The following is a 71,523-nucleotide window of genomic DNA, read 5'->3' as shown; positions in this document are numbered from 1 at the left end:
TTGTTGGCATAGTCGCATGTCGGTGTTGCATCACAGGCTTTGAATGCCATTCTACTCACAAAGGAGAAAGCCAAACAGAGCCAGAAAATAGTTTTTATAGGCAATCCGATTTAATTAGGCTGCATTTGATGATTTTCCATTAGCTCTAATGCAACTTTTAAAAGTCAAACAGGCCTTTTAAATGTTTCAGACTGTTGTTTTGGTGAGATTTGAAGTCAAACATGTTCTGTGTGAGGATCAGCAATGTTTATATTGACATGATATTTGAGATAAGCATGTATGCTGATACGTTACTGTCGAATCTAAAGGAAGCTTGTCCAGGACCCATAACTATGATCATCCTGCAGAGCCGGTTTGACTCATAAATGACTGATGCGTGTTATTTCTTCTCACAGATCGCACAGAAATATGACCAACAGAAGGAGGAGGAGCTTCGTTTCTGGATCGAGGAGGTGACTGGCATGCCGATCGGAGACAGCTTTCAGAAAGGGCTCAAGGATGGCGTCATACTGTGCGAGTAAGTTGGTAAACATAAACATACATCTTGGCCATGTGGGCAAGGTTTCCCTGCTGAAAACAAAAACAGTTTTAACCATTCTAAGCTAGTTTGTTGGCCTTAGATTTTCTCCCAGGCTGGTCTGTTGGTAGGTTTGGATACATTTCAGCTGGTCAGACTGGGAGACCACTTGTCTGAACACTTAGACACCAGCTGTGCCAGGCTAAGAGACTATTCATGACACTATTAAAACATTGCTTGTTTGAACATCTTGGCTTGATATAAAGACACTGACTCAACTAATGGCAGAAAACCTGCATGGAAACAATCATTATTTTTGCAATTCCATTTGGTGATGCTAGTAAAACCGAAATTACATACTTCACTTTACTGTGTCCATAGACCATGCTTATATTTGTGATGCTTAGAAAACAGATTTGAAATCAATCCCTTTTTTTTTTTATTCTTTTCAGATTGATAAACAAGCTTCAACCTGGATCAATAAAGAAAATAAACCATTCACAGTTAAACTGGCATAAGGTAAATATTTCAGAGACCCCAAAGTTATTTGTTTTCATCCAGATCAGCTCCTTTAAGAAGCAAGAAGTGGTTTATTTCCTTCCAATGCTTACAATACAATGCAGCTGAGAAAGATCGATGAAGCAGAAGCTGCTAACAACTGCATATGCCCCTTAGCATTAAAAACTCTGAAGTATCAGAACTCCTTATATGCTGTAAGAATAAATGGACCCATTCATGCACTCTTCGACTCATCCACCAACAACTAACTCTTTTATCTGAAAATGAGGTAACCAATGATGTTACGGAGAAACACAGCCTTACTGTTGTCATTGTTCCCTCAGCTAGAGAACCTTGGGAATTTCATCAAAGCCATTCTAGCCTACGGGCTGAAGCCCAATGACATCTTTGAAGCCAATGATCTTTTCGAAAACGGGAACATGACGCAAGTCCAGACCACACTTCTCGCTTTGGCCAGTATGGTACGTCTGCGAGTTTTTCAGTTATGCTAAACTTGAGTCTTATGTTGAATATTCTTTAAAGGGCTAATTCAAAGAAATAAAAATAAGATTTCCTTGAGTAAAATTATGACATTTGGTTGATTGTTTTTTTATTTTATTTTTAATATCTAAAATATTATTGACAGCTAAAATTTAGCAAAATTTGTCTTTCATTTTCCTACAGGCAAAGACAAAAGGCATGGAAACAAACATTGACATTGGTGTGAAATATGCAGATAAGCAGCAGAGACATTTTGATGAAGAGAAGATGAAGGCTGGCCAGTGTGTCATTGGACTTCAGGTAGAAGACTCTCTTCCTGGAAGTTTATTTTTTGGGGGGGCTTTTACATGGTTTTAGCTGACAGGACATTAGAAAGTGACAGGAAAGCGTGGGGTAGCTAGTTGGGAATAGGATTGGCAAAAGACTGCGAGTCTGCACTCAAACTCGGGTCAACTGGACGTGCAGTTGTATTATATGTCAGTGTGGTTGCCACTAGGCTATCAGTGCCAACATGAATATTATTTTTAAAGGAACCATGACCATTGTTTTACCTAATTTGTTTTGTGATGCGGTAAAAAGGGAAGACCCATTACAAATGAGTCATTTAGCTAATGCTTTTATCCAAAGCGACTGGAATAACCTCAGGTTAGGCAGCTGCTCAAATTCACCATTGTGATCAAGGATCACTCACTGTTAGGCTTGAACCTACAACCATTCAGCAAGTCTAGATCTAAACCCAACATCTACTCAACCAATATCAGTGTAGACCTGCCTCTGGGAATGGTTTCTAAAGATAAAGATTGATTGGAGGACCCGATTGATTGGAGAAAAGTGGAGATGCCTCATCTTCAGGAGTGTTTTTGATCCACTTTTGAGGTGTTTCTGACTCTCATTTCAGATGGGGACCAACAAATGTGCAAGCCAGGCTGGGATGACCGCCTATGGGACCAGGAGACACCTTTACGACCCCAAGACGCAGACAGAGAAACCCTATGACCAGACCACCATTAGCCTGCAAATGGGCACCAACAAAGGAGCCAGCCAGGTACACCCAAACACAGAATATATCAACAGTATCACACAAAAATGACATATTTACCATGTATTTGTCTCTCTCCAGGCTGGCATGTCTGCCCCAGGCACCAGGAGGGACATCTATGACCAGAAGGCAGCTCTGGAACCATTGGACAACTCCACCATTTCATTGCAAATGGGAACCAATAAGGTGGCCTCGCAGAAGGGCATGAGTGTGTACGGCTTGGGACGGCAAGTGTACGACCCCAAGTATTGCGCCACCCCAATGGAGCCCATAATCCACGCCAACGGCAGCCAAGGCACGGGGACGAATGGCTCAGAAATCAGTGATAGTGACTATCAGGCAGAATATCAAGAGGAAGAGTACCAGGGCGAATACCATGATGAGTACAGAGGGCACTACAACGACCAGGGCATCGACTACTAGAGAACGCTGCTGCGCTGTTAGTCAAAGCAGTATTAACATAATGTATATCATAAGAGCAAGTCTTTTGCAATGCCTTTTACATGTCACAGTTACCCTTTCCCTCCCAGCGCATGTGTTTGGGTAAACATTCGTGAGTGGTGATATCTCAAATCTATCATCTTAATGATGAAATTGATCTTTTATCATTTCTTTTATAAAGTGTTTTTTATGAAGTATGGAGAACTGTTAAGAGAATTTTCTAATTTTGCAGTACGATCCTTTGTTTTACACCCTACACCCTCTGAGTTCGCTACTTTTAAAGCTCGTTCGCCATTGAAATCCCGCTCTGCAGTTTGAAGACATTCCATCGTAAGTCATTCTTTTGAAGTAATTCCGTTTAGAATTCCAAATGCCTGGAAATGTTACAAGCTACAAATGTTAGCATTCAAAGATTAGCTGACTGGATGACCACAAACATTCCGCTATTGCTTAGTTTTTTTGTGCCATAATATTGGAAAATCTTTCCCATTGTATTTATTGCCCTGCTTTTCGTTATAAATCCTCTGTCATATGGTTCTTTTATGAATAAATTCTATCTTATAAATAAACTTGGTTCTCCACGCATGTCTATTATTTTGACTTTCATTGCCTTTAAATTTAAATATAGCTGTTCAGTTATCTATACATTTGAACTGATTTCAGTTTTATTGGGATTAAATAACACATTTTCTCCTCTTTCTCCAAGTCAGTTAGGTTCTTTGCTGTTGTCCTGCTGAGGTGTGGTTTCTACAACGGCCCTGATTTTGCTATTTGTTTTTCTTTTTAATCTTGCAACTTTTATGAGGGTGAATTGAAGTGGCACAGGGCTTCAGATGTGCTCTGACTCTGCCCAAGTATCACTGCGAAGCCATAAATCTTGTGTTTTTGAGGTTACCCTCAGAGGCAATTGGAAGCTGCTCCTTGTGTTGACAGGCCAGAGTTTCTGGAAACAGTTATATAACCACAAAAAGCAGTGAAAAAGTATCTAAAGTAGAACAAGTCTGTGTTTGTGCACCAATTATTGGAACTATTGCATTTTGTGCATATGTATATGTTTTTTTTATTTTTATGAATTTCTAAAAAGCTCTTGTTTGTGTCCTGAAAAAAAAAGAAAAGAATTCATGCTCTGCATCTTCTCATACTAAACCTTCAATTAAGTCGATGAAATGCTACACTTGATTACTTTACAGTTCAGCCGACGTCCATGGAGGGATTTGGAACGAGCTGCACACCACTGAATTAAATTATGCTTCCCATGCCGTGACCTTTCTGCATTCTTATTGGCCACAGTATCAACCGAAACACGACGGAATGGTAAAAGTGTGGTGGGGCTCGTGATGGAACATTCCAGATGAATTGGACCCGTTTAAGTTGGTCTGAGGCTGCAGACTTGAATTAAGAGCAGTTGAGGATTTATACGTGCAGCAAATCACATTTTAGAGTTGCATGTTGCATTCTGGGTCATTCCGAGATATGTAACGTAATGCCACATGGCAAAACATTATTCTGTTTCCATAGCGATTTGGGGCAATGGAAGGCCAACAATATGTTCGAATTCTAACAATGCGAAGTCACTGCAGTGGTTGCAGTCATAAATGAAGAACCGAGAGTCTACTAGTTAAAGTAACATGTTAGTGCTTAATCTGGGTGTCAGTGTACTCAGTCGAACTGTTATTGTGTAATTAAGCGGGGAGGACTACATACAACTATATCCATGCGTACAGGACAAGAAAGCAATGGCATTCACTCAAGTGCTGCCCCTGCCCCTCCTGACCGTGTTACTCCGGGATAATCAGCGCTTTGTGCTAGTTGTGGAATCTGAGACAAAACACAAGACCCAATTATAGAGAAGGTCCGAATAAAGGCAGTTACCACAGCAACCACAGAAAGCCTTTGGACAGGAACTTAACTGGTGTTGCAGCTTTTGTATGCTGCATCATGTTGCTAACTGTGCCACCCTGGTGCCAGTTGAGGGGCCTGGGGCCAAAACCATGTGCTTCAGAGAGGGTCATGAGGTAGTTAGCAGTGTTTGCTAAGGCAAGCATCACTATTATTACTGCTCGTAGAAACCCATAACACTAGTTTTCAACTTCAGCATGCAATTTAATCTGAGCTGTTTGTGCTACGGACATAAATTATACCTGAAATCATGCAGGATGTTGCTGAAAAGTGTGCTAATAGTTTTATTCACTATGTTAAAATAAGCAAAATGAATTTACATGTTTAAAAAAAAAAATAACCACCATAGCAAAAATCCAAAAACCATAGCAACAGGCTGGAAGAACACTCTGAAAACATTAAGAACACCTTAGCAATGCACTAAAAACCATTCAGAACACTTTAGCAATCACAAAGCAACCAATGTCCCTTTAAGGACTTTTTAAAGGATTCTATAGTCTTTGAAGTAACCATTCAGAACTCTTAAGCAAGGCTCTAGCAACTAACTAAAACCCAGCCCTACTCAAAACACAAGCATTGTGGCACCAAGTTTTTGCGAAAATACACTGGCCTCTCTGATTATAGAAGCCACCGAAACTGATGGAAAGCTCATTTATGAGCTTTGCTGAACCCCGTGCTTTAAAGAAATATAATAAAGGTGGTCAGCTGCATAGAGGCGTGTTGCAGACCCCCCACCAAAAAAAAAGAAAGAATAAGATATGTGTCTGGAGTTCATTAGCATGATTAGCCTGGATCCTCAGGCTGAACCTCACTCCATCTGGCCTGGAATGAATGAGGGGTAAGAGGATGAAGAACAAAGATACTGTATACTGATCACAGACAAACACGCTTCGAGGAATTGTGACTACTGCTCACTGTGAACTCATTCCTCGTTCGTGAGGTGAAGACTGAGGAAGTGGGCTTTAATGAGAACCACAGATGGTTTCTAGCTGCTTTCCCAGTTGACATTTCCCTGGATACAAGCTGTAAGCATGTGTCCGGGACATCTGAGACTTCCTCACATGCCTGTGGATATTTTTTTTAGCAGAACGCTCTCATTCCCTGGCCGCTCGGTCTCTGAATTTCAGAACGAGGAGTCTCAGTATCGATTCTTCTCCTTTCAAATCCAAAGCAGTGGCCTCTAGCCATCTCCATGTTATCCCCCACATACTCAACTCTAAAAGGGAGGGATCTTTTCTCAGCGGAGAGGGAGGAAAACCATGCTGTATGTTTGAAATGCTATAGGTTTCTTTATTAATTAAAAGGAGTTTCTTGTTATACTACCTCCTGATAATCTAAAACAGTCAGATTTGATTTGGAATCATATGCTATCTTCATAAGCCCAAAGTAACTTATTGAGGCCCAGGAAGACAAAGATGCATTTACAGCAACGGTGAGAGCGTTTCTGGTTTCTGGGCTACCAATAACTCAATAAAACCATTCAGAACTCCTTGGCAATGCCCTAGAAACTTCTAGCAACTAGCTATCAGCTTCTGAACAATACAGCCCACATTTCACCAGCATGATGTGAACCCTCTCACATTTAGTCACCTTATAAAACAGAAGGTAAGACTTCCTCAGTTTACAACCAATTAGTTATTAGTTGTTCTATTTACTGACGGAAAACAGCAACAGGGCCTGAATTATAACCATCCCAGACTTTCATCAGGGGCCACACAGTGGAAACCACACTATGAGAAATGTTTCCTATTCAAAAAGGACTTGTAAATAAACAGTTGAATATTAAATACATATTTACAGAACCTTATTTTCACATAATAAAAGATAAGTGGTGCCTTTTTATCCTTAGATTAAATCACTTAGCAGAAGTGTGTGATATAAATTCCAGAATTGCAAGATATAAACTCACAATTCTGAGAAAAAAAAGTCAGAATTATGAGATATAAATAAGTAATTGTAAGGAAAAGTCACAATTATGGTCTTTTTTTTTTTATTCCACAGCAAAACAAATTAGAATTTTTTTGCTTGCCATTTCGAGTTTATATCTCGTAATTCTGTCTTTCTACTCGAGAATGTAAATTTCACAATTCTGGACCTTTTTTTCAGAAAGTTTATAAAAAACGAGATGTAGGCTATACCTTGAAATTCAGAATTGCAAGAGAATTTGTTTTTATAATTGTATTGATATTGTTTGTTGTTTTTATTCTGTGGCAAATAGGCTTCCATAGATATTTAATAAAATATCTTAAGTCAACATGAAATTGAAATTGCCTATATTTATTCTCTAAACACACTTCCCCGGATCACATTGCATTCAATTCTTTGGTGCATATTATAAAAAATACAAATACAAAACTTTTCCATTAAGAAATATCTTTAATTAAAGCTTTTTCAATAAAACCATTGCGACATGGAGTTGTTTGGAGAATAACTTTTTTTTTTTTTAAAGCCACCAAAAGTAAAAAAAACAAAAAAAAGGTTTCCATTAATTTTAGATTTATAACAACACAGGAATTAATGGACCCGGGGATTATGACATGCTCTCAATTTCTATAAAAGTGCTCCAAGATGATTCGCCAACCAGTAAGGAATGTCCTCGTACGTCAAGAGAGAAGAATAGCACACATGTGAACAAAATCTGAGACAAAGTGGTAGAAAGGCACTCACTTTGGCAGTGAATCTGAAAAAAAAAAAAAAAAAAAAACAGCCCTTCCTACTGTATCTTTTTTTTGAGTGGCTGGCTGGCATCTTGCCACAATGTCCAGTCTGTTGCATGAGCCATTTTGAATGGCTTTGTTAAAGAAGAATTCGGCTGAGGAGCCCAGTCCTCACTGGTATAAATAATGCAAAGATTCTGGAATGTTACATAACCTTGCTATGAATGCATAAACCACCCTCTTTCTTTCACACATGAGTATTGTTTTGTTGTTTGTTTTTTTCGGACTGCTGGTTTGGAGTGGAGTTGATCCAAACAGAGGGCTGTCTGTAACTTTCTCCTTGAAAGGAGGAATGTTTCTCTGTTCAAACAATCAAATTTTTTGCTTAGGTTGTCATGAATGAACAGAACTAGTTTTGATTAGTTTGTGATTCTTTTTTAAATACTATTAATCCGTAATTCATTTATAAATCTAAACCAATGTAACTAGTCCCATTCGTGTCAGTCAGTATGTAGACTGATAAGTATATGATGCCTGATTGATTTTGGTCCTGTGGCCTTATCGGATCTCCTCTGATTTTGCCATTTCAGCCATATTGGCATCATGATATATGTGTTTTGCCATAGCCTATGTCTAAAGTTGGTTAAATGATCTCCGTTATGTTCTGCATGAATGGTTAGAGGCAACAGAAAGACATGATGGTCAATATCTACTTCACATGAGATTTATGGGAATTGGATGTACAAACTTGGCCAACCAAGACTGGGGATCTAATTTTTTTTTTACAAAATTACAGTTTCTTTTACAATAAGTTTCATGTAATTATGCATAATAATTTCATCCACAATGATGTAAGTGCTGGCGAAACATAAAACATTTTGCCTGATTTATGTAACAACACTATCCAATGTTAATGTTTTCCTCCTGAGGCCCTGAAAATTGATTCCAGATAACTCGACACTCATAAATGTCTTCAGGCAGCTGGAGTTCAACTTCACATTGTACATAGGCAGGCAGCACAGACTATTAATAAAAAGTCTACTTAAAACAGCTTTTACCCTATTCAGGAATGTTTCATTGTTCCTGTATGTGTTCGTTAAGTCAGCCCACTCTCTGTTTCCTCAGGAAGAGGCTTGGAGGGAGGAATGATTTCCGCATGGAGCCTGACCAAATGGAGGCTGGAGTGGGACACAGATGGAGGAAAATCATCTCACTGTGGTGATGGATTTGAATTACACAGCATTTTGCATTTGGGAAGGAAGTGAAGGAACCATAGTTTTAGTTGTGTAGTTAAAGTCAATGTTAAAATTAAAGGTACTGTATTAATCTGATTTCTGTAATAATCTTAATGCAGACCTCTCATTTGTGATGTGGAAAGTGAGAATGCTGTTTCAAATCTCTGTTTTTATGCTGGTTTCTGTTAAAAAAAAATCACAACCAGATGTAAACTATGTAGACTGACTGCTCTCTGGTGGTAAGTAGGAGAAATTGCATTTTCATATTTTGTGAAAAAAAAATGCGTGGGTGTCATGTGTTGTGGACTCTTGGCACCTGTACAGTAGATGAATTATACTTTGTCGTGGCCTTATACTGACAAGAATTTAGCATGCATGTTTGGAAAATTCTGCCAAGTGTGACGAAATATCTGTTCTGGTGCTCTAGTTTATTCACCACATTTGTAAAAAAAAAAAAAAAAAAAAGTTCAAACGCTGAAACGATTCAGTTGTATTTTGTTAAGCAGCATGGAGTTGTCATGGAGAATTGTTTTTTTTTTTTTTTTTTTTTAAGCCACCAAAGTCGAAGCCAAAAAAAAAAACGTGTTATATATATGCCTCCGAAATCTCACATTATTAATCATCTAAATTTGTCCTAATGGGACTTACAAAACAAAGAAACCAAGGGGACTTTTTTTCTGATTGACTATAGCAAGAGCCAATAGCATTTGAGTACGGACTGCAAGAGAGCATCTCATTGGTTGGATCGACTAAATTAATACGCCCCCTTTATTTTGTGAAGGAGACTTCAGAAAACACCAAAGGAAACACCTCGCTAGTAAACAACACGATTGTCACATTTTATGAATTATATAGTGTTTATATTATCATGTACTTCATAATTTACTCGAATGAACTAGAATACCATTCATTGAGAGAAAGGAGATGAAGAATTATGGATCTGTACAAATGACACATCTTAAATGACATAACTTATTGAAACTTGTGTAGTTTTTTATTGTTGTTTTAGCTCGATAAAACTTTGCAGCGCACAAATGGAGGAAAGTAGCCTAGCTCTCCTTGGAAAACGCGATTATATCTCCTTAACTACTCCTTATTTATTTATTTTTTACGAATCAGTAGAGAGAATGATTCAGTCACTCACTTTTTTGCAACCTGGTGTAACGACGATCTGCAGAAACGGCCTCTGAATGAATCTTGTTAGTGAACAAATTCAAAAGACTCGATTCACTGAAGAATCAAAAGAGTGACAATATCCGTTGTGAATATCTCTTTAAGAATGAAGCTGAAATTGGATCCTATCACCTTCACTTACAGACAGCCATCATTAACACACATTGGTTCACATCATCATCCCCAACATGCTCTCACCGTCGCGCGTTATAAACCCAACACGCATCGCAGATTGAGATTATCATAAGGATCACCCGTTTTTGATATGAAATCATGCATTTCATATCGCGGAGAGAGGAGAATCTTACATGTGTCTGATTGACGGATTTTTATCAGCCCATGTTTTCAGACACCATGCACAAGTAACCAACAGACACGTTGATGAACAATAAGAGGTAAGCATATGGTTATGCGTGCACTGCTTTATATCAAGCAATATTTTAATGCACAAGCGTTGTGTTTTCAGCCAGCACTGCGGTGTGATGTGGCCTAAAGAAAGCAGCAGGCGTATTTGTAACAACACGAGTCGATTTCCGTACATCGCAATGTTTTTACAGAGCTTTAGTAGAGATGTGATTAAGTATTTGTTTGTTTGTTTGTGTTATCAGACGGTCAGTGCTGAATTACGGTCTTTGATGTATGTTTCGCACGCGCACATCTTCATAAAATGCTCATCTATGAACAAATGTAGTTACATGTATATGTGCATTTGTTGCACAAGCAATGCGGTTCAATGCAGTAGACCAGTCGGAGTTAAATGACCGACATTATTCACAAATGAACGCTAAAAAATAGTGATCAGTGTTTGCTTTAGTTGGGCTCTTGACCCCTAAAATGATAAAGTCAGATTTTAATGGTCAGTTATAACTATGTTATAAAACTGATAGACAAGCCAAAGACTATTGTTGTTCCTGAATTACTGAGTTAAAGTTACATTGTTGATTATTGCAGCCCTGTGATTCTCAACAAGATATTTCCAGCATTTTAAATACAATCTGAGGAATTTCTTAAAAGTTGTTTGCTCAAAAAATCTTTCAAAAGAGACTTTTAGTTAGACATGCAAACATCAAGAATCAGCCTGTGAATCTCAACAATGGTGAAAATCAAAAAAGCATGTTGCAGTGCATTCTGGGTGCCACCTATCAAAATTCATCCATGACTCCCATGATGCATTGCGGCATGAATACATTATTAGCAGAATTGTTTCAGTAATTTCCTTTTGTTCTTACTATTCTATTTTGTATTTTATGTTACTTTTAGTAGTTTGTTTTTTAATGTTTTTCTGAATATGCTGTTTGTAACCGTTTGTTGAGATTCCTACACTAATCTTTTGATGTATGTGTGTGCCTAAAACAAGCTTCTTTTTTAATTTATCAGAACAACTTTCATGAAAACCTTTTAATTAGCAGGTACTGTTACAGTCACAGGGTTGTTATAATCAATGAGGTCAATCAAAATCTGTTTAGGCATTAGTTGAGTTTTGTGATTCAGGTCAAATGGCCATGTTATGATTTTTTTCTTGTCTGTTTGTTACAATTCAGTTGTAACAGCCAAACCAAACCTCACTTTAAAAGTGTAAGGCTCAAGAGCCCAACTAAAGCAAACACTGATCACTATAATGGTGACATAAACATAGTGAATTTCATCTTTGTTGATTCTGCATGTTAACATCAGGTCTCGTCAATAATGGTCAATCATCACTCAATTAATCACTTAATTATCTCATTAACTTTAACTCAGTTTCAGTGTTAATTTAACACTCCTATTTTAACACTTTCACACTCTTGAGTGTGGTCTCACATGTACTCCCAGCAGAGTTAATTTCACTCTGGATTTTTTGCTGTGTATGATAACAATATCTTTGAAGAATTTAGGAACATATATAGAGAGCAGTGGGAGCAGAGCGAGGTGGAGGAGCTCTGGTGTGTGGTGCAGGTGTCAATCATTATCTTTCAATTCTACCAGCCTCGCTCCGCTCCCACGGCTCTCGGCTCTGCCCCACTCGTCACAGTGTGTATATCATTATGTGTGTAGTTATTAGTAAGTCTATTACTAAATTGTGTGCTGAAGTACAGCTTACCTGAACTTCATCAACTAAATAGCCCCAACACAGATTGCATTAGACAAGCAGTTTTGGGCAGACCAAGTCTCCTGTGCACTGTGAAAACTACAACTCAAAATTGTTCACCTTACTAAAATTTTTGCATTAACTGACAATAAAATTGCTAGTTGGAACTTGAACTATCTGTTGTAAGCAACTTGAACTCACTTTCAGATGTTTCTGAGGAAAAGTTCATCTTATTTTATAAACTGAGTTGATTTTATTTTGAAGTTGTAGTTGACCCCCAGTTAGAGTGAGGTCAACTTATCTGCGCATGCTCATTTGATATTTGTCAAGCAACCGGCTGACAGGGTTTCCAAGGATTTTCCCAGGAGCTCCCTTCAAAAGTCTGAAAGTTTGCGTCCATCATCTCGTCACGATGCCAGCGGTAACTTTCCCTGACGTCTTTGTCGAAGAGAAACATTCCTTCTAATTCTAGTTCAGAGAGTTCAGAAAGTTTAGATAATTTGGCTGCTCCAGCTGGGGATTTACACATTTCTGAATTAATACTTAGGCATTATACAACTGTTTATCGGTCATCTTTGGCAATATTGCATTATTTTTGAGGTCTCAACAGTAATCTGGAGAAGGAGTACACATTGGCTTAGGGCCCCCTTCCTCAAATCTTACCCTGGAGGTCCAATGCACTGCAGAGTTTAGCTCCAACCCTGATTAAAGTCACCTGTCTGCCATTTTCGAATGATCCCAAAGACATTGATTGACACTGATTAGCATGCTCGGGTGTGTTTGATTAGGGTTAGCGCTAAACTCTGCAGGAAAGTGGATCTCGAGGTCCAGATTTGAGGATCCCTGGCTTAGGGGATAAGAAGAAGGAGAAGAAGAAGATTTATTTATATAGTGGCTTTCTATAGCTCAAGGTTCATCTACATAGTGTTAAATAAAACATTTGCACACCCACATACACAATACAAACACAAAAGGCCACATATAGGGACATTATCCAAACTACATATTAAAAAGATAAATTTTTGGCTTGAATGTAGACAAAGATGATATATTATGAAGTGTAAGTGGTAGCGAATTCCATAATCTAGGAGCATTAAACCTAAATGATCTACCACCTACAGTGGACAGCCAAAAATGAGGAATGGACAAGGTTCAAAACAATTTAATGCCTTAAACGTTAGAAGCTATATCTTACAGTGCATATGTGATGACACAGGTGACCAGAGCAGGGCACACCCTATGCCTGATAAGCCAGGGTGATGGCATCCACAATCCAGTGGGCCATCCTCTGCTTAGATATGGCATTTCCCTTCTGCCGGCCTCTGTAACAGAAAAAGAGCTGATCTGAGGTCCTGAAGCCTTTTGTCCGATCTACATAGTAACCTAATGCAAAAATTGCAGCAATGGGACTCCACCCCCCTGAAGGTAGTGGAGCCTGGTTCACAGCTCTGAAATGGTCATCTTCCAGCAGTGGGAATATGACTCATCCACGAAGACCACCTCTGCGTGCTTGACACATGAGGCAGCAATTGTGACCATCACCTGGTGCCAGGTAATGACCGCACCTAGAAACGCACGCGTGAAATGGCATCCTTATATGGATGATCCATCGTCTTTACAAAGACGCACCCGTTTATTGTTCTTTTAGATAAATTGCTATTTTAGGGAAAGGCTCTTTAATGTGCTGATCGCATAGGAGAATGGCCGCTTGCAGCTCAACAGGGGGTAGTGCAACCTGAAGTGTGCAACCTAATTGACACAGGAATGACCACTGCAGAAGCGCTGTACCGTCAACAACAAATGTTTACAAGAGTGCAATGAACTTGTAGCTCATTGAAGACACATGGATGAAACAGAACGATGTTGGCGCTTGGCTCCAAAGCAAAAAGCTGGTATGCTTTGCACCTGCTGCCTTATTATACTCACGTTGATCACAGCAGCAGCTGGATGCAATAATTGCATGCAATAATTGTGGATTCATTGACTCATTTAATTTACATTCTAAGTAGATTGGTCTATCTAAGTGATATCCCAATTCGTCGTTCACCGACGTGAGGTGAAGAGTGACCGACTGAAAGGGAACTGAACCTTAAGAAACACCTTGTTAAACTGGAGCAGTGGCAGATTTATACCCTTGTATGGTGATAGAATATTTTTTATTGCTAATCTCAATATAAGGCCACAACTTTTTCAATAATTTTACTTAAGAATGGTAAATTTGAGTTTGGCCTATAATTGTTCATGTCTGGATAGTCAAGAACTTTTGGTATGGGGGTTACTGCAGCCATTTTTAAATATGGCGGGAAAAATGTCAGATGCTAAACTACAGTTAATCATATGTGTTATGAAAGAGTCAATCTCAGGAACACACATCTTAAGGAAAACACTTGGTATAGGATCAATCTGGCAGGATGTAGGACCACCTCAGCCAGGTAACGACCGCACCCAGAAACAGGACGATCCATCATCTTTACAAAGACGCACTCGTTTATTGCTCTTTTAGAGAAATTGCTTGTTTATGTGCTGATCACATTGGAGAATGGCCGCTTGCAGCTCAACAGGGGGTAGTGCAACCTGAAGTGTGCAACCCAATTCGACACAGGAATGACCACTGCGGAAGCACCGTACCATCAACAACAAATGTTTACAAGAGTGCAATGGTCTCGTAAATCACTGAAGACACTTGGTGTTTTTTAAAGTATGGGGTTACTGCAGCCATTTTTATTCTGCTTGAACGATGGCAGATGCTAAACTACAGTAAATAATACTTATTATAAAAGGTTCAACCTCAGGAACACACATCTTGAGGAAAACAGTAGGTATAGGATCAGTCTGGCAGGATGTAGAATTTGACTTCACAATTAGATCACTTATGGCAGCAGAAATAATACGAGTAAAAGCAGAACGAGAGTATGTTGAGTGAGCTCAGTCAGCAGGCATCAAGTGAACATTTGAGTCAGTTATTTGAGGGGTGTCTTTGGAAATGGATTCACTGATAGACTTAAATTTGTCTGAAAAGTAATGAGAAAAGTTATTCACAAGCACCTCAGAGCCAGAAATAACTTGTGTTGTGGAGGGTTAGTGAGTTTGTTGAGCATAGCAAACAGTTAAGTTCCACTGTGAATTTTTGTTCCCAGAACATTCTCTCAAAAGATACAATAATGTTCTCTAAAAACATTCAAAAAATGTTTATTAATAACATTATTAGAACATTTTCCCCTAACATTCTAATTAAGATTTAAGCAGAGGTTTAGATGTTTATGTCTGTTTCAAAGTAATAGTTTGATTTGATGTCACCATAATGGTAGTAAGTGTTGGCATTAGTTGTGCAATTTCCCACTTGACTTGTCAGTGTTGTGTTTTAGCTGCTGTAATCTTTATTTATTTCATGAACAAAGTAATTTAAAAAGAAGAGACAAAAATATATATGATATAAATTTACAGGATTCTATGCGTTGCGACACATTTGCTATAGTCATTAACAGTGAAGTGATAGCATAGACTAGTCTCCAGATAAAACCAGTTTAATAGATCATTACATGATGAAATTTTAAACACCAGCATGTAAACCATGTCACCTGATTATTTTTTTTAATGCTCGCTGTTTTCGCCGTAACAAATAGAGTTACAGCAGTTACACAAAATACTGCCTAAATACTGATCACCATAATGGTGATGTCAAAATAAACTATTGTTTTCAATAAACCGTCAACACCTCTGTTAATCTCTATAAGAACTTTTTTACATTTATGACAATCTTGTTTATAATAAGTTAAATTGGTAATACTGTTTTTGGAGTTATTTAAGCTGGAGTTTGACATCAAACAAAGGTTGGGTTTTCACTTTCAACCAATATTTGACTTCTGAGCCCCATCTAGTGTGATGGGAGGCTTTATAAGAATGTTAGGCCCCATTTACACTGCATGATTCAAGTGACCCAATTCCCAAGTTCGGATATGACCAGTTAACGTGGAAGCAGGAAAAAACTCATGGAGTCCGATGTCCTCAGATCGGATTCAGGCCGCATTCATATGTGGTAATAAATCGGATATGAATCGGATACATGCATTTGCGTGTGCCATGTAAACAGACAAATCAGATATTTCCCAGTAAATGCGAGTCGTACATCATCAAATAAGTGACATCAACTCAGGTGGACACCACCAACTGAGATCACATGACTTATTATAGGCACAAAATTTGCCCAGGCTGCAACAAGGGCTCCTCTTTTTTCTCCGCCATACGAGACCAATGTTTTGCTTTTTTTTGTTGACTTTTCAAAATATTGTGGAAAGCAAAACACTATATAGTCATATACAGTATTGTTCAAAATAATAGCAGTACAATGTGACTAACCAGAATAATCAAGGTTTTTCGTATATTTTTTTATTGCTACGTGGCAAACAAGTTACCAGTAGGTTCAGTAGATTCTCAGAAAACAAACAAGACCCAGCATTCATGATATGCACGCTCTTAAGGCTGTGCAATTGGGCAATTAGTTGGAAGGGGTGTGTTCAAAAAAATAGCAGTGTGGCATTCAATCACTGAGGTCATCAATTTTGTGAAGAAACAGGTGTGAATCAGGTGGCCCCTATTTAAGGATGAAGCCAACACTTGTTGAACATGCATTTGAAAGCTGAGGAAAATGGGTCGTTCAAGACATTGTTCAGAAGAACAGCGTACTTTGATTAAAAAGTTGATTAGAGAGGGGAAAACCTATAAAGAGGTGCAAAAAATGATAGGCTGTTCAGCTAAAATGATCTCCAATGCCTTAAAATGGAGAGCAAAACCAGAGAGACGTGGAAGAAAACGGAAGACAACCATCAAAATGGATAGAAGAATAACCAGAATGGCAAAGGCTCAGCCAATGATCACCTCCAGGATGATCAAAGACAGTCTGGAGTTACCTGTAAGTACTGTGACAGTTAGAAGACGTCTGTGTGAAGCTAATCTATTTTCAAGAATCCCCCGCAAAGTCCCTCTGTTAAAAAAAAGGCATGTGCAGAAGAGGTTACAATTTGCCAAAGAACACATCAACTGGCCTAAAGAGAAATGGAGGAACATTTTGTGGACTGATGAGAGTAAAATTGTTCTTTTTGGGTCCAAGGGCCACAGGCAGTTTGTGAGACGACCCCCAAACTCTGAATTCAAGCCACAGTACACAGTGAATACAGTGAAGCATGGAGGTGCAAGCATCATGATATGGGCATGTTTCTCCTACTATGGTGTTGGGCCTATTTATCGCATACCAGGGATCATGGATCAGTTTGCATATGTTAAAATACTTGAAGAGGTCATGTTGCCCTATGCTGAAGAGGACATGCCCTTGAAATGGTTGTTTCAACAAGACAATGACCCAAAACACACTAGTAAACGGGCAAAGTCTTGGTTCCAAACCAACAAAATTAATGTTATGGAGTGGCCAGCCCAATCTCCAGACCTTAATCCAATTGAGAACTTGTGGGGTGATATCAAAAATGCTGTTTCTGAAGCAAAACCAAGAAATGTGAATGAATTGTGGAATGTTGTTAAAGAATCATGGAGTGGAATAACAGCTGAGAGGTGCCACAAGTTGGTTGACTCCATGCCACACAGATGTCAAGCAGTTTTAAAAAACTGTGGTCATACAACTAAATATTAGTTTAGTGATTCACAGGATTGCTAAATCCCAGAAAAAAAAAATGTTTGTACAAAATAGTTTTGAGTTTGTACAGTCAAAGGTAGACACTGCTATTTTTTTGAACACACCCCTTTCAACTAATTGCCCAATTGCACAGCCTTAAGAGCGTGCATATCATGAATGCTGGGTCTCGTTTGTTTTCTGACAATCTACTGAACCTACTGGTAACTTGTTTGCCACGTAGAAATAAAAAATATACTAAAAACCTTGATTATTCTGGTTAGTCACATTGTACTGCTATTATTTTGAACAATACTGTATAGTGGATATACACAGATATAATCAGAAAATCTGATTTGGGCATCAAGACCTGCAGTGTAAATGCAGCCTTAGAGAATAATGTTCTAACAATGTTATCAGTAGACACGTTTAGAATGTTTTGAGAGAATTTTATCCTACCTTTTTTTTTAAAAAAACATTCTGGGAACTATAATAAACCTTGCCGCTGAAAACATTCTCAGAACATAAAACATTTCTTGCTGGTTTGATGTTTTGCCACTCATTTTCAATGCTAGATATTCAAAAGATGCAACTTTTTTGAGCTTAATTTTAGATCAAGTTTTCGTCAAGTTCACAGCATTTATAAGTGTATAAATCCAAGCGGAGAGATCCTTTTAAAGTTCTAAGTTGAGCAGAAGAAAATTGCAAAGCCATCTCAGGAGAAGTCACTTTAATAATGTCAGCCAAAAACAGCACAAACAAACAAAAGAACAAAACCTGCAAATAATTATGTGTCAACATGACAAAAAAAAAAGAAAAAGGGGCCCACACAACAATTTATCGGTTTAACTATGTTAAGCCAGAACCGCATCAAGTCCATCATCAAAGGCATTACATCATGGGGAAGTCGTGGCCTAATGGTTAGAGGGTTGGACTCCCAATCGAAGGGTTGTGAGTTCTAGTCTCGGGCCGGACGGAATTGTGGGTGGGGGGAGTGCATGAACAGTTCTCTCTCCACCTTCAATACCACGACTTAGGTGCCCTTGAGCAAGAGCATCGAACCCCCAACTGCTCCCCGGGCGCCGCAGCATAAATGATGAACACTGCTCAGGGTGTGTTCACAGTGTGTGTGTGTGTGTGTGTTCACTGCTCTGTGTGTGTGCATTTCGGATGGGTTAAATGCAGAGCACAAATTCTGAGTATGGGTCACCATACTTGGCTGACTGTCACTTCACTTCAACTCTGAATATTGTCGATACACAGTAATATCATCTATTGCAGTGGTGTATAAAATACCTGTAAGTCATACTCAAGTAAAAGTACAGATATCTTACCAGAAAATGACTTGTAGAAGTTGGAGTCATTGTTTAGAATATTACTTGATTATTGAATATTACTAAAAGTGTAAAATTATGTAATCTTAAGTACATTTAAGTATTGCGTGTAAAAGTACAAATAAATTCAAAATGGAAAAGAAGCATATGTATATGTTCAAACACAGTTTGAGTAGCAAGATTTTGTTCAGTTTTAACTCTTCCTTCCATTTTGTATTTTTGGGTAGGTGACAGCAAGTGAATGTTAATGAATGAGTCATTGAGATTCAAACGATTCATTCAAAAACAAAGCATTTGACTGTGTTAATGACTGAATCACTGAATCATTTATTCAACTGATTCATTCAAAAAGCTGATTCATTCAATAAGTAAACTCCATTCATATGGTTAAGTGATGACATAAAAAGCACTGTTTCTGGGTCCAAGCCTCAGTTTGCTTAAATTGAGAATACTACCTCAGCAGCCATTTATGTGCACTGTTTATTCATATTAAACATTTAAGCTAAATATTTTCAAACTTTTTATATTTATTTATATTTTCATTGTTTGGTTATCTGGGATTTCGTTATGGAGTTAAAGGATAGGATTATTATTGTATTTAGTAGTATTACATAACATCACATTGTGAGTGTATATTAACACCTTTTGCTGTTTTTTTCGTGGTATCTGATCAAGCGCTTAGACACAGAAGCATTGACACTTGATTTCAGGGGCAAATTGGGTGTGGCACAATATTTTTATATATATTTATACATGTGTTTACATTGGATTGCTGTTTATATGGAATTTCTGTTTTGTTGTTTTTTTTCCTTTCTTTTTTCAAGCAGTATTATACAAAGACGCAAATCTATTTTTCTAATTATATCAAATTAACTTATGAGTGATGGACACTGGGCGAGTGCGGAAATATGTTCCCCTTTAAAAGGACAGCTGTGACTGGGATTCTACAGGGGGTGACACCGTCTGGGCGTGTTTGTAACTGGCCTAATGAAAGGACGAGCAAGGACCTGCAAAGTGAGTGTTCTGCATGCGGTGAGATAGCTTATGGCTAGGTGAGTGTGCAGTGTCCTACAGATGAATAAAGGTGGATGAGTCTGTGATTTGAGGAATCCTGAGCAACAGCAACATGTGAGACGAGTGCTTACTGGTTGGGGACGTCTATTCGAGTGCTGTAGTGACGATCGAGAGCGAACGCCCATGGCAGTTTTCTGGTCAGCGACTACATGGGACTGATAGCAGAGTGCTATTTAATAAATTTTTCATCTATTTGAAAACTGGATTGTGTGACTTCCAGTCCCATCATTCTCTGGGGAACTGAGTTTAATGGTGGCCAGCAGTAATGCAGATGCCCAACAGGGACTGAATTTGACTCGGACTGTCTATCGAGTTTGGACTTGGATAATTTTTTTTTTATTATTATTTAATTGATTGTAATAAATAAAGTCTTATTCTGATATTTTGTTTGGGTGATGTTTCCACCGTTCCATCTCTATAAAAGAAAGGAACCTGTGTAAATGATCTATATTTTCTTCTGTTTTTTTTAAAACTCTAGGCGGCGTAGTCAGCTACAAAGAAGGTATTTTATATACATTTTTCTACAATTAATATTAAAGTACAATGTAATTGCAAACTCGAACTCACTTTTCCCTCGGCCCAAGTACCACAAAGAATGACGGCCCTGAAGTGGCCCAGAACTGGATTAAAGACTAGGGTCACACATGGGCCATATCCGGCCCGAACTGGCCGTGTACTGGGCCAAAGGAGGTTTTATTATTGGTACCAATTCTCAGCCTTAAGTAAACCAGAATCCCCAAATCTGAGCCACACCTGAGCTTTATATAGCCCAGACCCAATTGGTCACACAGACTATGCCAATAAAGTACATTAAACTGAATAGAAAATCAGACTTAAAACCCACACATCATGTAACTGTGCAATAAAAAAACGAATTGCATTGGTTTTTCTATTTATTTTTATGAAGAACAAATCAACCAATAAAGAGTGAGTGTATAAAGTATATAGTCTATATGAGAAACGTAACAGATAGACACTTTTAACTTATAATATAATATAATAATCATAATCATTTATTGCAGAACTTTAATGCACTTGACTGATTTGCTTAATTTTGAAATGATAATGTTTCATTCTGGTTTAACTTGTCATTTCAAAGACTTCATTTTAACAGTACTACACTTCATTAAAATGTCTGTGATTATTTAACCATTATCATGCAATATTGTATTTATCTTGTTTATCATGGGTCACATAATATGCTGCCACATCTTAGCCTGATTTGGGCCACATATCACCTGACTGATCTGGGCCACACTCCTCCCAACAACAACTGAGACTCATATTGTTTGCCGGATCCCCGCAGTGCCATCATTGCCACACATGGCCCAACTCTGGCTTAAAGACTACTTGACAGTGCCGACATTAGGCCAGCAGTGCCAGCTTGAGGCCACATATGGGCCAAGTCCGTTTGCTATGAGGGTCGCTACAGAAAATACCCAGCTAACATAAAAGAGTTAACTAACATTTCCCTTAATTTATGAAAATGTTTTCCCTCAACGTTACGACAATGTATTTTACCCATGAAAACATCATAAGACTGTTCCAGAAACATTATGTCAGAAACGTTTTTTTCTAACATTTACATAGCTTTTACATAATGTAAGTGAAAGTTATTGGAACGTTCCCTGTTAGCTGGGTATATGATACAGTATGACTAGGAATTAATGAAACAGAATTATACTGACACAAAAACATGCTAATTTTGGTCATGCATTTGTTATTTTCAATTAACTTACCGAAATGCAGTGGCCTGTACTGTGGCAAATGGGTGCAAACTCATTTATCCTTGCCTCTGTCATTTTATTCTTCCCTGCCTCTGTAAACGGAGTAGCATGAGAGGTGCATGAGAGATACTTGCTGCAGCCTCCGAGCCAGCAATACTCTGTCCATTATCATTATCATCTAAATTTGATGGACCGTGAAAATGGAGATAGTCCGTATAGTAAAAGTTGACACAATGAAACGGTGTTCACAAGTTGCCTGGAGACAAGTTACCTTCGGCATTAATAACAGATGGCGTTCCGTTAGCTCCACTGCTGCTTGACTCACTTGTTGTGTCACTACGTAGATGTGTATCAAACACACAAATGAATTGCATGCTGTATGGACAAATGTTTCTGCATATTGGAGGTAGTTCCCCCCTTTGATGAAATTGAACTTTTACAACTGTTGCAAACAACCGTATTGTCATCTTTTCGCCTGAAATATATCCAAACTTAAGAGTGTTTCGACCTCGATGCCATGTTTCCTGCGTTTTTAACCAAAACATGCAGCGCGTGGGTGATGTCATGACACATTTGCAATGAATGGAACCGATAAGCGGCATTGTTCAGCAGGCAAGCAAACAGTTCAAAGGAATCGATTCACTGGGCACCGGTTCTGAATAAGACTGGAAGGGCAGTCCACTTTAAATATGTGAGATGTAGAGGGGAGACCGATCTGTTGGTGGCACCAACAATTGGGACATATAGCAAGGTACTGTAAGTACAGTGTGCTATCTAATGTGGTCTTAAACTAGGCCACCCTGCTGCAGAGGTAAAGGTGGTGGGGCCATCAATTTCATCTGAAACTCCTAGGACCACTCTTTCATTTGTTGGTGACTGCCCAATGCTGAGTATTTTGATTCAAGATATTGAGTGTACATGATTATAAAACACTGGTTCCCAAGTCTCTCTGCTGTTGAATTTTAAAATAGCTGGTGTTCAAGTTCCTGAAAGGGGTGCTATAATAGTAAAAGGTAAATTCTCTTTTCCAGAATGTGGGAAAGTCTTCATCATTTCAGAACAACAGAGAAGGACGAGCATTGCAGCAGGTAATGGCAGTCTGTCATGTCGCAGCATAAAGCACGTCCTGATATTGCTGAGTTAGATGTGTTCCTAGGTCAACATATTTAGTTGACCCTGGAACAACATTTTACTCCAAAAATATATTATTGACCATATCCCTACACCTAAACCTAACCTTAAACATGAGTAATCCCTAAAATCAGAGGAAATTATAAATGAATGACACTGTACAAGCACCAAACAGTGATTGTAAGCGTAAACTTCACTAAATCTATAAACTGGTTCTTCAAATCTGATTGGTTAATCACAATGTTGTTCCAGGGACAACAAAGATGTTGTCCCAGGAACATGTCTCACTTGGTAAAATCAGGTTCTGCCAGCATAAACACAGCAAGATGGTTCTCTGGGCTACGTGTGATTGGCCAATAGAACGAGGTGTTCATATACCAACAAGGTGTGAAGTCATGGTTTGGGGACGTGATCGAATGGGACTGCGACATTACAGTGTCTGAACAGCCTGTGACTGCTGCACAAACCATTTTTATAGTGAGAGATGGTAGTATTCCTATGAGACTTTGTAATGTACATCCTTACAGTGTTTATGTGGGGAAAGTATCACAAGCTTGGGCAGCTGTATGAAATCAATAGCCCTGATATTTATGGACACTGGGACCTTGGACTGACTCTGGACACTGAGGGTATCATGGATGTGAGCATGATTTAAGCTAGTCCCCATGCAGAAAGTACAACTTCATCTAGAGCCCCCTTCCTCAAATCTTACCCTGGAGGTCCAATGCACTGCAGAGTTTAGCTCCAACCCTGATTAAAGTCACCTGTCTGCCATTTTCGAATGATCCCAAAGACACTGATTGACACTGATTAGCATGCTCAGGTGTGTTTGATTAGGGTTAGCGCTAAACTCTGCAGGAAAGTGGACCTCGAGATCCAGATTTAGGGATTCCTGATCTAGAGTAAACCAACTCTGACAATTATCTGACTTGACTATACAGCAGTGCCAAGATCTTGATGCATTTTTGAAAAAATGGTCTAATTCCTTTGGACATCATACTGGAGATGTTCCTCCCATTCGGGAGAGATTTCGACCATTACCTCCCATGATGTATCAAGAGATGAAGGTTTTATCGATAGACATACTGGATAAGGGGGTCATTTCTGAGAATACTAGCCCTTGGTTGGCCCTGTGGTGATGGTGAAAAAAAGTATGGGAGTTGCCGATTCTGCATGGACTATGTTAAATTGAATGCGGTCACACACAACGATGCTTTTCCTCTTCTGAGATTTGAGGAGACGCTTACTACTTTGAAAAGGGTGGAATGGTTCAGTACCTTAGACCTGGTTATTGGTAGGTTGGTGTACATTCAGAGGATCGCCCTAAGACCACTTTTGCCATTCCCCTTGGGCTATATGAATTCCAACGTATGGCTTTTGAGCTGTGCAATGGTCCTGCCTCCTTCCAGGGGGTAATGCAGCATTGCCTGAGCGGTTCTAACAAATTTTTCACTGGTATACTTGGATGACATTATCGTATACTCATTTGATTTTTCTGCTCATCTTAGCCATCTTGAACAGGTATTCCACAGCAGCAGTCAAAGGCTGGCCCCACCTCCATGATAGTCCAGGAAGTAAGGTCCTTGCAGGTTACTACAGGCGTTTTATTTCAAAATTTTCTACGATTGCTCAACCGTTAAATGCTCTGGGTGGGAATCCCTGATGGAGATGGAGCAGTCAGCTGCGCATGATTGAGCCTGAAGCCTGACACTTGAATTCTAAAATCCAGTAAACATCAAGATACGTTTTAATAGACCAAAGTTCCCCGCAGTTATGGTCTACTTTAACTTGACACTAGAAAGTGTGTTTCTTTCATCGATGTCAGTTCATAATCTAAGTGTTCTTTAAGTGCATTTTATCTTGTTTATGTTTCTCACAGGCTTTATAAATTTTTTTTTTTGTAAAGATCTATGCATATTTCATCTCGTGTGTGTGTGTGCGTGCGTTTGTGTTTTAATGAACCTGTTTTTAATGTACTATTGCACAACAACTGGCAGCTAGCCTATTTTCATCTAAATAAAGTTAACGAAAATCAAATACACTTTTTCAGTTTTTGCATTTTAGGTATGTTGGCTAAGGTTAGACTTATATATTTAATAGATTTTAATTAATACAATTAATGCAATTAGGTAGAATGTAAGAATTTTGTTTTGAAACATGATAATTGCTATTTATCAGCAACTCAGCATGAATAATTGTATACAATTATCCAAGAATTTCGGTACAAACAGTAAACAACTAGTCAAGTTTTATGTCGGTGAGAATTGGTTTACGGCGAGTGTGAGCGGAATATTAACGAAGCGCTTGCTTGGGCGGTTGAGCGACTGAGTAGAGTGCACGTCTATAGACCGTCACACCACTCCGCTCCGCTCACATGCTCTGATAGGTTAATGACTGTTATTGACCTAGAAATAAGACTTTTTTTTTTTTTTACCACATTTTAAGTTTAAAGTTTTTTAACAAAGTTTCTAACAGTGACAGGAATTGCTCAGTCATCTCATCTCCACGGCAGCGCTCTCTCTCTCTCTCACACATACACACACACACACACACACATCATCTTTTTCTGCCTTCAACTTCACAGGAAATCCTAGAGGTCAATGGATCTTTCCGTTTTGCATTCAGCTTGTGGGGGCATTTGAGAAGCAGCCTCAGAAACCGAGGAAGTTGATGGTCATGGGTCATCCTGAATGGAAGAGGATATTAAAACAGGTGGTTAAACAGAGAGACACTTCCCAACAGCCTCATCCATTAGAGCAAACCAAGGACATGTTGTAGCAGTAGCCTTTACGGACTTTATACCAAACCCTGTTGGTGGACATTTCAACTCCTACAAAGAGAGAGAGAGAGAGAGAGAGAGAGAGAGATTAGCCAGACATTTTGAGAAAGAATCAGCAATCCTGATTCACATGAAATTCTGAAACATGATACCACATTAATAAAAATAAATGGAGCAAAAGTCTCCATGAAAAGCTTCAAAGACAATTAAAGAAAAATAGATGTGTTAGGAAAATCTGTACAGCCCAACATAACCTTGGCAAATCCAATTATTAAACAATGGATAGTTCTCATCCACTGTGCTTATTATATGAATCTGTAAAATAACTTTATTTCAAGATGGAACAGAAAAGGTTTGTAAATAATAAATGTTCTCAAGAAGTGTTAATTTTTTTTGTAAATTCTTCTCTATGCACACTAGACACTTTTCACACACAATGCTGTGTGTACATAATACCACAAAAGACTCAAATATGTGTTTTCATGCTTGTGCACTACAAATCATCTTGCACTATTCCTCAGCCAGCTGCTTGACTTGCAATGTTTCTATTTGCACAAGTACAGTGTTATGTGAAGCATTCGTATAGTCGATGTATTTTTCCTTTTCATTTTATGTAAAAGTAAACATTTATATATAGTATATTCATACTCAAATATGTAGGATAGTTTGTGTATAGGTACAGTGTTTATGTGTAGCTAGTTTTTAGTTTAAGCATAGGTTAACATTTATATATAGTACTTAAAGTCAAATCTGACATTGTGTAAGTTTTGTATTATGTGAAGCATTCCTGTAGTATGTTTTTTTTTTAGCTTATGTACAGGTAAACATTAATATATAGTATTTTTATAGTCAACATCTGTCAGTAGGTGTAACATGGAGTAAGAGACAGTCAGATCCATATGCGGTAGTTTATTAAAGAGAATTGTCAAACAGGCAGAGATGAGAAAACAGCGTCAGGTATGTCAGAGGACATCCAAAAGTAACAAGCAGGGGTTGGGGCAGATAGCAGAGAATCACAGTCAGTATAAACAATCAAAAGTCAAACACGGAAGGAACAAACACTAGGAAACCGCTCAGTAATGCCAGACAGAACTAAACAAGACTTCGCAATCAAGGAGGGCGGTAGAGCAGAGGCGGAACAGTGGCAGGGATGGAGGGCCAGGTCCGTGTGGAAGTGGAGTGGCCGGGGAACAGGGCAGAGCCAGCCAGCAGCAGAACTGGAGTCATCCCCGGGCTTAACATGGGGGACAGGAGCCTTTCCTGGGCCTAACATGAGGAACAGGAGCCCTTCCAGGGCCTAACATGAGGAACAGGAGCCCTTCCAGGGCCTAACATGGGGAACAGAAGCCCACCGTGGGCTTAACATTGGGAACAGGGCGGAGCACACGACCACCACAGTGGAGTCAATGGCACAGGAGAACAAGTCTGGTCAGGTAGGACTGAAACAGAGAACATGAACAGGTTAATGGCGGCCTCCGTGGCAGTGATGAGGTGGATTGGGAGTTCACGGATGGCCTCTGTGGCCATGACAGGATAGGACAAGAGTTCATGGATGGATACAACTGACACCTCTGAAGGTTCTGCAGCAGTTGCCTCCACCTCTGGAGGTTCCACAGCAGTAACAGTCTCCTTGACAGCAACAAAACAGACTGAGAGGACATTGTTGGGTGCAACAGACAGGATGTGACGAGGCTCTGGAAGTTCAGCTGAGATGTGATGAGGCTCTGGATGATCTGTTGTGGTATGACTGGGCTCATAAAGATCAACTGTGACTTGACCTTGTTCACGAAGATCAACGGTGACTTGACTCATGAAGTTTAACTGTGTTTTATTTGACTCGTGGGTGTTAATGATGACTTGACCTGACTCTGGATGGTCAGCGGTGACTTGACTCCACCTTGATTCTGGAAGATCAATGGGGACCTCACAAGAATCTGAAAGATCAACGGGGACCTGATTTGGCTCTGGAAGATCAATGGGGATCTGACTAGGCTATGGACCTAATTTGACTCTGGAAGGTCAACAGGGACTTGACTCTGGTAGGTCAACTGTGGCTGCCATTTCATGCTGGAACGCCGGATTGGCAGCCTTCTTATGCAGAGGCACTGGGCTGGCTGCCATCTTGTGCACAGTTTCTGGAATGGAAGAGACTGAAGGACTGCGATGTTCCTCATCCAAAACACCCACACTAAATGCAGAGCCACTTAGTTGAAGTGCCAGATCTATGTAACTTTCCAGTGTAAAGTGAGGTTCGTGCAATGGCATGATCAAGCTGAGTGAATCAGACAGCCCTTCCCTGAAAAAGACCATAAGGCATACCTTGTCCATGTTGGTTAAATGAGCCAACTCAACAAAGTCCATCAAATAGTCTTCGATGAGCCAATCTCCTTGATGTAGACACATAAACTGGGCTCCTGGATTTATGACTAACCTCAATGTATTTCCTTAAGGCTGCTGGATCACAGCATAGAATCACAGTCAGTATAAACAATCCAAAGTCAAACACGGAAGGAACAAACACTAGTAAACTGCTCGGAAATGCCAGACAGAACTAAACAAGACTTCGCAATCATTGAGAGTCCAAACACAATATATATAGGGGAGTGGTAATGGGGAAAACCTGGTAGTGATTAGCATGGGATTCTGGGAAATGGAGTTTGAAAGCACAGTAGAGAATAAATTAGGAAAATAATGTGCCAGTAATGCATATTTACATTGGCAAATTTTTCAGTTAAAGGCAGTTAATCATTAAATTTGGTGATTTCATAATCCAACTCAGTTCAGTTTAAAGAGCCACACAGATGGGAAATCAAAAATTACCTGTATTACAGTGTATGATGTAGCTGTCCATCAGTGTAAACAATGTGCAAATAATTAAACCAAAAAGTACACGATTTATAAAGTTATTGGCTTCTAAAGTTAGGAGTCGACTCTGAATCGCTGAAACGAGTCGTTATAGATTTCAAATCTTTTGCCCATCTCTATGTACGTCACTAGGAACACTTTGCATAATAATCTCCGCCTACCGTGTTGGGAGAAACTGACCTCTGACCTGCATTTTACCACAATACCAGAGCAGTACAACAAATCCCTTTTGTTGTGTTCCCAACATTTCACTGATGACTGCTTTTCTAATCTCTGTGAGTACAAGGCGGGATTTTCAAAGCATTTGGCCATAAAAGAGGGTTCATTACCAACTTTATTTAGACCAACGAGCATCTCCGAATCACAATGCGAAGTATGATTATGAAGTTATGTGTTTGTTTTCTCCCGAGCGTCTTATCAGTATGTGTGCTGTCTGCAGCCGTTCTCTGCACTGATCTTCATTTACAAACACGTCATTAAAATGAAGTGTAACTCCGTGAATACTCAACGTGTGATAAAGTAATCCATATGAAAACAACGCGATGTCTGTTTTTCACGTCTCCCTTCACTATATCTAATGTGACCACGCCCCCGCGCTGAACGCGCTATTCAGATTCAAACTGAAGCGCGGCTTGAATACACCCACACAGAAGAAAAAGCAGCAAGACTGTTCAAGTTATTTATTTTACTGTTTGCTTCGCGATGAGAGAAATAAGACATAATTCACCCCAAAAAGATGCTAACGCATAGTTTACCGTGGAGGTGTGTGTGGAACAACCAATCAAACCTGACTATGTCAGTTGACCAATCAGAACACAGTATGCTACCGAAAGGTGGGGTTTAAGGAAACTGAATCTTTTGAACAGCTTTGCGCGAACCGTTTGGGGATCTCTGAGAATTGAGGTAATTTTAAAATGATATTTTGACAAAATGACAATGTTTTTTAACCTGGGATGGATTTAAACCTAATGTACAGGACTTATAAACAATGATAGGAAGCTTAGAATTTTCATCTTACTGGCTCTTTAAATAGTATCTGTGCAATCAAGTCTAAAATATTGCTGGATATTAAGTGTCCCAAACTAAGCAAGCCAGAGGCGACAGCAACAAGGAACCAAAATCCATCGGTGACAGAATGGAGAAAAAAGACTTAGGAGAAAGCCAGGCTCAGTCCGAGGGCCAGTTCTACTTCTATGGCCAAATAAAACCAGCAGTTCAATTCCAGGCTACAGCAAAGTCAGATGGATGCAGAGGACTCATCTGGTTCCTGTGGTCTTATCCTGGTGGCTGTCTGAGACAAGGTCTTTACAAGGGATCGGTCGCTGGGGCTCATCTTGTTTTCCTGGTTTCCATTGACATTCAGGGCTGTAGAGGTCCTTTCTAGGTGCTGATCCACCATCTGGTCTGGATACGTACTGGATCCGGGCGACTGCAGTGACCCTCGGATCTGGATACAGACTGGATCTGGTGGCTACGGTGACCTCGGAATAAGAGAGAAACAGACTAATATTAGTTTAGATGGCATTCTTCTAATGATGTAGCAAGTACATCAGATGTTATGGAAAGGGTTCCCGGTTCCAGTTGACCTAATTAATGCAGCCAAAAATCCTTTGATGGATTTGAAAATTAGAAATGTATTTATGAGTTATGTGTAACACAGGTTAAAGAGATGGATCTTTAATGTAAATTTGAACTGACAGAGTTAGTCTGCCTCTCGAAAAATACTAGGTAGATCATTCCAGAGTTTGGGCACTAAATAGGGAAAGGATTTGCCACCCGAAGTTGATTTTGATATTCTAGGTATTATTAAATTGCCAGAGTTTTGAGAACGCAGCGGACATGAAGTACTATAAGAGCTTATTCAAATACTGAGGTGCTAAAACATTCAGGGCTTCATAATTAATAAACAAGACTTTAAAATCAGTACAATGTTTAGTAGGTAACTAGTGCAGTGTTGACAGAACTAATATGGTCATTCTTCCTGGATCTAGAATGTGAAAATGTGAAGTTTTTAGATGCAGAGTTTTTAGGTTAGGTACTATAACTGATACCTTTGTTTATTTTTTTTATTTTTTTTCAGAATTTAGCAGTAAGAAATTACTCCAATAATCAGCATGACAGTGAAAGCTAACAACGTGCTTCCTGATGATATCTCCCAAGAGTAACATGTAAAGCGTGAAGAGTAACTGCCCTAATACTGAGCCTTGAGGTACTCCATACTGCACTTGTGATCGATACGATACCTCTTCATTCACTCCACGAATTGATGGCGGTCAGACAAGTACGATTTGAACCATGCACTTCCACTAATGCCAACAAGGTCTTCTAGTCTTTGCAAAAGATTGTTGTGGTCAATTGTGTTGAACACAGCACTACAAAACAAGTAGCACTAATACAGAGATACATCCACGATGTATAGTACCTTTTATAGTATCTTGTATGGAAAAGGAAGATTCTAGATCGAATCTAGAAACAAGTTCTCTGGGGTCAAGTTCAGGTTTTTTTATTTGAGGCTTAATAACAGCCAGTTTGAAGGTTTTGGGGACATATTCTAATGACAATGATGAATTAATAATATTCATAAGAGGATCCATGACTTCTAGAAGCACCTCTTTTAGGAGCTTAGCTTGATATTAAAATCACCAAGAATTAAAACTTCATTGAAGTTCTTCATCTGCAGCCAGTACTAACTTGGATAGAAAATCAGCAAATTATTTAAGTAAGTGTGAATGGTGCCTTGGTGGCCTGTATACAGTAGCCAGTACAAACATCACAGGGGATTTATCATTAACACTTGTTTCTCTGGATAATGTTATGTTATTTAAAACAAGTTTTACCTTAAGCACGCCTTCTGATAAATACTGAAACCATTGTTATAGATTGAAGCAACACCTTCCCCTTTACCTTTTTGACGTGGGTCCTGTTTATAACAGTAATCTTGGGGGGTAGACTCATTTAAAAATAATGTAATTCAGGTTTTAGCCAGGTTTCTGGACAACAGAGCACATATAGCTTATGATCAGTGATCATATTATTTACAAAAAGTGCTTTTGTAAAACACAGATTGATATTCAATAGGCCTAGCTTTATATTTTGTTTATCCATATTGCATCTGTTTTTTTGTTTGTTGAACCTCAATTAAATTGTTAACCTTAACTTGGTTTGGACGTTTTTTTGTATTTTCTAGTTCGTGGAACAGACACAGTCTCTATAGTGTGATATCTAGTTGAAAGAGTCTCTATGTGCTGAGAATTTACTGACCTCTGTGACGGGAGGCAGCTAGCAGACGGTCGGTTTAGCCAGTCTGTCTGCTTCCTGACCTGGGCCCCAGTTAGTCGAGTATAAACACTAAGACTATTTGCCATATTTCTAGAGAGAAGAGCAGCTCCACCCCGGGAGGGATGAAGATCATCTCTTTTAAACAGGTCAGGTCTGCCCCAAAAGCTCGTCCAATTGTCTATGAAATCTATGTTATTCTGTGGGCACCACTTAGACATCCAGCCATTGAGTGATGACAATCTGCTATGCATCTCATCACCACGGTAAGCAGGGAGGGGACCAGAGCATATTACAGTGTCTGACATCGTGCTTGCAAGTTCACACACCTCTTTAAAGTTATTTTTAGTGATCTTTGACTGGCGAAGTCGAACATCATTAGCATCAATTGGATGCATGTCTCTAATTCTGAAATCTTCTCTGTCAGCTTAATTATTTACTTGCATTTATCACATGTGAATCCCTCATTGCAGGAGAAGACATTATTCAACATGATTGATGAATGATCTGGCTACCACTGTTGTTTGATGAACTTAAAAAGAAAGAAAAACAGTGATAGATGTGAATGGAAATCCCAATGCCAAGCTATCCAGCTAATGAATGCTAACACGCTGCATGCGCAGTTTTTGAATAAAAGAGAATTATCAAATTAATCAGATTAGTTTGATATATAATATAAATAGTTTGATATGATCAGAAATAAGGTGGGAATTAAGTGATATTTGATCACTTTAAACCACAGAGAGTGATAATAAGATTCAACAGAAAAGTGGAGCTACAATCACAAACCACTGTGCAGCAGGACAGACAGGAAACAAGTGCACAAAGGCTGTCATCAATCACACACAGTGACACTATCTTTGAAGAACAGAAGAAAAATCTGTATCTATCATGATTTGTTCATTAGTGCATTAAAAGGCAGTATGAAGAAGTGGCCATTGAAACATACATCAGCAGTCCCTGTCAGCAAACGTATTTCAGTGTTTTACTAATGACACCACGCATCACATTTCAGTAAATGAGAGTGATTACAGTGAGAAACATGATCCCTCATGAATCTGGCTGGCCAACTTGTCTCTGTTCCAGTGTATTTTATGGCATAATGCTCCAGTAATCACATTTGACCAATTGGACATTTGCTCTATTTATGAGAAGTGAATATCGACTGCAGCCTTACAAGCAGACTTTGGTAAATGTATATTGCACATTCATTCTGCCTTTTCTAGGCCCATAATACAATTTAGTACATAAAACCAATTCTGTAAAGCACACTTTTTTGTAAAGACCTTACATGGTACCACAAATGTAAATACTTAAAATACAGATTTATCCACATAGTAGACATGGAAAGGCATTTGCCTATTTCACTGAGGTTTCATTGAGACATTTTATAGGTTGTATTAGTCATTCTACACTAAATTATAGCACCCATGTTACATATTACTATAATTATTTGCAAAAGCAACAACAACTAGGTAGGGTGGTAGTCTGTTTGTTTACCACACTTGTTTAGTCTTTGAGCGTATTGTGTGAAGGTATTTTTCACCTGATTTCTTGTCCTCAACACACATTATTTGAGAAATCATTCATGTGCCTAGCACAAATAATTATGAGCCAGAGTTTATTAATTGTTTGAAAAACAAACATACAAAAACCTAGCCAGATGTACAAGAAATAATAAAAGTAGCACACAGCACAGATACTGACCTGTAATTAGAGGAAGCTCCAGAAACAATAGCATCTGTATTACTCAGTCCTCACTAATCTTGTTACCCTGTAACATGAACTGTATCATCTAAAACATATTTTGGGTTCTTTACAGCAAACACAGCCTGCCGTGCGAGAGCATCAGGAGGAGTGTTTAGTTTGAGTTGGTTCTGGTTATAATGGGTCCATTGAAACCCACAGAGAAACAGTGCCATGCATTTTTAATCAGGTGGCTTCTGAGGTCGCCTGCTCCATTCTGAGGATGTGAATTATGAGCAACAGTGCGATGAAAACTGAACCAAACTGACTGAAAGACAATGACATTACCTCATGACAGGAAGAGAGTGATTTTATTACATTGATCTGTCATTTTCGTTTCCAATAAGTGAGTGGCAGAACTCTTATCTCCAAACATCCGATGGGGGCTCGTCCGGGATTGTGCTCCAGTGTGCTGTATGAAGAGATAAGATCAGAAACTAAATATCTCGGATTATATTTTGTGTTAGACTGTAACAGACTGCACCTTCACTGAACCGCTTGATGGTACAAGCATGAGAACAAGGACATGGCTGAGTGTTGCGTCTGGGTTTATGAGCCTCTCCTGCGAGGCTGTGCGCAGTTGTGCAGAGATCCAGTGTGATGAAGACCAGCGATGCTGCACACGAAACAGCAGCAGCATCACGTCCATCCATCATCTCCCTCTGCACTCTTTCCTGGACAATCTGGAACGGTTGGTCCGTAAGCTGTCGGGACTGCTGATCCTGCTCTTGCTCTTCGTGGTGGGTTACTTCATTCAGCGGCTCGTATGTCCCCGTCCTCGCCGTCAGACGCCCGAGGAGCCATCACTTCTGCATGGACACGCGTCCCAGGACTCTCTCACAGGGGACTTCAGCTCTCCGGTGCTGATGCTTCCCACATACGAGGAGGTGAACTATCTGCCCACATATGAGGAGATCATGATGGAGGTAAATAGAGACAATCTGAACTCAAACACAGGAGCGATAGAGGAAAGACGAGCAACATTGCACACATCTAGAAGACCCATAAACTCTATATAGTCCACTCATTGTGTTTGACTTGATTCTGTAACAGCTGATGCGTCCACAATAATGCATCCCATGTGTCTTCAGCAGCTGTGCACTTTTCAAGACATTTTTCCATTCAGGTTTGGCTCCTAAAGTAAGTGTTTTGAAATATCCAGTCCTAGACAGTGCCAATTATGTGCAGAAATGTGTTAGTAACAATTTTCATTTAATTGCTGGTCTTATTGTGCTTACTGTGTGCACATAATCAGAAATGAGAAAGAGATGGTCTGCTCAGAGACAAATGAACAGGATAAATGCACATTAACTGGTACAACTTAAAAAATGTTTTTAACGTTACTTTAAGTTTAAAAGCAGAGTTTATGAGATCACCACAGATTTTACAGTTCTTTTGACATGTTACATAAAAGTTATCCTGACAAACAATTCCAGTTTTATCCTTTCCACAAGCTCAGCGTGAGGTTCAGACACTCAATGTCTCCGTTAAGACTCTGGAAATGTCCTTCTGAAGAAAACAAATATATGATTTGATTTGTGGTGAAACATATGATTTGTAATAAAAGTAAGTATAAAGCAGCCCCCTCCCTTAAATCTAATCCTTGTTGGGGCGTGGGCAGGTCTCCGCGTGAAAATGTATGAGATTGTACAAATTCACTGCCAATATGCCAAAACTTGTCCTAAGATTGTCAGAAATTGCCACGAGACTGTGTTGGCCAGCCTAATTCACCACCAACAGACATGAATACACCTTTCAGATGCATTTCTGGATATCAGAAGTGCAAAAAACCAGTGGATGGAGTTTATTTTTACAGAGCATCAACGGAGTTGTGCAAGTGTTTGTGTTTGTTCCCTGCATTTCGAAGATGCTTGTTTTACAAACAAGGCCCAGTTTGACGACGGATTTGCACATCGTTTATTTCTTAAGGATGATGCAATCCCAACGAACAAGGGTCACGATCGTGTGTTGGAACCGCAGGCGGTGAGTAAAACTGCTTTAAATATCTCTGCCTCCTTGTTAGTGCGTCCGCCTCCCATCAAAGACCCGGGTTCGAGCCCTGCTCGGAGCGAGTCGTTGCTGCTGCTGCTCTCGTTCAGTTTCAGCCTCTGGATCTGATTCTGGATCATAAATATACGCTGAATCTGACTTTTAGCAATGGTTTGTTTTGGATGATGTTTTTTCCTCACAGTAATGTCACAGCTTCCAAACGCTATCAGCGCAAAAGCCTACTGGCGCTCGTGATTCTTTAGCTCCGCCCACACGTCACGCCTCCAGATGGTCGTGTTTTTCCGGGAAAAATCGGTACAGACTATCTTTCTCTTATGAATATAATAAAACTAAAGACTTTTTGGAGTTATGAAGGATGCAGTACTACTCTATAGGTACTCAAGATTAACAGGATATTGAGTGAAAACGAGCATTTTACCCCCCCCCCCCCCCCCTTTAAAACTCAATAGGCTTTTTCAAGCTAACATAAATTTGTTCTTGATTTACCATGTACTTTACAGTGAAATATGATAAAAGAGCATTAGCAGATATTGGTTATGAACACCAAGGGTTAAAATATTATTATTTTTTTACATTGTATGAACTCAACTACAGGGCATTACTGAACAGTGAGAGAACTGACAATACAGCTGAGGATACTGAAGAACAATGCAATGCAGGCTCTTAACCCAGTCTCTGTCTGCAGAGGCAAATGGGAACACGAGGAGATCACAAACAGCAAACGCTGAAGTTGATAGACACTTTAGCAGAGAACTGGAACATACACAGGAGAACAGATGAAGGAGATCAACAGGGTGAAGATACAGGTGAGAAACCCACAAGGAAAGGAACTTCAGACCCTGGGTGATGAACCAAACCGGCAGAAAATATGAACTTTATGTGTTGAAGAATGACAGCTCTGTGGTCTCTTCATCTGCACCAGATGACAGGCTTTGGAGAAGGTCCACCACAAACAGGACACAGATGCTGGGAGGTCTGAGATGAACCACACCCCTTGATGAGACCAACGGCAGAGGAAGGAGCTCACCGGCCGGAAGATGGCAAGGCCATATGGAGACAGTGAAGTGGATATCCTCAGATGAAGCACTGAACTTCCTGAGCCACACAGGGACATTAACACAGGTTTGCAGGTGCCAGAGGGTTTAATGTTTGTCCAGAGCCCAGGAGGATGGTACAGATACACACCCAGGGCTCAGTAGTCTGGACTAACTATCATAGCAGGAGTGAAGACGATGTAAAGCTGTTTCACACTGAACGCGATGAGACAAAGTAAGGTGAATCACAGACAAATGGTGCTTTCAGACCGGGCATGAAACGACTGATCTGTTGATTCATGCATGCACGACCACCACCAACCAGCAATGCATTTTTCCTCAGATTTGCATCTCGTTTATGGATTTAACTTCATCCACTGCTCGATATACAGCATTAATTTAAGATAAATAAATAAAGTTTGGTTCTACACCAAAAACACAAACTATCATTACTTACAAGAATACATCCTAAATTAAAAACAGAGGTACAATTAGCATCAAGCTACACTTGGAAATGTATGTTTGTAGTTATTAATGTATTTGCTTAAACCCACTTTAAACCATCATCGAGTGCTTGTAATGAATAACGAGTGTGATGTATAGTTGATTCTGATCCTATAACACATGACAGCTGTCCCATCGGCTGTAGACACGGTGTAATAAAAGCAAATCTCTGTGAGTCTGTCTGTTTGCAGTTTATTATGTCAAGTTATTATTATGCTGCGGACACAAGGGAGTGCAGCGATTCATCTTGGTGCAATATGGACACGCAACACATTCAGAATGACTCAATCTTTAATAAACTACAGAACACGTGCAGGCAGGGCTTATATACTCGAGAAAAAAGAAAAAGAAGAGCATTCGAATCTCAAAATGTAAAATTGAATGCCAACCCATCAAACACATATTAGAGTAATCGAATATTCTGGTCCAGCCCTAAACGTTACACACATGTGTGTTCTGCTCGTGTTTCGTGAATGAGATCTTTATCTAACACTTCATCAACACCCCCAGAGCTTCACAGTCCTAAATCAATCACAATCACATGTTTCTGCTTCTTTGCTGTGTTTTGATGCAGATGTTCAGTACTCTTTCGAAACATAGCGCCTCCCACCATATCATAACAAAAACACTGAATGCTGGGAAATTCTGTCAATGGCTGGTGAAGGGTTACACAAAGGGGGCACAAAAATGGATGTAAAGACATTACATTGCAGTGCTGTTAGTTCCAAATGTATCCCAGACCACAGAGAAGCTTTGCCTGCTCTCCCTCTGCTCTAACACATGCTCATCGGGGAACTGCATCAGAAAGAAATTCATATTTCTTTCTTTCTTTAAGATATATTTTTGAGCAGACAGGAAGTGAAGTGTGTGTGGGCAGGATCAGGAAAGGTCCACGAGCTGTGAATTGAACTTGGGACGCCCACCGCACAACAGTGCTCTATGGATTCATATTCACGGATTATGATCTGAATAGTTGCCAGTGGCTGAACTACAAATGAGTAGGTGTTTCATCAGTGTCGGATCACTAAAAATTCATGTTATTCACTCACAAATGGACGTTTTATTTCAAATATGCATTTATTGAATAAACATAAATCAAGCTTTTACAATAAAACTGAATTCTTGTTACAAAATCTTGATGAAATGATATATGAATATCAGCTGAACTAGACATGATGCGCAGTGTTCAGCTGGAGCTGACAGGTGTAATCCAGGCCTCAGTTCTCCTGCACTACATCACAGGTGTGTGTTCATCTGCGAACGGAAACACTGCTCCTGACGGATGAGCTGGCTGCTTTCTCCCGCTCCATGGCAAACTCCATTTCAATTTTAGCCTGTATTTTCTCCCAGTCCACTTCCACCTGAACAGAAGCAGGAGACAGAAACAATAAAGCGCTATAGAGAGGAGACTGGTTTACACACAGTCTGAACATGTCTTACTCCCTCAGAGTACTGCAGGAATCTCTTGTTGGTTTCCTGCTTCCCAAAGTCCTGCAGGAACTTCTGTCTGTGAGCGAGCACTGTGTCCACGTGAGTTTTGTGCTTGACCGCCAGCTCCAGAGCCCTGCGGAGAGACAGGCGTGAGCGGCACACACACACACACACACACACACAGCGTCGCGCCGTCGCACCTGTCCCAGTTGTAGAGGGTGATGTGTATCTGGATGGCGTGGTAGATGAGGTTGGCCTGCAGTAGAGTGGCTTCGGCCTCCTGCACGTGTCCACTGAAGAGCAGCATGTGAGCCACACACGAGTCTCTGGACGGAAGATCCCTGATGAAGTTGATGTACTGCACTTTATCAATCTAGCAGAGACAGAGACCAGCGTTATAGAGACGGAGAGGAGACAGTGATGAGAGATATCCTCTGGGCAGATTCACCTCTCCTATAGCTGCGTACGCCACTTCTGCTGTGCTCAGCTCTCTATTGGCCATCGCCAGACCGGCCAGACACGACCAGAGCGTCTGATCCTGTAAGACACAACCTCTTCAGACACATCTCTGTACAGGACAGGTCAACCAGCGCTAGTCTGCTGGTCAGAGTGCTTCTGTCATCATCATCTAGCATCAGGTCTGTGGTGAATATCTGACACCTGTTCAAGTTCAAGGAAGACTTCATCCTGGTCTATCACAAATGAATGATGACCATTACTCTACATTAGATTCAGAAATTCTGTTACTGTTCATTTGATCAAATATATACGTATATATCTGTAATATATCTGTATAAATGACCATGAATGTATTATAACACACATTATCAACAGAAGTGTATTTTTAAAGTGACACAGATTACTGCGTTCAAACCTTCTTCATAATGAATCTTAACAGCTCTTTAATGCTTCAGTTGTGGTTTAGTTGTATATAGTGATGTCTGGTTCTTCCCTGTTAGTGCACTAGTGTGACTGCAGTATTATTAGAGTATTCCTGTGTGTTATTAACCGCTGCCCTCTGCTGGAGTCACACACACACACAGAGGAAGACCTCACAAACCAGAGACAGACAGACACATACCTCCTCATCACACACACACACACACGCACGCACACACACACACGCACACACACACAGTGAATCTGTTCAATCATGCTGTGAATCACTGCTCTGATGGAGATGATGTCAGAACAGAGCTGTGCATGAAGACTAACAAGACTGAATATATTCAGCAGCTTACAGCTAACGATACAATTTACATATGTGGTTATTCAATTAAATTAAAATATAGTTTCAAACTATTACTGCATTATTTAATTGTTACACCATTAATATTTCATAGTACTAAACAGAGCTAATGCTTGATCCTCTGCTGCCATCTCCTGGTTATCATGGTCATGTCATGCCATTTTCATCTTAAAAAGTCTTTATTTTTATGCACATCTTTTCATGTAGAGTTCATGAAGGAGAAGTGAACTTTAAACTGAGTTTAACTGCACAGATGTAGAGTTGAGAAATAATGAAGTCTTTAAAACACTATAAGATTTTAAAGACGTGTTGATGGCTATAAAGGTAAGACACTGATGATCTAGTATACCATCATGATGTTGTTTAAGATATTAGCCTAAGCAGTTATGATAGCGTGTCTGGTTCTCCTGGCTCATGTTGTTAAATAACATGAAACGGTATGTTTCTGCTGCTATCATTATTAACGGTATGGCCACTGTTTTGTTTCTCAGTTTCTCATGTTAAATGAGCTTTATGTGAAGTGCTAAAGCATGTGTGTATGGTCAAGTGTTCAGATGTCTGGTGTGTGACACTAGCCAACAGTCTCTGAACACGGAAAGCTTTGACCACTCAATCAATTACAGTTTAAAATACCATATGTTCAGATAGAAAGCAGTTATTTTAAATAGTGAAATCATTTCACAATATTACTACTTTTGCTGTATTTTACATTTACTTTACATTTAGTAGTTTAGCAGATGCTTTTATCCAAAGCCACTTACAAATGAAGAGAACGAAAGATATCAGAAGAGCAATGATATATCAGTGCTTTAACAAGACTCATCTTAACACAGCACATGGAGCAAGGGCTTTTTGTTTTGTTTTATACATATGTATATAAAACACACACACTCACACACGCACACACACAAAGAAAACAAGTAGATAGAATACAAAATTCAAGTTTTCCAGGCACGTCCACATCGCATCGAGTTAAAAACATCTAAACTTGTCAGAATGCCGCAAGCGCCAGAATATCAGACCTCACCTGAAGCAGGAAGTTGGTCACCAGATCACACGGTAACCAGTTAAACCATAACACCGGAGAGCGGCAAGATGTTTTGCTCTGAGGTGCTCGCGCATCACAGTTGTGCTGCCGTGGTACACCATATCGGTTTTGCAAAGGGAACAAAGGGCCATTTTATTTGTCCTCTGTTTAAAGTATTCCCATACTTTTGATAACAGTGGTCTCTGTTTTTGTGATAGAATGCAACTTTCTCCATTCCCAGTATGCCATTACGCGAGATGTAAACAAACAGCGTGACGCGTCATTGCAGCACTAGTTCAAACCCTTCTGACTGGTGGTGCATGTGCTCTGTTTTAGCTCGGAGATGTTTAGTGAGTGTGTGTGACCTCTGACCTTGGCGAAGCGGCAGATGCGGAGAGCGTCCTCCCAGCGGCCGCTGCTGGTGTACTCGTGCAGTAAGCTGGGGTACGGGGACACAGCGCTGCGCACCAGAGAGCCGTCCACCCGTCTGACCGTCACCTGACTGCCCTCATAGCTCACCATCTGAGGAGGACGGCTGAACTCACTGCACACACACACACACACACACACACACACAGATCAGCTCTCCATACCTGCAGCTTCACCACTACACACATACTGCACTGACACCACTGGAAAGATCTAGAAACACTCTTCTTTAGCTTTCATACATTTCTATTCAGACCATTTCATTTTGTTCCATATGAACATGAATATCTGACCAGACGTTCATACTGTGCTGGTCGCTCATATAAATATATCTGTGTATAAGCAGGTGTTTCCTGCGTCTCTGTGCTGCAGTGAGTGTGTACCTGCTGTCTCTGCTGAAGATGGTTTTGGGCAGCAGGTCTTTGTCCACAAACACCACGCTAGGATAATACCAGACTGTGAAGCGGCTGTCCTGGATCCCACACAGGATGTTAGCCGAGTCGTTCCAGGCCATAGTGTCCACCATCGACCCTGAGATCACACAGATCACACACAGATCACACACAGATCAGATCAGATCAGAAGCAGACTTTAACACAGACGCCTGACTGAACTCTCACCGATCTTGTGCATGCTGTGTGCTCGGCCCAGCTTCCTCACAGAGGTCAGGTAGAGGTCACGGTTTTTATCGATGAGTGCGATCCTTCTGTCACTGGACGAGCCACACTGATCCAGCGCGACGAACACCACCTCTATCTGAACACAGACACATGATCATCCCTGATCCGACACTACAAGACCAAACACTCCTCGTTAATCTCCACGAAAATCACACTCTCTCATGTAGGATCTTTTCAGAATAAGTGATAACTTTACAACCACAATAGGAGTATGTTGTTTATAGTAGGAAAGTAATCTGGGACAGTAAAGTATGCAGAGAGCAGTATACTATGACTACTGTGAAATCTGTCATATTTCTCTGGTCACACACAGTGTTTTGTGTACTATACAGCAGGGAAGTGTGTGATTTCAGATGTCTGAATGATTCAGCTGTTAGAACAAATCAGATGAATCAATGATTCAATGACTCACTCGTTAGCTTCTACTTTCATATTCAGAGAATCCTTTTATTTTTAAAAATAATTTCATATTTGAAATGATAATAAATAGAAGTTAAACCTAAATTAAAACATACGGTCATAATTTATGCAATGTTGAATCAACAAGTAAGTGAGTGTGTGTGTGTGTGTCTGTGTGTGAGTGTGCTTGTGTGTGTGTGTACCTTGTGGGTCAAAGGTTTGCCATCACCAATGGCTTTTCCTGTCTGAGCCTCGAACAGAAAGACGACTGGAAGAGAGAAGGAAGACCCTGTGACTGATCACATTATAACACACCTGCCCCTCGTAGTGGAAATGACATTTATCTGGTTCAGTCCAGCACCTACAGTACCAGGATGATGAAGAAGGAACCAGGCTGGACATTTCAGCAAGACAATGATCCCAAACACAGCCAAGAAACTCTCAGAGAAAGAACATAAAGCTGCTGGAATGACCAGCCAATCACCTGACTGGAATCCAATAGAAATCAAGAACTAAAGGTCAGAGGTCATAGACCAAAACCACACCTGAGCAAAGCATGCCACCAGTTCCTCCTACAGCTGTACAACAAAGTATTAAACACATTTCCCTGTATCATTCCATTTTATTACACAGAACTTCATTTGTTTTCTCTGTACATGTGGATTACTTTGGTTGTTATTGACGTCAGCGGCACCTTTAGAAATATATTTACTGGAAAAATGGTGCTGTGTTCAATACTTATTTGAGCCGCTGTATATAGTACAAGCTGTCTGACTGAACACAGGCTGAGGACATGTCTCTGGGACGCTGGAGGACACTCGTGTGTTGAAGGAGAAGCACTGGTGTGTGTGTGTGTGTGTGTGTGTGTGTGCCGGTCAGCACCTCGTTCATCGCTCGTGTCTCGTATGGCGATGCTGTCGTTGCTCAGAGAGATGGACTGAGAGCTCAGGATGTCCATCCTCAACCCGGGACTCTTGGGAGACGACACCAAACGGCCCTCATACGAGTACACAAACAGCTCTGCTCCATCCACCAACAGAAAGTGCCTGCACAGAGTGTGTGTGTGTGTGTGTGTGAGGGAGAGAGAACACATCATAGTCCTCCAGAATAACTCTGAATCAAGCTCCACCTGCTGAAGAGACTCTGAGAAACGTGCACTGATCAAAATCATGTTTATTTGTTTAAACTAGACTTTCATTTGGTTTGTCTAACAGCAAATAACCATAGAAGAAGATGAAAAGAAAGCATGTTGTTTAAGCTTGAGAGCTGATGTGCAGAACACATGACTGCAGGGTCTATTCATTTTTATGGGTTTTAAGCACATCATAAAAATATGATGCCTGTTGAAGACATCAGAATTAACATTAAGGGATTTAAAAGCTGTCTTTATTCATAATAAATAAACTACATTCAATATTTTTACTATTACTATTTTCATTGCATAGCCAATTTAGTTTTAAGTAATTAAAATCCAAAACAAAAGAAAAAATATTCTAATATAATAGAAACATCTGCTAAAAGGCTGATATAGTGTTGTGTTCCTCACCTCTCGGCCTGCACGATGAGACTGACCGTTCCCTCCTTCAGGTCAAAGATCAGCGGCGTGTTCCAGTTCTTAGCACTGAAACAGCACAAGAGCGCGTCAGAGCGGGCACAGACGGACGGACGGACTGATGGAGCAGTGATAGGACACACACCTGTAGACGTAACACTGCAGAGAGGTGGTGACCACCAGATGACCGTGAGCCAGTGAGGCTTTGATGACCCGATCTCTGAACTCCAGGACATCCACTGCATCATTCAGCACGTTTCTGACCTGAGAAACAAACACACCGACTCATGATCACTGACCCTGAAGATGCATTTCCAAGATTAAAGCACGTGTGCTGCCACAATCACCTGCAACATGATGCTCACTGCTCTGAACACATTTAAACTCTTCAGGGAAATTCACCTGAACTTCACAAATCAGTCAAAGCTTACTTTCAACAGAAAACATCTAGAATTCATCTAGAATGAGTGTACTGTAGACAGCACAGGTCCACACATGGGTTCAGAGCAGCACAAAGCACTTTACTAATGCTGCAGAGAGTAAAACCATGCCTTGTTATTACGTTCAGCACACATAATGCTATATTCATGAGCTGCACTGAAAGCCAAGGACTCAGTCACTGTTCCCTAACTTAAATGTGTACTTTTCATTACACCAGTGAGAATCTAATAATAATTACTGAGAAAATGGAAATAACCAAACTGGTGAGTAAAAAGGAGCATTACAGTAGTGAGAATGTGTGTGTTAAATGTGCAGAATGGTGTGAGACGTCCACAGGCTTGATCTCCAGCTCTGTCTCAGACTGTGTCTGTGTGTACCTGCATGGTGCGTCTCTTAGTGAGTGTGATCTCAAAGTTCCTCCACTCCCAGCGCTGCTCTACCACATGAGCGAACAGCACCTGTCCGTTCCCACAGGCTCCGGCCAGCTGAGTGCCATCTGCAGACCAGGCCAGACTGAACAGACTTCCTGTGCTGGGCTTCTCCAGGGAGTACGACCACTGACGCGCACGCACACACACACACAGAGAGAGAGAGTAAGCACACACACACACACACACACACACACACACACACACACACACAGAGGGAGAGTAAACACACACACACACACACACACAGAGGGAGAGTAAACACACACACACACACACACACACACACACACACACACACACACACACAGAGAGAGAGAGAGTAAACACACACACACACACACACACAGAGAGAGAGAGAGTAAGCACACGACACAGAAACAGAGGCCGCAGGACCAAGCAGACAAGCACTGACAACTGCTCTATGCTCAAGAAAGATAAATAGTGCTAAGAAAAGTGTGTGTGTGTGTGTGTGTCACTGATATATGCTGTGCTGTAATGACTCCCTGTGGATGTATGTGCTGAATCAGCACCATTATATCAGAAACTTTAAATACGCCTGTCCTGACACACACACACACACACACACACTCAGCAAGGGTCTACACATGCTGTCAGGCTGTAGGGATGTGATCTGTGTAAATCTGGCACAGCTGGCTTCACTTACATCTGCTATTATACACACAGGACAGATATGGTGTACAAATAAACACACACACACACCTTCTGACAAAATACATATACTGTAGGAAATTACACACAGTGACAGAGTGTGTGCACATTTGGTTTGTAAAAGACAATTCCTCAATTTCTGGACATTTTGTCAATCAGCTTTATAGAAGCAGTTTTCTAACGTTATTAAATGCATGCATCCTTTATGTCCAATACATGTAATTATTAGAATAATAAGATACTCTTAGGCTGTTAATCACACAGACGGTTTAATGCAGCTCAGAAATGGCATGAATGCATTTACACACAGTTACAACTGAATAAATTATGCTGTGATTAATGATTTGAAGAATAACATTGTGAATATTTTACTTCTTATTTTCTTATTTGAGCACTTCAAGACTGTATATATGACTGTAATAAAGGGCAGAAGAAAGAGGCTAAATGAACGGAGAAATGTGGCACACCTCACCAGAAAAATCATTTTATCAGAGGATCACATAATGAGATTTTGAGTAAAGATTAGGAGCTGAAATAAAAAAATAAATATCCTCTGTGGATGTGCATGGATGAGTCGTTCACTATACCATCAAATAAGATGCAGTTTGTGTGAACTTTAACAAACTTGAACCTCTACATTAAAGGTGTGTGAGATGAAGTGAAATAGAGAGTCTCTGGAGATGCTGAGGGGGCTGTGTGTGTGTGTGTGTGTGTGTGTGTCTTACCCCGGTCTTATCACACAGTCTGAGTGTGTGGAAGGAGCCCATGGCGAAGAGCTCTCCGTCTGGAGCCCAGGCCACTGAGGTGATGGGGTAATCATGAGCTGAGCTGGAGAAGAGCATCCGGCCGTAGCTGTCCCACACCTGCAGCACACACACACACACACACACACACACACACACACACACACACACACACACACACACACACACACACACTCACACTCTCAGACACTCAGACACTCACCAGCATGAGTTCAGCGGGTCAAACGCCTCATATTATGCTGCTAAAACAACATTATGTGGTGTATTTGGTGTAATGAAATGTGGTTATGCGGTTTAAGATTCAAAAGCACATTATTTTCCACATCTTGCTTATTATTGTTTCTCCTCTTTGCTCCTTCTTCTGAAACGCATCGATTCTCACAAAGGTCATCGTTCTGAAAAGCGCGGTGTGCTGTGATTGGCTGAATACCTCAAGCGTGTGACAGAAATGTTATGCCTCTGAACATACTGTAATCCGTCCGGCCGGAGTGATCGTGATTCCCCCTGTGGGGTCAAAGTTCAGTCAGAAACAACAAGCCAAAGAGACAAGATGGCAGGCTTGTGTCCAGTTCTGTTGTCTGTTGTCGGATCACGTCACTTGTGTCCGGTGTAGACATGCTGTGAGTTTATTAATGGGTCATGTTATAGCCCTGCTTGTTTTGAATGTTTTTATGAAATATCTGTATTGACTGCATGATCATATCATCGTATTATTTACTGCCATGCAATGAGTAACGAGTAACACTGCTGTAGGATGAGTTGAGCCCAATCTGAACCTCAGGAGCCTGAGTGGAGCGTCAGCGGATGTTAAAAAGAAAACCCATTTTCATTCAAACAAATCGATGTAAACTACACATTTGACTTAATCAATAAAATCATTTATCGTCCAGCCCTAGGAGATGGGGAGGGAATATGCAGCTGTTTGCATTTCCACACCAAACCAGCTCTTTTTAAGACACGCCTCAAAGATGACATTTTCCAGATGATATAATAAAGGATCTGTGGGGAATTCTGTGCTGGACGTTCACAGACACATTCTGGGGACACCCAAGACCAATACTGTAGCTTGTAAAAAGGAGCATAACAGGTGCTCTTTAAGGACGCTTAAATAATTGTATTTTGTTGGGAAACAAAACAAAAAGGGTGAGGATATTACATTTTAGAAATTCATGCAACATTACGAGTTTGAGGCTTTCTGCTTCGATTTAAGACCTTTAAGGTCTTCATTTTTGGAAGGGCAGACTTTTGAAGACCAGCAGAAACCCAGTGTTTACATTGATCTTTACCTTATATTTGCAGTCTTCTCCTCCTGACAGTATGAGATCATTGACAGCACTCCAGTCCACCTTCAGAATGACCCCGTCATGAGCTCTCCACTGCACACACACACACACACACACACACACACTCAGTGGATCTGATCTTACTGAGGACATCTGTGATTATATCTGACGTGAGACTGGATTCAGACATTCAGCACCGTCTGGCTCTGGCACGTGTGTGTGTGTGTGTTTAACCCCAAAGACCTGCAGTAACTGCATCATTTATCAACAGTGTGTACACACAGATGTGTGTGTGATGAGGGCAGAAGAACAGTTTCACTGTATATATAAGCTACATATGACCGCCCAGCCTGAACACATGTGTACTTGTGCTAATCTGTGTTCTGTTGTCTCTACACACCATCAGTGACACTGCCCTCGGGTCTGAGCTCAGGAGGTCAAAGGTCACATCAGTCTCATCAGTATTATGAGCTACTTCTGACACGAGTCATGTGACAGGACTATCACCAGCTAACCCCAGGAACTGTAAACGTGTGTTAGTTTCTCTCGTCTTCCACAGAATGTCATTTAATTAAAAGTAATGTTCATTGATTTTACAAGCTGACTGTCTTTATAGAATACTTACAGATATCAGAGTGAATATAGATTTGTCAGAGAACGTTATGTTTACTAATAAGTTTTTGTTTACTGGCCAAACAGAAAGAAACACTCTGGTGGCTGTTCAATGGTAGATGCACTCGCAGTGAGTCAGACGTCTAGTGAATGTTGAATAACTGAGTGTATGAACAGAAGTCTTAGCTGTGATGGCGTGTGTGTGTGTGTGTGTGTGTGAGTGCGTGTGTGTGTGTGTGTGTGTGTGTGATGGCGTGTGTGAGGGAGTGTGTGTGTGTGTGTGTGTGTGTGTGTGTGAGTGTGTGTGTGTGTGTGAATGTGTGTGTGTGTGTGTGTGTGTGTGTGTGTGAGTGTGTGTGTGTGTGTGTGTGTGTGAATGTGTGTGTGTGTGTGTGTGTGTGTGTGTGAGTGTGTGTGTGAGGGAGTGTGTGTGTGTGTGTGTGTGTGTGAGTGTGTGTGTGTGTGTGTGTGTGTGATGGCGTGTGTGAGGGAGCGTGTGTGTGTGTGTGCGTGTGTGTGTGTGTGTGTGTGTGATGGCGTGTGTGTGTGTGTGTGTGTGTGTGTGTGTGAATGTGTGTGTGTGTGTGTGTGTGAGTGTGAGTGTGTGTGTGTGTGAATGTGTGTGTGTGTGTGTGTGTGTGTGTGTGAGTGTGTGTGTGAGGGAGTGTGTGTGTGTGTGTGTGTGTGTGTGAGTGTGTGTGTGTGTGTGATGGCGTGTGTGAGGGAGCGTGTGTGTGTGTGTGTGATGGCGTGTGTGAGGGAGTGTGTGTGTGTGTGTGTGTGTGTGCGTGTGTGTGTATGATGGCGTGTGTGAGGGAGTGTGTGTGTGTGTGTGTGTGTGCGTGTGTGTGTGTGATGGCGTGTGTGAGGGAGTGTGTGTGTGTGTGTGTGTGTGTGAGTGTGTGTGTGTGTGTATGATGGCTTGTGTGAGGGAGTGTGTGTGTGTGTGATGGCGTGTGTGCGTGTGTGTGTATGATGGCGTGTGTGAGGGAGTGTGTGTGTGTGTGTGTGTGAGTGTGTGTGTGTACGCTGTACCTGCAGGACTTTAGCGCTGGGCTGCAGTGGTTTGATCACCAGCTGTCGACCTGATGTGTACAGAACCCGTCCGGAGTCTGGAGCCCAGGCCACGGAGTACACCGGAGTCCCTGCACACACCATCACACACACACCACACAACAGACCGTCTGCATTCATTAAGTGCTGTAAATCCTGCTATTCTAACATAGCGTAAATATAATCTACAGCTATTCTCACTGAGTGTAAATAGAAATAATTGCTAGTTTAACAGAGCAAACAGCTGCTGTCTTATAGTAATGGAAAGCTGTGAATCAATGAGTGAGGCACTTTTATAGCACTTCATTGTGTATATATATCTCACATCAGACACCGGATTTTCACAGCCAATCAAATTGAGGCACTGAAGATTTGACTAAAGTAGGTTTGAACTCTGCTGCTCCATCAGCGCCACCTGCTGTCAGAGAGTGCATTCACATTCAGTCTGTGTGCAGTCTCTGTCTGGACTAAAAACAGACCAGATTTACATGCTCAGATCTAATTTATGACCGGTTGATGAAAAACAAGCTTATGTGGATGCTACACATTTAAATAATTCAGATAATGATTCTAGAATTATTTATGATGCATGATAAAATCGTGATAGAAAATGTGCATCTGTGACATCTCTAATAGTAATGTGGTAAGATTTGTCTTCTTTCTTTCGTGTTCTGCAGAAGAAGGAAAGGCACACAGTGTGTGTGGGTGAGTGTGTGAGTGTGTGTGTGGGTGAGTGTGTGTGTGTGAGTGTGTGTGTGGGTGAGTGTGTGTGCATGTGTCTGTGTGCCTGTGTGAGTGTGTGTGGGTGAGTGTGTGAGTGTGTGTGTGTGAGTGTGTGTGTGGGTGAGTGTGTGTGCATGTGTGCGTGTGAGTGTGTGTGTGTGTGTGTGTGTGTGTGAGTGTGTGTGTGGGTGAGTGTGTGTGCATGTGTCTGTGTGCCTGTGTGAGTGTGTGTGGGTGAGTGTGTGAGTGTGTGTGTGTGAGTGTGTGTGTGGGTGAGTGTGTGTGCATGTGTGCGTGTGAGTGTGTGCGTGTGAGTGTGTGTGTGTGAGTGTGTGAGTGTGTGCGTGTGTGAGTGTGTGTGCATGTGTGCGTGTGAGTGTGTGTGTGTGAGTGTGTGTGCATGTGTGAGTGTGTACCTTGTTGGGCCAGAGTAGACCTCAGCATCCCACTCTTAGACCAGATCTTCAGCTGTCCATCTTCACCAGCTAACACACACACACACACACACACACAACACATTAGCTCATTAACACTCTGATCCGTCTGCTTAAATATTAGTCATAATCTGAAGTTTTTCTGAGTGAAGTGGAAAAATAAGCAAGGTAAAGCCTCACAGAAGTGTCTAAACTAATCTTCCAGTTCAACTGAATAGTAACACCGTTAATAAGACGGAGAGTGTTCACTCTGAGTCTGGTCTCTTTCTCACTCAGTGCACTGCGGCAGGACTATCAGACACATCACAGACACTACTGTAGGACTTCCTGTCACAGTAACTTCCTGTGAAGCTGCTATCAAACACGGGCTACTATAATCAAGAACAGTGCTATCCAGATGAGTGGCTTGACTGATGTCATGTGTGTTATGTCTGGGCTGTATGAAGGGAAGTCCTACAGGTCAGTAGATGACCACAGACACAGCGCTAGACAACGGTTCACTCCCAGCAGAATCAATCTCTTCCTGCCTTCCTCTGTATTTTTATCATTCCTGGTCTGTTTCCTTGCTATAAAGATCAGAAGTATGATAATAAAGTAAAGTGTTTTCTTAACTCAAAAAAGCAGGAAGAGATCTGGTATGTTAACACGCTACGCTCAGTCACAGCCGAACAGCTTCATCTTTACTAGAGTTTGGACAAATGTAGGCTACTAAACAAAACTAATCTGTATTTATAAAGTATTATTTTTTAAGATATTTTAAAATGTTTGCTGCATTGTAAGAAAAATGCTATTCCAATAAAAGGTTTGAGAGAGAACTGTCAGTAAAGCAGAGCGATCAGTGTACAGGGCTTTACCGCTGGTTAATAAACACAGGACACAACCTAGAAATATATTTCAGAATATAAACTGCCACTGGTTATTGTCAGTAAGATTTAACGTCACTAAATGTGTTTGTTTGTGTGCCTGTGTGTCTGAAAAGATATCAGTTTTAAAGCAGTGGGTCATTCACTCGTTGCTTTGATTAAATCTACTTGTGATTCTGTTAACAAACAGGTTTCTCTACTCAAGGGTTTATTGCTAGTGCAGCAGAAAGACAGCGCAGGTCATGTGTGTGCAGTGTGTCTGCTCTAATCAGAGTAAAACCGCTTTTAATGGGACATGGACTGTGACTTAGTACATTTACCCCCCGTGAGCAGCTACAGCACCCCCAACCTAAAACACCTTACCACGCCCCTGCTGACTCAAAAACACTACGCCCATGTTACAGTCTCTGGTGCTGAATTAACCCTTTCATGTGTTGTGGTGCGTGTATGTTTAAACTGGTGAGGTGTATTTGTTCGTTCATGAACGAGAGGAAGCGAAGAAGAGCTGGGTTTGGGGAACTCTCAGTTGAGTTTGTCCACGTCTGTTTGGATGCTTTAAACTGTTTTGAATGTTTCAACTGGCAAGGCTTAGAAGGTGCTATTGATAAGCTTGTGTGACGATGAGCAGGCCGTGTTTAACGCTAGTCACTGTAGGATCTGAGAGAGATGTGAGAGAGTCTTTTGAGGGTGCACCTGTGATGAGAGCCGTCCCGTCATGATTCCAGCGTCCAGCGAGCACAGCTCCTCTGTGGGCCTCCACGCTCTTCTCTACACGTCCAGATCTAGACACCAGGTGGAGTTTACCTGCTCAACACACACACACACACACACACACACACACACACACACACACACTAATCAAGCTTCTGCTGCTTCCACTAACAATCCCACCATCACACAAAGAAGTCGTGGTCTAATGGTTAGAGGGTTGGACTCCCAATCGAAGGGTTGTGAGTTTGAGTCCCGGGCCGGACGGAATTGTGGGTGGGGGGAGTGCATGTACAGTTCTCTCTCCACCTTCAATACCACGACTTAGGTGCCCTTGAGCAAGGCACTGAACCCCCAACTGCTCCCCGGGCGCCGCAGCATAAATGATGAACACTGCTCCGGGTGTGTGCTCACAGTGTGTGTGTGTGTGTGTGTTCACTGCTCTGTGTGTGTGCACTTCGGATGGGTTAAATGCAGAGCACAAATTCTGAGTATGGGTCACCATACTTGGCTGAATGTCACTTTCACTTCACTCACTTCACAGAGAGGACTTCTTTCAGGAGCTGATCACTGAGAGCTTCTTTAGAGAACCAGGAACGGATCTTTAAAACCTTTTTAAGAACCTTTATGTTTTATGAGTGCAGTACACTCTCTTCCAAAATACTAGATGAGAATAACAGAGCACTAAACGACCATTCGACTAAATGTGTGTGTGTGTGTGTGTGTGTGTGTGTGGAACACATGATATGATATGTAAAAATTGGTAGCCCTGCGCTCTGCTTTATTAAGGCGGGGGGTGAAATGCTGGTTTTCACTCAATCTCCTGTTAATCTTGAGTACCTATAGAGTAGTACTGCATCCTTCATAACTCCAAAAAGTCTTTAGTTTTATTATATTTATAAGAGAAAGATAGTCTGTACCGATTTTTCCCGGAAAAACACGACCATCTGGAGGCGTGAGGTGTGGGCGGAGCTAAAGAATCACGAGCGCCAGCAGGCTTTTGAGTTGAGAGCATGTGGAAGCTCTGACACAGATCCAGAGGCTGAAATTTAACAAGAGCAGCATCAGCAAAGGCGGTATGCTATGTGGTATGTATTGAAACTGTATATATTTGCTTAGCGGTTTTGGAAAATGACTAAGTTCCACTTTATGTCGTCTTTTTTTTCTTTTTTTTAAGCTGTACATGTGGAAAGTGCAGTTTGATGACAACATCGCATGTTGTTTACTTGATGTGCTGACGCGCCGATAGCTAAGTTAACAACACAGAGATATTTGAAGCAGTTTTACTCACTGCCTGCGGTTCCAACACACGATCGTGACCCTTTTTAGTTGGGACTGCATTATCCTTAAGAAATAAACGATGTGCAAATCCGTCGTCAAACTGGGCCTTGTTTGTAAAACAAGCATCTTCGAAATGTAGGGAACAAACACAAACACTTGCACAACTCCGTTGATGCTCTGTAAAAATAAACTCCATCCACTGGTCCCTTAATGCTGTTTCTCTTTTGGTAATCTGTGCAGGGTTGTCTTGCCCTGGCAACCAAAAACACACTTCTTTTGTGACTTTTCGCGACGCTCTCGCTCTGATCAGGCTGTGCTCAGTCTCTCAGTGCTCTGCTATACAGGAGCACTTAGGACCCACGTAAGGAAATTCTGCTCCATCTAACGTCACACAGACCCATACTCGAAAAAAACTTTCCGAAACTTGTGACAAACCGGAAGAGTTTTTTTTGGAACAAAAATACTCCTTCAAACGTACAACTTAATTTTTGAAACTTTGTCCATGTTTAGCATGGGAATCCAACTCTTTAACAGTGTAAAAAACTCAGTATGCATGAAATAGCATTTCACCCCCCCTTTAAGAGCATGTGAGCGCAGTCAAGCTCAGAAGATCAGCTTACTGCTTTGCTGTACTTCTGATCAAGTAAAGGCAGAAGAGACTTGTTGGACACACCGTCAGTGCTGGTGAGGGCGAAGCTGTCGGCCGCGGCCTGCTTCCTGCCGCTCAGGCTGCGGGGGGGCCAGTGCAGGTCCAGGGGGTAGATGTGCTCCTGGAGATGGACCAGCACACTGGTGTCGTTGCTCTGCAGGTTCCACCGCAGGATCTGATGGTCATCACTGCAGGAGTACAGCTCATCAGCACTCGTCCAGCCCACACAGCTCACCAGCTCTCTGTGTGCTCAGGGGTCAAGGGTCAACTACAACTAAACCGTTTACTGCCAGGCATCTGTGGGTTCCTCTATTTGTGCAGTTCGGATGGAAAATGTGTGCCTTCTTATAATTTCAGTCACTTAACAGAAGTTAATAAAAGTTGCCAAATAAATGTTAAAAATAGCTACATTTGTTGCTTCCTCACTGATGATGATGATGATGATGATGGTAACACACATATCAGTCACACAGCAACACTTTAAGAGTTTATAAAGGGTCCTGAGTCAGGATCACACAGAGAGCAGTGCTAATATTTGGTAGCATGTTTCTCTTGGCTGTTTAATGATAAATACATTTATTTAAAAACAACAACACCATGTTAGTGTGTAAACACGTCACGTCCCAATCCTCCTCCTCAGATAAAAAGAGATGTGATCAGTGATGTATGAAATATTCTCACTCGAGTGTGTAACAGACAGTGTGTTCGCCGTTATAGTTAAAGAGTATAGAAAGGTGGAAATGCGAAGGAAGGAATCAATGTAAAGGATATGTTTGGGTTCCTTCAGCAGAGATGTTTTCAGCCGCATCCTTCAGCGTCCCTCTGAGGCTCGGAAGGGGATGTTTATCTGTTTTTAAGGAGAAAGCTCCTCTGAGTCATCAATCATAAAAATCGTGAAGAAGAACAGAAACATGTTTACCTGACGGAAGGCGCCGTTGCCACGGAGACGCTTTAGCATACACAGTGCTAGCCGGCTAATTCTGACGAAGTCGCTTTGAATCCACGAAATAATCTGGATTCTGACTATCGTGATGACGAACACTTCTGAGTAAACGCTAAGTTAGTCGTCAACATTATGACTCAGTCTCCTTGTTTGTTATCCGACTGTTTGCTTTCTTTGCAGTACACTAGAAAGTAAACTGATTAGACAACTGCGCCCCACGTGATCTCGCGAGATGAAATTCATTCAACTACAACAATATTTCTCGCGAGATGTTCTGAGCTCATTCTAATCATATTTTGTATTTTTATATTTTGTATTTGTAATCCATCTAATCACTTTATTTATTCAAATGTACTCAAATTTGTATGTATTTCTTAAATATTTACTAAAGTTCTCAAAAAGCTGTCTATTTTTTGTTAACGGTTTTTAATTAATGACTTGTTTTTCTTTAGCTACTTAATTTATGCTGTTCTTTAAAAAAAAAAAATACAATGCTTTTTAATTACATTTAGAACATTTTCAGTGAGGTTTTTGTCACTAAAAATAAATAAATAAAACGTTCCGGTCACGTGACGCACGGGGGCGGCTGTGTTCCCATGAAGCACTGCGCGACTACAACGGACTCGGGTTCGTGCTTTCAGTTTACGCGCGCTTTACGAGAGTGTGTTCTGTTGAGGGAAGAACATAGCGCAGATTTACTCTAGTTTTACTCTCTTAACGTGCATTATACACGAATCCGACCGATAAAGTGGAGTAATATCGACGAGAGCGAAGGAAATCAGCCGAATTAAAGGTAAACTATTACATTTAACGTTACGCGGATTGTTTCTGAAGTGTCAGTTCCTCAGATCCATTATTATCGTTAGAAGTTCAATAATTAACTTTCACATCAAGCGTTTAGAAACGACGACATATTTATATAATGTGAACTAATTTAAGCCGATTCTATTGAAATGACGATAGATAATGATTAGGTAGTTATTATACTGAAGCTGTATGTAAGTTAACATTTCTAATTATTTATTTAAAGTGGGTGTGTTAGTTAATACTCGTGTGGTTTATTATTCTTCTGTTGTTGTGTGTCTGAGGGAAGAACACATCGCTGTCATGTCGGGTATAAAGCTGTTAGTATATTCGCGTTATTATTGGACGCAAAGCATCTTGGTGTAACGTCAATGTTGGTGTTTAAAAACTCCGGTCATGTTTCTGTCACTCGGGCGTCTGTTTGTGTGATAGATTCACTAAACCGGCCCGAACGAGCTCGTCTGGGGTGAGTTACTGCAGTATTCCCGAGTGAGAGCTGTCAGCACAAACAGTAGAAGTGTTGTCCTGTGTCAGATCACAAACACCGTCGTGTACTCGGTCTGTCGTGTTGTTGTCAGCTGTGTGTTTTCCTTTGTGTGAGCGGTGAAACTCCGACGTCAGTACACACACACACACACACACACACACACACTTCACTCTATTATTAAGATGAGAAGTTTTCTCCACCCTGGCATTGATTTGTTGTGATGTTGTGTGTGTTGTTCACCGTCCCTCATCAGTGCAGAGTAACCCGGGTCAATGTGCTTTCAGCTGCAGTCATGCCTGTGAGAACCAAGAGCTCGACTGCCGTGAAGAGAGCGACGGAGTCCGACGAGGAGCAGAGCGCGGCCCGCACAGCCCCGAGCGCCGCCGCCGAGCACGGTAACACCGGTCACTTCAGCTCCTCCGAACGCGCTGGTGTTTCTCTCCTTGTGTTCATTGAACTCTGTTAAAGTTAGTCAGCTTCTAGAAGAGCTCAACTGATCAGAAGAACCTCACGGAGATCAAGAGCAACACTTCTTCACATCTGCCTGAGCCTGACCTCACTAAAATCTTATCTTACAAACTTTATTTGTTGAAAAGTTTAATTTAACCTGAAGTTTCTTCAAATCTGATCCTGGACCACAAAACCAATAATGGGAGCAATTTTTTTTGGAATTCAGTTATACATCATGAAACATAAATACATCATCTCTCCATTGATGTGTGGTTTGTACGGAGGACAATATTAATATATTAATATAAAATCTGGAATCTGATGGGAGCAAAAAAAATCTAAATATTGAGAAAATCATCTTTAAAGTTGTTCAATGAATATTACTAATCAAAAAATTTTGATGAATTTTGAAATATTTACAGACATTTACTAAATATCTTCATGGAACATGATCTTTACTTAATATTCTAATGATTTTTGTCATAAAAGAGAAATGTATAATTGTGACTCATACAGTGTATTGTTGTCTATTTCTACAAATATACATCTGTGACACTGATGACTGCTTCTGTGCTGCAGGGACAGTTGTAAAGTTGTGGTCAGGGCTGTTCATTTTAACTGGTTACGTTGTATTTTAATTTTAAATTCAGAAATAGGCTTTTACCTAAGCAAAATGTTTAAACACATTATAATAAACAAACACTGTAAACAGCTAGGCTATTTTAGTTCCCCTCAATCCACAACAAATCCTTTCAATTAACAGTATTTAGAAAAGAACAAGAATTAAAAATATAAGAAGCTATAGCTATACAAACTACAAGCTAAAACTAATTAATTTAGGCTAAAACAAAACTGAAACCAACGTTGGGTCTCTCATTCCACACAAAATCTAATCTTTCCATATTTGCCATGTATTTGAATGCCAAATTATTTATTGTAGCCTATTTCACTTGTTACAATATCCAAGTAAAATGTTTTGCGTAACATCACGGCGGTACGATGTTAACACTTAACAACTGAGCAGTGTGTTTCTCCATATTTTTGACTGACTGTATTTTATCATGATAACAGACTGCGTTGTTAAACTAGCAGAGCTGAACTGTGTGCACTTGAGTTTTCCTTCTAACAGTGCAAGCATCTTCTCCTTTTAGTCATAAAGATCATCAGAACTGTTAACGGTTTGCCTTTATTTGTCTACATTCACAATAAAAACAATTCTTCGTTTGTAAAATAAGCCTAAAGAAAATAGGGTGCTGCTTTCTGCTGTCTGTCTCTTTTCGCGCAAAAAGTGTGAGAGAAAATTCTCTAGCGAAACAAAAAATAAATGTTTTGAAAATGTAGAATTCTGAGAAAACTCAGATTTGAAAAGATGAAAATAAGTCACCGTCATTATTATTTTTCAGCTCATGCCATGATAATGCAATACCATCTGGATATTTTACGGCTGTAATGTGGTTGTGACTCTTCTGCTGTACAGAAACTCATATACTGAATTGTTTATAATGTATAACCCTTAAGTGATGTTCACGAGTCGTTCTCATAGTTTTAACAGAAACACAGCTATGTCAGAAAACCTGTCTAGATGCAGGTTTGTAAATCAGAAGCAGTGTTCAGTAAAAGCCAGAACGTGTGTGTGATGTGATCAGCAGACACCGTGAATGAGCAGTGCTCGCTCTGGCCTGGGACACAGGTCTGATGAGATGAAGTGTGTGTGTGTGTAGATGTGTCTGATGATGAAGTGTAGATGTGTCTGATGCTGAAGTGTGTGTGTGTAGATGTGTCTGCGGGCGAGTCTGTGGAGCTGGATGAGCGTGGTCTGGAGGAGATCTTGTCCAGCATCCCTCCTCCTCCTCCTCCCTCCATGAGCTCTGAGCCCGGAGCCCCGCGCCTCATGATCACACACATCCTCAACAGAAACTTCAAGTCCTACGCTGGAGAGCAGATCCTGGGCCCCTTCCACAAGGTAGAACTGCACTCACTCAGTGTTATTGTGTCTCATACTAGAGAGGTGATGAGTGTTGTACTGTAGCTTCACTGAGACTGACAGTATACCCTGAAGTGTGTTCATTCTGTCTGAACCGTTCTCTCATCAGCGTTTCTCCTGCATCATCGGTCCTAACGGCAGTGGCAAGTCCAACGTGATCGACTCCATGCTGTTTGTGTTTGGATACAGAGCTCAGAAGATCCGCTCCAAGAAGCTGTCGGTTCTGATCCACAGTTCTGACGCTCATCCAGACATCCAGAGCTGCTCTGTGGAGGTGCACTTCCAGAAGATCATCGACAAGGTGTGTGGAGCTGTACTGGGCTGACGCTGTGTTTACTAGCACACTGTGTTGTTGTTGGATGAGAGTGCACCTGTCCCTGAAGCGTGTCCTCTGTGTGTTCAGGAAGGAGACGACTACGAGGTCATTCCCAACAGCTCTTTCTTCGTGTCCAGAACGGCTGCCAAAGATAATTCCTCCTCCTATCACATCAATGGCAAGAAAGCCACTTTCAAAGACGTGGGCACCCTGCTGCGGAGCCACGGCATCGACCTGGACCACAACCGCTTCCTCATCCTTCAGGTACTGCTCTGTCTCTGCTTCATCACTGCTGGGGAACTCAGTCCTCCTCAGACCTCTACAGCAGCACGTCATGCTTTTCATCAGGAGGCACGGTGCAAATCATCACACGCTGCTCTAGAGTTTTCAGGGACTCGCAGATTCAGACCTGACAGTAGCACACAGTTCATAAACAGCATCTGTCCACTCTACCTTCCTCACTTTAGCAGCACGTAGATATTGGTCTGTAAAGTCAAGGCCAGCCCAATATTGTGTGTGCTGCTGGAGCGAGGCAGGAGCCAGCCTCCTTCACTTCTTCATCAGTGTTCACTGAGAGCTGCTGTCATCATGATCTATCACGATTCTTTCTCATGCTGGTTTTAGTATTTTACATGTGGTCTGAGCATTACAGTAAACACTTTTCCCTATTATAAAGACAAAGCCTGTCAAGGTAACAAAAGAAAAAGAGTGGCAGATATTTAGGCCAAAGAGGGCCAGGGTAAAAATCAGGGTTCTCATTTTTTAGTAACAAAGATAAAAGAATGACAAAGATACACATCACAACTACACATAATGTACCAATACAACTAACAGTGCTGTATTTACAGGTACAGCAGGTGTATTTAGCAGAACATTCAAGAAACTGAACAAATATACAAATAAAACGCTGTGTAAACTGATTCACTGTGTTAAATGTCTTCAGTCAAGAGCAGTGAGGGATTCTTCTCTTTGTTTTGTTAACATTAAAGGAATAGTTCACCCAAAAATACAAATTCTGTCAGTTGTCAGTCAATTCTGTAATAGTGTTTCATATTTATACCACATTTACTCACTAACTCAAAAGTGGTTTTAAACCTGAATGAGTTTCTTCTGAACATAAATGCTATTTAGAGGGACGGTGAAAACCGAACAGTTGCTGGTCCACAGTGACTTTATTTAGAGGATTTTCTGCTACTATTAAACTCAAAGTGGACCAGCAACTGTTTGGTTACCCACATTCTTTAAAATATCATATATATCATCTACAGGTTTGGGACACTGTGACAAGTGAGTAAATGTGACAGAAATAAAGTTTTAGGGTGATCTCTCCCTTGACAGTAATGACATTAGGCTGCGTGTTTAATAGACGTACTGTCGCTTTAAGACCTGCATGCATCTGATATACAGGCACGGATAGGGTTTTCTTTCTACATGTAAACCTTGTGTGTTTTGACTGTATTAGCGCAACATTTTTATCATATTGCACAGCCCTTTCTAGAGCACTGTTTGGACTCTATTTGCACTGTTAAAGGGCTACTCCACCCCAAAATAACATTTTGTCATTAATCACTTACCCGTGTTGTTCCAAACCCGTGTGGGGGGCGTTAGTTTAATGATCCTGACTGTAACATCACAGTCGGTGTTACGCTGGGGTTTGTCTCTTTCAGTGGTCTATTACATGCACAAGATTTACATGAGGAGAGGGAACAACTACATCTTCACTCTGGGCAACTAATGTCCTGCATCCCTAGTGTTTTTCTTTACCCCGTGTTAGTTTGCTTTTGTCACAGAATAGCAGAGTCCTGCAGGTGCCATGTAGTGTGTGTGTGTGTGTAAGTGCTGTGGTGTCGTCCTCAGGGCGAGGTGGAGCAGATAGCCATGATGAAGCCCAGAGGACAGACGGAGCACGATGAGGGCATGCTGGAGTACCTGGAGGACATCATCGGCTCCTGCCGTCTCAAAGAGCCCATCAGTGTCCTGTGCCGTCGAGTGGAGCTGCTGAACGAGCAGCGCGGAGAGAAGGTACACTATACTGACCCAACATCTGAGCGTACGCACCACAAACATTCAGCAGGGCAGGAAACAACAACACACAACCAAACACATACAAATACACCTAATATAAAATCACAAATAACTTACACAAAGTTTGTGAACTGAATTTAATGACTGTACCTCACTGATCTATGGAACCGCTTCAGAACACTTGAAATATCTGCATGGAAACGTTTTGGTGCTTTATAAAGTTTTTGTGCTTGAAACTTGAAAATTTCACTACAACATAATTTGAGTAACTTTTTTTTTTTTAACCCTCTTGTTAAAGAAACTTCTGTTTTAAGTGCAGCATACATGAAGTCGTCGGCATTATGAAAATGTCAAACCACTTCTTAAATATCACTTGCAGAAAATAGTTTTTTGTATTTAATTGTGCTGGTTTTCCATTGTTCTATGCAATCGAGGACAGGTTTGACTGCTGCGCTCGCGTCTCTTGCAGCATCTCATGCATGAAAACGCTTTCATAAAACACGCTGCTCAAGTTATAAGTAGTTCACTCCCATCTTCTTGCATGTGTTTCCTCTTTCACTGCCCGTGTCACATCAGTTTCAACTCCAGCACATCACATGCGAGCGGTTAATCACCTGCGCTGACATCACTCTTCTCTCTTTACTGTCTTTATTGGCATGTTGTCTAACTGTTCATCATATGGTAATATTTCTATTCAAAATGGAATAAAAAAAAAAAGTAATCTTGGCAAAGCATTGCATTTGAGTGAATCGATTAAATGGTAAGAACGTCCCAGATCTACTGAGCAGCTTCACACAGGCATTACTGTCACAGTAGATTGACTTGATTTACTTCAGCTCTAAAACTAAGTGAAGTACACATGATGCAGGACACACACCACACATTTACACTCAGCAGAGCTCACTCTGTCAAACACTTTACTGGATTGCAATAGTTCTACTCTTCTGAGAAAACAGCTTTGTTCTGCTGATACTCTTTGAGTTGAGCATTAAGCACATTAAACCAAATTTAGTTTCAGAGTTTAAGGGAAATGTTCTTTAAGCTTATTTAGTGTCAGTTGTAGTTTTCAGGCCTGAAAGTGATGCATTGAGTGCACAGCCCTAGTTCACATCTGATCACCCTGTATGAAGACGGTGGTGAAGGGTGTCCGGTGTAGTAACTGTGTGTGTGTGTGTGCAGCTGAATCGAGTGAAGCTGGTGGAGAAAGAGAAGAGCGCTCTGGAGGGAGAGAAGAATAAGGCCGTGGAGTTCCTCACCTTAGAGAACGACATCTTTAAGAAGAGGAACCTGCTCTGTCAGTTCTACGTGTAAGACACACACACTCCTGTGAACATCTCTGAGTTACTGATTTCACACTGTGTGCAGTGAAGGCCCTGTGCTGTTGCTCCATCAGAGATGTTGAGTTGTGTTCCTGCAGGCATGACCTACAGAAGCGTGTGTCGGCCAGAGAAGCTGAGAAACAGCAGATTCAGGAGGACACAAAGGAGCTGAGTGACAAAAGCAGCCAGCTGACAGAGGAAATGAAGAGCAAGAACGAGGAGCTGAAGGGAGTGGAGAAGTGAGTGCTTAGATCCCTCTCAAAGCTGGAGTCAGGCTTCTGCTGCTGGGACAGTCCTGTGTGATCGTGGTGTGCTTGTCTTTCCTCTGAAGGAAACTGAGCAAGCTGACCAAGTTCATAGAGAGCCAGAAGGAGAAGTTCACCCAGCTGGACCTGCAGGACGTGGAGGTGCGGGAGAAGCTCAAACACACCAAGAGCAAGGCCAAGAAACAGCAGAAGCAGCTCCAGAAGGAGCAGGAGAAGGTGAGTGTCCCGTCAGCTGGTCTCTCTGCAGCGGAGGCTGGACTCTGAGATCTGCTGTGTGTTGTGTGCAGCTGGAGGAGCTGAGAGGTGTTCCTGCCAGCAGTCAGAAGATCATCACAGACACGTCTGCTCAGAAGGAGCAGCTGGAGAAGAAGAAGCTGCAGGAGGAGCAGAAGCTGGCTCAGGTGATGGAGAGTCTGAAGGAGGAGACCAGCGGCCTGCAGGACGACAAAGAGGTCAGAGGTTTTTTATGCTTTTGTATCTTATCAGTATATGTTTGTATACAGGTATTTTCCAGTAATCAGATGTGAGTTTCTCTGAGCAGTGCAGTGTTGAGGTGTAGCTCCTGCTCAGTCTTGACTAGTTGTGTGTGTGTGTGTGTGTGTGTGTGTGTTCCTGCAGAAGAAAGAGCAGGAGCTACTGGAGCTGAGTAAGACGGTGAACCAGACGCGCTCACGGATGGACGTGGCTCAGTCAGAGCTGGACATCTACCTGAGTCAACACAACACAGCTGTGAGCCAGCTCAACCAGACCAAAGACGCTCTGCAGGAGACGGTGGACACGCTGAGAGAGAGGAGAGCCACCATCACAGACCTCAACACCAGGATACCACAGACTGAGCAGCAGCTCCAGAAGGTGACCGCGTACAGAAGAGGAGTGTGATCCTGCTGTGTGTCCTGGAGCTGTCTGTGTCTGACCGTGTGTGTGTGTGTGTGTGTGGCAGGACGAGGCCGAGCTGCAGCAGATCTCCCAGCAGGACCAGCAGAAGCGGCTGCAGGTGGGAGACATGAGACAGAAGGTGGCTGAGGCCAAGAGCTCTCTGTCCTCCAACCGCAGCCGCAACAAAGTGCTGGACGCCCTCATGCAGCAGAAGCGCTCGGGGAAGATCCCGGGCATCCTGGGCCGTCTGGTGCGTCCCTCACACTCACCCAGCTACAGAGACTCTCTGTGCAGCACACATGCTCACGCCCCTGCGCTCACACTCCTGCGCTCTGTGATCACGTTCCTCCTGCGCTCACTCACGCTCCTGCGCTTCCTGCGCTCTCGCTCCTGCGCTCACTCTCCTGCGCTCACTCTCCTGCGCTCACTCTCCTGCGCACACGCTCCAGCGCACACGCTCCTGCGCTCACGCTCCTGCGCTCACGCTCCTGCGCTCACTCTCCTGCGCTCACTCTCCTGCGCTCACGCTCCTGCGCTCACTCTCCTGCGCTCACTCTCCTGCGCTCACTCTCCAGCGCACACGCTCCTGCGCTCACTCTCCAGCGCACACGCTCCTGCGCTCACTCTCCTGCGCTCACGCTCCTGCGCTCACTCTCCTGCGCTCACGCTCCTGCGCTCACTCTCCTGCGCTCACTCTCCTGCGCTCACTCTCCTGCGCTCACTCTCCTGCGCACACGCTCCTGCGCTCTCACTCTCCTGCGCTCTCACTCTCCTGCGCTCTCGCTCCTGCGCTCACTCTCCTGCGCACACGCTCCTGCGCTCACGCTCCTGCGCACACTCTCCTGCGCTCACTCTCCTGCGCTCACTCTCCTGCGCTCACTCTCCTGCGCACACGCTCCTGCGCTCTCACGCTCCTGCGCTCTCGCTCCTGCGCTCACTCTCCTGCGCTCACTCTCCTGCGCACACGCTCCTGCGCTCACTCTCCTGCGCACACTCTCCTGCGCACACTCTCCTGCGCTCACGCTCCTGCGCACACTCTCCTGCGCTCACTCTCCTGCGCTCACTCTCCTGCGCTCACTCTCCTGCGCTCACGCTCCTGCGCACACGCTCCTGCGCTCACTCTCCAGCGCACACGCTCCTGCGCTCACGCTCCTGCGCTCACGCTCCTGCGCTCACGCTCCTGCGCTCTCGCTCCTGCGCTCACTCTCCTGCGCTCACGCTCCTGCGCACACGCTCCTGCGCTCTCACTCTCCTGCGCTTCCGCTCCTGCGCTCTCGCTCCTGCGCTCACTCTCCTGCGCTCACTCTCCTGCGCTCTCGCTCCTGCGCTCACTCTCACTCTCCTGCGCTCCCGCTTCTGTGCTCACTCTCCTGCGCTCACGCTCCTGCGCTCACTCTCCTGCGCTCTCGCTCCTGCGCTCACTCTCACTCTCCTGCGCTCCCGCTTCTGTGCTCACTCTCCTGCGCTTCCTGCGCTCCAGCTTCTGTGCTCCCGCTCCTGCGCTCACTCTCACGCCCCTGCGCTCACTCTCCTGTGCTGTCTCCACAGGGGGATCTGGGAGCTATCGATGAGAAATACGACATCGCCATCTCCTCCAGCTGCGGCGCGCTGGATAACATCTTAGTGGACAGCATCGACACGGCGCAGAGGTGCGTCACGTTCCTGAAGAGCCAGAACATCGGTGTGGCCACATTCATCGGTCTGGACAAGGTGAGTGCAGGAGCTCCTGAGGAGACTCGTCTGGTCCCGTGTGTCCAGTGCTGACGCTCTCTGTGCTGTCGGTCAGATGAACGTGTGGCAGCAGAGCATGGCCTCCATCTCCACTCCGGAGAACATCCCTCGTCTGTTTGACATGGTGCGTGTGAAGGACGAGAGCGTGCGGCCCGCCTTCTACTTCGCTCTCAGGGACACGCTGGTGGCTGGAGACCTGGAGCAGGCCACACGGGTGGCGTTTCAGAAGGACAAGCGCTGGAGGGTGGTCACGCTGCAGGGGCAGATCATCGAGCAGGCCGGTACGTTCACACACCACTCTGGAGACCTAGGAGATGCTTCCTGATTACTGCCTTCAGCTGCAGTTTTACTGGGTTACCTTTTAACGGTTAAAATACACACAAGTAATCAAATAGAACAGCTAATCATTCAAAGTCCACTTATGTTATTCTGTGTGCTCAAGATCCTTTTTTTCTTCTTTCTACATGTTATCTTAAGGGTTTGTCCATTGGTTTAGGATAACACTATACCATTCATATTTTCTCTTTTCTGTAATTTAAAGAAACCGATGTTTAGTGGACATTTGTGGCTTAATACTATTGAAAAGCACTTAAAGTTGGACAGTTTTCATAAAACTACAGCATGCAGTTGCATCAAACAATGGTATAAACATCACTCAGTGTAAATTGTGGTGATTAATAATTAATAATCACAATTACAATTTCAAGGGAATAATTGACGAGTATGATTTTTGTCATAACTGTGCAGTCCTAATCTAAAGTGAAGAATTCTAGTATGTATGTAAACGTGATTTATCACAGTTGTTAAGTGCTGGAAAGTCTTAAATGTACCTCGAAAGTGGTTGAATTCTACTTTGGGAAAGGTATAGGAACACTGTATCTGCTTATATGTGCAAACATATTCTGCTGAACACAAACACTGCTTTATCAGGCATTACATGCAGGAAAGTGAAAATGACTGAGCGTTTTCTGAAGACAGAATATACAGTGATCTAAAAACAGCTGTTTAGATCTAGAAACACGCAGAGCTCATGTTTGTTCAACAGCATTAAAGCTGTCACATTCCCTCAGGTACCATGACTGGAGGAGGAGGACGAGTGATGAAGGGCAGGATGGGCTCCTCGGTCTGCGCTGATGTCACTCAGGACCAGGTCAGGGCACATGATCACTTCACTTCCAGATGCTCTAGCACTTTTAAAGCTCTTACTATGTGCAATTTAATATTTTGTGTGTGTGTGATTGTGTGCAGCTGGATAAGATGGAGCGTGATCTGAACCGAGAGCTGACGCAGCTGCAGGACTGGCAGCAGAGGAAACACCAGCTGGAGGAGAAGCTGCTCAGAGCCAGACGAGAGCTCAGAGACATGAAGAACACACTGGAGAAGTACACCGCCAGCATCCAGGTGCGTGTGTGTGTGAGAGAGAGAGTGTGTGTGTGTGAGCCTGCTGTGAACTGTGCGTGTGTGTTCCAGAGCCTGGCCGAGCAGGAGCTTCATCTCAAGACTCAGATCAAAGACCTGGAGGCCAAGGTCATCTCTGCTGCTCCTGATAAAGCCAAGCAGAAGCAGATGGAGAAGAGCCTGGAGCTCTACAGGAAAGGTCTGTTTCTCCATCTGCTTCAGTGTCATGTGTGGGCCGGTCGATCGGGCGGCTCTTGATGTAGTAATGATGTGTGTTTCTCGTGAAGACTTTGAGGCAGCGTCCACTAAAGCAGGAAAGGTGGAGGCGGAGGTGAAGAGGCTGCACACGCTCATCGTGGACATCAACAGCCATAAGCTGAAGAACCAGCAGGACAAACTGGACCAGATCAACTCTCAGCTGGACGAGTGCTCCTCAGCCATCACCAAAGCCCAGGTGGCCATCAAGACTGCTGGACGGTCAGTGACCACAAACACTCACACTATCAGTATTCTAGACCGCTCGAGTCACGGCTACACCGAGCTGGGTGTAGACCCTCAGATAGATGAGGGAGATGACAAGAGCTCTTCCACCTTTATTTGACTTGTTCTGAAAACGGTTTGTGAAGTGTGTGTCGTCCTCTGGTGTGCTAGTAACCTGAAGAAGTGTGAGGACGGCGTGTGTCAGCTGGAGAAGGAGCTGGCAGAGAATGAGAAGCTGACGGAGGAGCTGACGGAGCAGCTGAAGAAGCTGGAGGAGGCGGCAGGAGAGATCATGCAGACGTACCAGCAGGCCGAGGTGTGTGTGTGTGTGTGTGTGTGTGTGTGTCAGACGCCGCTGCACACACTGACCTGACCTGACTCTCTCTCTCTCTCTCTCTGTGTGTGTGTGTGTGTGTGTGTGTGTGTGTGTGTGTGTGTGTGTGTGTGTCAGCCGCCGCTGCACACACAGACCTGACTCTCTCTCTCTCTCTGTCTCTGTGCAGGAGGCTCTGCCCGAGCTCCAGGAGCAGCAGCGAGGAGTGCTGCAGCAGATCAAGGCTCTACAGGAGCAGGAGCACGTGCTGCAGAAGGAGTCTCTGAGCGTGCGGCTGAAGGTGGAGCACATCGACACCGCCATCACGGAGTGCCACAGCAAGATCAAACACTGGGAGAAAGAGGTACTGAGCATCCTGTGCTGATGTGTTTGAGTGCTCCTGGTCTTCTGTCTGCGCTCACAGTCAGTCCTGTGTGTTTTAGGCCAGCAGGCTCTCTCTGCACCCCATCGATGGAGCTCCAGAAGAAGAGCTGCCTGCACTGAGCCCAGAGCAGCTGGAAGACATCTCCAATCCAGACGTCATCAAGAACCAGATCGCTCTGCTGGAGGACCGCTGCTCCAACATGAAGCCCAACCTGGGAGCCATCGCTGAGTTCAAGAAGAAGGTGCTTGAGATCCACCGCTGCGGCCCGCTGGTGATGACTGGGTCAGCCGGCTGACTGTGTGTGTGTGTGTGTGTGTGCAGGAGGAGCTGTATCTGCAGCGGGTGGCCGAGCTCGATGACATCACCACACAGAGAGACTCCTTCAAGAGAGGCTGCGAGGACCTGCGCAAGCAGAGGCTGCACGAGTTCATGGCTGGATTCAACATCATCACCAACAAGCTGAAGGAGAACTACCAGATGCTAACGCTAGGAGGAGACGCCGAGCTGGAGCTGGTGGACAGTCTGGACCCCTTCTCCGAGGGCATCATGTTCAGGTGTGTGTGTGTGTGTGTGTGTGTGTGTGTGTAGCCAGCTGTTAATGCTGCAGTAGCTGCACAGATTTTAACGCACTAGTAGGGCTAGTGCTGCACGATCAGCTGGATAAAGTAAAGCTGGATCTGTGATTAGTAGTAAATCTCCATCACCTGTTCTCAGATGGAGCACAATTTACTCCACAGAGCCTTAGTTCACTGACAGATTACACAAAAAATTCATTGTACAATTATGATATCGTGGTGATAATGACAGGTGTTTGTGTTCCTTCTGAGTGAACTACAGCTCTCTGTAGCAAATGCTGCAATAACTTCATCATGGTATCCTTTCAAATGTTAAAGTTGTCACAGTCATTGCATGCTTTACATGTGTTGCCCCGCCCCCGGAAAAAAGTTCAGGTTCAGGTTTTTTTTTTTGCTTTAACCCCTGTTATAGGCCGCCTAATAAAAATAATAAGTTATTATTATTATTATTATTATTATTATTATTATTATTATTATTAATAATAAGTGAATAGGAGAATGAGTCTAATATGGTCTTGACTATGGACAGAGACATCTGCTGGTTGAATCAGTCAAAGCAGTTAAATCCTCTGTTTATTCAGCTGCAGCGATGGGTTTCTTCTTCGAGGCATATTTTGAGTTTGTCTCCTTCAGATGGAGATTTACTGCTGACCACAGAACCGTGCTTCACTGAAAGAGATGCATGACTATCACAGCTTCTGTTCTGTCTAATGTTCAAGTCCCTGTCAAATCAATATTACATTATCAATAATCCAGTGTGCTCCAAAACAGTCACAAAATTTGCATTTTGAAGATATATTTTTTGATGTCACCTCTTCAGCTCCTCGTTAAATCTTCTGACCAATCAGATGCTGTCTAGACTCTGAAGCCCGTGCACTATAAATAGACTGAGATTGGTCACGTATTCACGGGATAGGGAACAGGTGTGATTTAGTCTACTGCACATACTGAAGCACAGTGACTTCACCCTCTGCTGCATCACTATACGAGTACATCAACACATGAACATGATCTCCTGAACCGTCACTTCATTTCACCATCATAGACAAACTCAGCAACCAGATAAAGTTTGTTTTTACTTCAATAAACCTGATATTATCAATTATTAATCAATTAATCAGAGATGCTTTTAATTAAGTTAGTGAAACCATTAATATTGGATCTAGAAAATTAATGGGAAACAGAATTTGGTAAAAATAAATTAAAACTGAATTTGAGAGTAAAGTAGTTTCTGTTAAACTTTTAATAAATTGCTGTTAAATTGTGTAAGTTTCATGATTTCAATTAATTAGACATGGTTTTTGAGTAATACAATTTAATTTAACTATTAAAACAGGCTCTAGAAAAATGAAAATGGGAAAAAAAGGAATTTTGGGAAAACTGTCTTTAATCGGAGCCTACACTAGGCTTGCAAATGTTTAGAGGACATCTAGGCACTGATGACTGTCAGACATTAGCAGAGTTTCAGCAGCTGAAGCACAGAAGTGTTGCTGTAGTGTGTGTTGTGTTGTGTGTCTCCAGTGTGCGTCCTCCGAAGAAGAGCTGGAAGAAGATCTATAACCTGTCAGGAGGAGAGAAGACGCTCAGCTCTCTGGCGCTGGTGTTTGCTCTGCATCACTTCAAGCCCACGCCGCTCTACTTCATGGACGAGATCGACGCTGCCCTCGACTTCAAGAACGTCTCCATCGTGGCCTGCTACATATACGTACGTACTCCTGCCTGACTTATTCCCTGCGGTTAGGAGTCTAAACACTCCCAGGATCAGAAGTCCGTCAGCATTTAATAGGCCTGGGCAATATGATGGAAGGCCGTATCAAATCCTTTAGATTTATTCTGGATTCATTTTCCACTGAATGCACTGAACACCGATCTAAAAATACTGTACTTGAGCATTTTCTTTCTCTTCTGTTTGTGTTCACTTGAGTCAAAAATGGCTGTTTATGATGATTTACTGACTAGGGATGTGCATTTCAAGCAAAAATAATAATCAATAATCGCTGGTTATTATTCACTTAGTAGTCGATAATCGTATAATTTTTAAAAATGTTCACAGATTAAGATTAGAGCAGATTAATTCAGACATGAATATTAGGCTTAACACCGTATGCTCTAATTAAACACTAATTAAAGTGAAGCGCTCTGGTCCACTTCTTCACACCGACCGCATCCCAGCGCAGCACAGAGCGACCACAGTAAACCAAACCACACGCTCCGGCATGGTGCAGCCTAATCAATAATCAGTCATTAAATCAACTGATCGAATATTGAGAAATTGTGACCGATCCCTAATACTGATGTAGTTTTCTACACACTGTTCTGGCCCGGAACAATCTTTGCAGTGAAAGAATGGAAGCGTTTGAGAACGGACACAGATCCCCCCTCACATCTGTGCTCTGTGCTCTCACTTGTGCTTTGAGTGCCTAGGTACTAAAACATTTAAATTGTTTTAGTACCGACTTGGTACCGAAGTACAGGGTCTTTTGACAACACTAATAGAGACTGACCATCAGTCATCCCAAAGACCTGATCAGCTGACCGTGATCGCTAGACAATCAGTCAGAGAAGCCCTTCTCAATTCAGTCTAATCCTGAGAAACTACACCACATTTACAAGGAAGTTCAGGAAAACTACCGTCAGTTATACAGGAACTCAATAAACTGCTTGTCTGTTTTCACCCCTAAATCTAACATGTTAAGAACTGAATTCTCTGACCTTCCCCACATTACTGCAGGAGCAAACCAAGAACGCTCAGTTCATCATCATCTCCCTGAGGAACAACATGTTTGAGATGGCTGACCGTCTGATCGGCATCTACAAGACACACAACACCACCAAGAACGTGGCCATCAACCCCAAAACCATCGTCCTGCGGGAGATCCCCACGGCCTGAGGAACCACTCCTCTAAACCTTTTCTGTGCTCTTGCTCTTTCATTGCTTTTAATTAAAGATGCTGTTTTATACTGCGTATTATCAGAATATTATCATGCTTTTACTGCACTGCTGTTGAATATTTTAAATAAACATTAAATTTGCAGTTTTGAGTTTTGTGATACTTATGGCTAAACTAAAGCAGAATAATGTTCAGGATTATGTTTGGGTTTAGCTGATGACTGCTAAACCGTTTATTCATCTTCAGCTCTGAAGCTGTCCAATGAAATCAGGAATTAAAGCGGGGGGGGGGGGGAGTGAAATGCTATTTCATGCATACTGAGTTTTTTACACTGTTAAAGAGTTGGATTCCCATGCTAAACATGGACAAAGTTTCAAAAATTAAGTTGTACATTTAAAGGAGTATTTTTGTTCCCAAAATACCGGTTTGTCACAAGTTTGGGAAAGTGTTTTTCGAGTATGGCTCTGTGTGACG

At 41.9% G+C, this 71,523-nt stretch overlaps 4 protein-coding genes across 6 annotated transcripts in view; 3 read left to right on the top strand and 1 right to left on the bottom strand.

Annotated features, from left to right (window-relative positions):
• LOC113115470 (calponin-3-like) overlaps positions 1–3,577 on the top strand; it is an 11,726-nt gene extending 8,149 nt beyond the window's left edge. Inside the window, exons 2-7 of the mRNA XM_026283056.1 lie at positions 396–517; positions 970–1,036; positions 1,360–1,497; positions 1,700–1,816; positions 2,415–2,561; positions 2,637–3,577. Of these exons, the coding sequence (XP_026138841.1) occupies positions 396–517; positions 970–1,036; positions 1,360–1,497; positions 1,700–1,816; positions 2,415–2,561; positions 2,637–2,978 (933 nt within the window). The 3' untranslated portion in view covers positions 2,979–3,577. The remainder of the gene's footprint in view (positions 1–395; positions 518–969; positions 1,037–1,359; positions 1,498–1,699; positions 1,817–2,414; positions 2,562–2,636) is intronic.
• Positions 3,578–33,589: 30,012 nt separating this feature from the next.
• On the top strand, positions 33,590–35,117 carry LOC113115595 (uncharacterized membrane protein C3orf80-like). The gene has a single exon (XM_026283165.1). The coding sequence runs from the start codon at positions 34,093–34,095 to the stop codon at positions 34,597–34,599; it is 507 nt and encodes a 168-aa protein (XP_026138950.1). The 5' UTR covers positions 33,590–34,092; the 3' UTR covers positions 34,600–35,117.
• A 3,051-nt stretch (positions 35,118–38,168) lies between these two features.
• On the bottom strand, positions 38,169–54,986 carry ift80 (intraflagellar transport 80 homolog (Chlamydomonas)). 2 transcript variants are annotated; one of them, XM_026283054.1, is made up of 20 exons: positions 54,726–54,985; positions 54,578–54,653; positions 53,831–54,052; positions 51,862–51,972; positions 50,288–50,356; positions 49,131–49,240; positions 47,487–47,576; positions 46,162–46,299; positions 44,714–44,893; positions 44,041–44,159; positions 43,890–43,964; positions 43,226–43,389; positions 42,547–42,611; positions 41,885–42,020; positions 41,648–41,795; positions 41,208–41,379; positions 39,008–39,097; positions 38,760–38,932; positions 38,569–38,692; positions 38,169–38,489 (listed from the first exon to the last, which is right to left on the bottom strand). In XM_026283054.1, the coding sequence occupies exons 2-20, from the start codon at positions 54,612–54,614 to the stop codon at positions 38,379–38,381; spliced, it is 2,334 nt and encodes a 777-aa protein (XP_026138839.1). In that variant the 5' UTR covers positions 54,615–54,653; positions 54,726–54,985; the 3' UTR covers positions 38,169–38,378. The 2 variants fall into 2 exon arrangements, with proteins under 2 accessions (XP_026138839.1, XP_026138840.1); XM_026283055.1 differs by lacking the exon at positions 44,714–44,893 and having other exon boundaries at positions 54,726–54,986.
• A 376-nt stretch (positions 54,987–55,362) lies between these two features.
• LOC113115468 (structural maintenance of chromosomes protein 4-like) lies at positions 55,363–71,196 on the top strand. Of its 2 annotated transcripts, none has more exons than XM_026283053.1 (24): positions 55,363–55,542; positions 56,294–56,435; positions 58,266–58,453; positions 58,584–58,775; positions 58,878–59,054; positions 60,648–60,812; positions 61,995–62,122; positions 62,233–62,373; positions 62,466–62,616; positions 62,688–62,852; positions 63,019–63,252; positions 63,341–63,526; positions 64,825–64,986; positions 65,063–65,288; positions 66,078–66,157; positions 66,256–66,408; positions 66,478–66,604; positions 66,693–66,882; positions 67,057–67,201; positions 67,389–67,562; positions 67,642–67,824; positions 67,905–68,137; positions 69,680–69,863; positions 70,890–71,196. In XM_026283053.1, the coding sequence occupies exons 2-24, from the start codon at positions 56,333–56,335 to the stop codon at positions 71,046–71,048; spliced, it is 3,846 nt and encodes a 1,281-aa protein (XP_026138838.1). In that variant the 5' UTR covers positions 55,363–55,542; positions 56,294–56,332; the 3' UTR covers positions 71,049–71,196. The 2 variants fall into 2 exon arrangements, with proteins under 2 accessions (XP_026138838.1, XP_026138837.1); XM_026283052.1 differs by having other exon boundaries at positions 55,364–55,542; positions 56,325–56,435.
• Positions 71,197–71,523: the final 327 nt, after the last annotated feature.

The sequence above is a fragment of the Carassius auratus genome, chromosome 15 (assembly GCF_003368295.1).
Source record: "Carassius auratus strain Wakin chromosome 15, ASM336829v1, whole genome shotgun sequence".
Lineage (NCBI taxonomy): Eukaryota > Metazoa > Chordata > Actinopteri > Cypriniformes > Cyprinidae > Carassius > Carassius auratus.
The sequence above is the reverse complement of the archived record's forward strand: the minus strand, read 5'-3'. Positions and strand labels throughout refer to the sequence as shown.

Excerpts from the sequence above, each read along its gene's own strand:
- LOC113115595 (XM_026283165.1), top strand. The coding sequence starts at position 34,093 with ATGAGAACAAGGACATGGCTGAGTGTTGCGTCTGGGTTTATGAGCCTC.
- ift80 (XM_026283054.1), bottom strand. The coding sequence starts at position 54,614 with ATGCGGCTGAAAACATCTCTGCTGAAGGAACCCAAAC. Across the intron at positions 50,357-51,861 it reads CGGGACGGCTCTCATCACAG|CTGGTGAAGATGGACAGCTG; the intron begins GTGCACCCTCAA and ends TGTGTGTGTTAG. Across the intron at positions 49,241-50,287 it reads GTCTACTCTGGCCCAACAAG|GGACTCCGGTGTACTCCGTG; the intron begins GTACACACTCAC and ends TGGTGTGTGCAG.
- LOC113115468 (XM_026283053.1), top strand. The coding sequence starts at position 56,333 with ATGCCTGTGAGAACCAAGAGCTCGACTGCCGTGAAGAGAGCGACGGAG. Across the intron at positions 60,813-61,994 it reads ACGAGCAGCGCGGAGAGAAG|CTGAATCGAGTGAAGCTGGT; the intron begins GTACACTATACT and ends GTGTGTGTGCAG. Across the intron at positions 63,253-63,340 it reads CTGAGCAGCAGCTCCAGAAG|GACGAGGCCGAGCTGCAGCA; the intron begins GTGACCGCGTAC and ends TGTGTGTGGCAG.